The following is a 72,089-nucleotide window of genomic DNA, read 5'->3' as shown; positions in this document are numbered from 1 at the left end:
ACCAACTACATAATAAGAAACTTCTTTCAAGGAAACCTATAGTCCCAGTTATGATATAGCCTACACTGACTGATTTTTTTAATGCTGTGTGTGCTTTTGATACTAATGCTTATATTATGTTCATGACTTCTACTTGTCCAATAGTATTTACAGTGTGTGGTATTGCTAATTTCACTTCAGTTTGAGCAGCACTAACTCCATATGTTTCAGGTGTGTACCTACTCGAATTGAAAATTTGCCAACCGTAAATCTGCCTTTATACGTTGAATTGGAATGTAGTGTCCATTCAGTGATGCTGCTTAATAACGCATTTCAATCCCACAAAATCTGAGAAATATTGGGTGCAAGATGTTCTTAAAAATAACAAATTGTGTCATATTCTGCTTTTAGATTTTTTCCCACTCAGAAAGATTAACTTTCAAATCAATGTTTAGATAGGCCTACATTCATATGGCATATTAATACATAGCCTACATCTCCAGTAAGCCGCAGTTAGATGATCAACATAACTGTACCACAAATATGGATCACAATAAACCATGTGGAGTCGTCTGAACGAAAACCAAGCTGCCATTGGTGCCGCTGCTTACATTTCCTGCCACTTCCAGCTACTTACTGCTTATTACTATTCCTCGCAGTGTGGTTACCAAAACACAGAGTAACCCGCGGAGCTCTGCTCGACATCACATTGATAGGCACACACTGACTCACTTTGTTGGAGGACTGGCAGCCACTTTTATTTTTTTTACGTTTTAAAAAAATAAAAAATTCCCAGAGTAAAGCTCTGCGCACGGGTCAGTCTGGCTGCTTTTTAGGACAAAATACATCAGTAGCTATGGTATCGAATAAAATGCATGAAGGACAACGAGAAAGAAAAATGTACAAAACAAGAGAAGCCGAACAAAAAAAAGCTTTGTGATGTTATGTTGGCCCACCACTTTATTGTCCTTGGGAGGAACGAGTTTCTAAAAGAACAAGGGCAGGGTGTGTGAAACTACCCAGACAGTGTCAGCGGTCTGTGCTTTTCCTAGTTATGTTTTCATTGCTTGCTTGGTGATACAGCCCTCCACCCAAGGTCACTCACGTCCAGCCCTGAGACACCGCCACATAATCTCACCAAGAATCGCTTTCACAAGGCAGGATGGCACAATTGAACAAAGTAGGGTGGCGGTGTTTAGGTGATTTGCAGGAGAAGCGTGTCTTTACAGCAATAAATCATTTACATTATAGAGGTGTTCATATCTAAAAGAGTGCTGAGTGGTGTTTTCTGATCTGAGCCCAGAGGAGGCAGATGTCAAAAAGTCAAGATGAAGAGGTTTTTTTAGTGGCCACTAGATGGTATAATGTATGCATGCAACGGCTTAACACACAGTGACAGCATCACTGGAGTCAGTTGATTTTCTAATTTTATTTACATCATTTACTAAATATCCTAATGAGCATAGGCCTAAACGCCGCGTGTTTTTTAGGGGATTATTAGGGTATTTGTAATCAAGTGAAATTGAAGAATGTAGCCTATTAATTATTTAGCTATACAGCTCAATATTTTAAACATACAATGTTTTACTCCTCCTTTTCATGCGCTTGTAGCAGCGAACGCCTTTTGAATTAGGCCTCAGAGACCTGCTGGGAATAATGGTTAAAAAATATTTTTCCCAAGTCAATTTGAAATTCAGTCAGGGACAAATATCGTCTCTTCAAACCAGTTGTTTCGCGCACAGTATATGGGGTTAATAGCTAAATAAAAGTTGTTGCAAATTAAAACGATTAATTAATTAATAATCTGCTTCAATCGTTTCATCTGATTTATCTACTGCCGGCGCCATTTCTCTTCTGGACTGACGTCAGATAGTGTTTGAGCTTTTCTCCCGATTTCGATTTTAATATTTTTTTCTCATTAGCTATTACGACTTTAGTTTCGAAAATATTATTATTATATCATCAGTAGGCTTATTATATTTATATCACTTTAATAATCTATATTGCTTCGCTTTATTAAACATTAGGTCAACTTAGACTTTTATCGATGCAGCACTAGTGTAATCAGGACACTATTCATTATAGACTCACAGCTGATAAATTTCATTTCACACGGATTTCATAAAGTAAATAATTAAGAGTGAAGATGTCACCTAATTTGTTTAAGGATGTTTAATTTGAAGTGCTCATGATAAGGAATAGGCTTAATACATAACAGTGTGTGTCAGCTTTTAAAGCCTTTACAGCCTTTTTTTTTTTTTTTGGCTGAGCATGACAGACTCCAAGTTATATCAATTAAATTAGCTGCGACATAAACTTAGTGAAATATCTCCTCTTGCGTTTTAGCAGCGTATCGAATTTTTGTAATTTCCCAAAGTATGATCTGAAACAGCGTTTGAATTATTTAATTGGTTGGTTAATGAAAGCTGAAAAGCTGGGGTCCGTGAACGTGAATATACCGGCAGAGGTCACGATCCGGATTTGCAGCAACAGATGAGACAGAGCCGGACTCTACACTTCATCTTTAATAGAAAATACTACTTCAATACATTGTTTATGGAGTTCAGAGATGTGTCAACAAACGGCCAGTGTCAGGTTAAAGGAAAAAAACATGGTTTATAATAATGACTTTATTCAGGACTCAATGGATGATCTTTGGTTCAATGTTACGCAGCAGAAAAAGGTGGGCTGGGAATGAATTATCTTAAGGAAATATACTTTTTTATCAAGTCAAATATTCTGCTGTAAACGAGATCAATTCGGTTGTTTTGGTCACTAATTTCAGGATCTTATAGTAATAGATCATCAATCGTTATGGAATGTTAACAAGCTGACTGGAACTCAAACAAATGTAGTTGCCTGTTATAATGGCCTATAGGCTATTATTCCACATTTTAAGGAACATTTCACACTAGGCCATAACACAATGTTGCTTTTTTTTAAGTCATATTTATGCACTGCAAGGCTTTGAGTTTGCAAACGGAGGCCTACCTGGTCATGGCGAGTCATGATGCAGGCTGCCCTTGAAGTGACTAAAATGAGCACCTCGGTGACTTCAAAGGTTTAATAAAAACGTAGACGGGTGAATCAATAACCACCTGACGCAAGTCAGTGCCCAAAGTGTCACCAAAGACAAAAACCGTCAAATTACGCGTCACCCACCGGATTCCCAATAGACATCTGTGGGTGATGAAGGGTTAAGTTGTGAAAAAGAAAAAAAAATTGAAAATGTTTTGTCCTTATGCTGCATTCAAGTGATACAGGGAACATGGGAGACACGACTTTCCGGTACTATTTTCAAAAGGTGTTGCTGTTCAAATGTGCTTTCTCGTGACCTCTTGAGACTCCCGTACCCACAGGAATATTTCGGGCTGCATGAATTTTCAACATTGTCCGCAAAGAAAACCTCCCTTTAGCCAAATGAAATTATTAATAAAAAAAGTCAACAATATGTTTTGTTTTCACAACTCAGGTTGAGATTCAGTTTGCTCTCCTGTTTGGGAAGAAGTTTCATTCGAAATAATTCGTGTGGTTGCAACCTGCATGCTAGACTAAAAACTCCTGTGAAAAATTTCGACCAAACTTTTCTTGAACTTTTTCCCACCCGGTTGAAAGCAGCATGACGTCGTTTACAGTGACCAATCGTGAATCGGCTCTCCTTCTCCGAAGCCCAATAGGAGGCAACCTAGCGTGCCTGTCAGTCACAGGTGAGGGTGGATTGTAAAACTTAAAAAAAAAAGTTGGGTGAAAAGGGCCGGAGAGTGGAGCGAGCCCGGGCTGATGGCAGAGCTATGCGGAGGAGAAGCATCGTGCCTGCGGATGTAAGCGTAAAACTTTCCACGGCTTCTCCCGCGGGGATGCGACCAGGATCCAACACTGGAGGGCATAGAGTTGAGCGACAACAGTGCTCTACGGAGGGAGTAGTCTACAATGTGGATGAACTGAAATTTACTGCGCTTTTCGGTCCGGTTAATTACCCCACTTCAGGAACCGAGAAAACGTCGCTTCTTTGAAAATGGCCGTTCGTGGCAACTCTCTGATGCCTTTCTCGATCCAAGCCATCCTGAACAAAAAGGACGACAGCCGACACTTGCCAGATTTGGACATGTGCTTCTCTAAGACTGCGTGCTGGAAAATATTTGGGGAGATGAACGGTGGCTCTCGGAGGAACGGTGGGGAGGCGTGTGAGCCGACGGATCAGAAAAGCTACGACTCGGACTCGGGACTGAGCGATGACAACGACAGCAAGCCTGCGGCTGGGTGCAAGTCGGTGAGGAACGGGGATCCTGCTTCCGATGTGCCGGAGGAGAGTTTGCATGAGGAGACGGACCACGAGTCTGCAGCTGCGGAAAACGCAAAGAGTGACAGCGAGCCAAATAATGCTACGGGTAAGTAGGACTAGAAGGGCCGAGAAAAAAAATTAAATATGTCTCTCTGAATTGATTTGAATGATCACAACTAAATTTATCGTGTGGCTTCAAAACAGACAAGTCTGACTTTAATTATGCTGTTTAACTTTGCTGGTACTGTTCTGCATATTCATACGGAATGTTCTTATTGTGTTATTGTATGATATCGGGCCTATTGGCAATATCTCTCGCGTCCTGCTAACCTTTACGCACGAATTGTCCTACTTTTACGCACGATTGTTAATGGTGACTTTAACCCATTGCTACACAATTACACGATAGCCGTCATTGTTGAAGTATTTGGTGCTTTTAAGTTTAACTTTTCTTTAGCAATTGCACGATTTAGCCTTTGCCTAAAGTTATTAACACGCGGTTAATTGAAGCCTTATTTTTTTCGAACTGAATTAACATCTGCACTCTAGTTTAGCTGTAGGCCTATTAGGCCTGAATTAAAACTCTGATCAGACATTTTCCACTTTGATCTGAGACCTACAGCCCCCAGCGACCTTTGATAAATGCGGTGCAGTTTAATCAGGCTGTAACAACTTGCTAAAAGAGAATTGAAACACCCTTTTTGAATGTGCACACTTCTTCGAATTTGGATTTTTATTTTCTTATATATTTTGTCACATGCGATGCAGCACATGTGATTCCAGCTGTGCTTAAGTAATAGCAGACATAAATTCTTGTCTCCCTCTCCCAGACTCCAGCACCGTGGAGGAGAAGAGCCTGGACCAGCCCAAACAGCGGAAAAAGCGCTCCAGGGCCGCCTTCTCTCACGCGCAGGTCTTCGAGCTGGAGCGCCGCTTCAACCACCAGCGCTATCTGTCCGGGCCGGAACGGGCAGACCTGGCGGCCTCCCTGAAGCTCACCGAGACCCAAGTCAAGATCTGGTTCCAGAATCGCCGGTACAAGACGAAACGCCGCCAGATGGCCGCCGATCTCATGGCGTCGACCCCGGCCGCTAAAAAGGTGGCGGTGAAGGTCTTGGTGCGGGACGACCAGAGACAGTACAGCCCGGGAGAGATCCTGCGGCCCCCGCTGCTCTCCCTGCAGCCGTCCTACTATTACCCCTACGCATACTGCCTCCCCGCATGGACACTGTCTGCATGTGCGGGGAACCAGTGAGAACACTTGGTGACTGTATTTATTAATTTGTTTTAATATTTTGCTCCCGGGAAACAAACTAACTCCTATACTTTTTTTTCCTGAGAAGAGGAGGAGACCTGAGGGGACTGTTACTCTGCTCCGCGTATCTGGTTGAACTGACTGCCTCATCGTGTTTCCCAGGCCTGAATAAAGGGGTTCCCTAACTCTTTTATCCTCAAATGCTTTACAAAAGGACTCCTTATTTCATTCAGTGAGAGTCTGCTCAGAGGAACCAAGTTACAGAAGATGTTTGATTTATTCTCTAGGATATATAGCTACCAGGTGAGCGGGGAGACTGGACCCTCCTTATGAAATGTCAGTATGTTAACCTCTGAGGAGTGACACAGTAATAGTATTCCTCTCTTTGCTCGGGAGCCTCTTCAAGGACTTCTGCAGTCCCCCGGACCCCAGTTTGGGAACTGGTGGGGCCTAAATAGACTGAAAAATGTCACCTTATGTTGGTTTATATTTGACATGCGCCTTCCTACCTCTGCAGTGATCGGAAAATAGGCATATTCCATTGACTTTTCATATAACTGTATGTCTGTTAGAGGTTGTGTGTTTTTATTTTTTTTGCTGTGTTTGTAAAGGTAAGATATTTCAGCACTTTTTTGAACATATACGTTACATTAATTCAATGTAAAAAGAAAAAAAAAGAAATTGCATTATAGTGTGTGGGCATGTACAGTCTCGGACTGAAAAGGAAAGAGGCAGTTTGTCGTGTTGTTAGCCTGAAAGCGATCGTGTGGCAGGAAGCAGGCTAGAGCAGACCAACTTCTAATTGAAATGTACATGTGTTATTTGTGTTAAATGACTGTTAGACATTAAAACATATCAGGCATTACTTTCACTTTGATGCAATTTATTTAAAGGGTTTTATATTGAGTGTTACATTGGGGACACACACACTTTTCTACTTGAACAACGACACCAGTGCAGTCAGATATGACCAAATATTACAATAATTAACTACACATTTGCTATTTAAAAATGCACTCATTTACAAATTAACTTTAATTTTACGAGTGATTGGCAACCTAACAATCTTTATTTATAATTAGTTGGTGCTTAACATGATTACAACCTGAGTTTTACAGACCTTTCTTTCTTGTACAAACTGAGGCAACAAGATGTTTTGCGCTATTGTCCTCCAGCCAAAATGCATCTTACAGTTTAAATGCATTTCAATAGACCAACAACATACCAGACTGAAATGGCTTATAAATACCTAGCTATTTTTTGTCATTAGTAGGCCTACAATGGTTTAGGCCAGGCCAATTAAATGGAAAAATAATTAAACACAAATAGCCAAATATGTGATAAATAAACACAGACATTCGTTTTATGTACCAGCTTTATTGTGCGCATTATCGCAGGTAAAGCGCGTAATTTTTAAATGGCATACAAATATACAGCTTTCTCAATAAAGACCCATGATGTTCTTGCTACGCATTCACACACCTTGTAGCTTGTATAGTTGTCATCTGGGCCACTATGGCCTTTACCCAAACAGAGCTGTCAGACAATGATGAATAGCTCTGTGATTCGCGGACAGGGCTATCTGACAGCTACCTTTAGGGCTGAATGTCAACACAAGGAGAGGAGAATTCCGGGGTTAAGAAGGTCCATGTCACTCCGCCTAAATTTAAGGCGAACAAGGGAGATAAAAAATGACTAATTTTGAGTTGTTTACGCGCGTTTACGCGCAGGTTTTGGTTGATTAGTGTCCCATCTTCTTTAACCCTATGGCTTAACAATCCTCCCACTCGCGAATGGCGTCGTTATGTCCAATAATCTGATATGCAGGTAAACCAGACGAGGCCATCTTCAGCGGCAATTAGCCTATATGCTCCCCATTGGCTGCTCTAAGGCGTCAAGGACAGAGGAGGATACTGAGGAGGAACCCCCTCTGTCCCACATAACTAACTTCCTTTCATACCTGCATGTGGAGATATCAGATAGAGGGACAAATCGCGGCTTTTCTTCCTTTCAACCTGCGATCGTTGAAATGCAAACACCCCCATCTGAGTGCATTAACCCACCCCAACGTCTCCCCGATAGATATTTATATATAGGCTACGTTGAGTGCGTGGACAATTTATTGAATTTATTCATTAGCCTTTGACTGTTAACATTTGCTTTTTGCGGATAAAAACATATACAATCTAAATGGGAGACTAACCCCAGAATATGTATTTAATTTGCAGGCTATTACCCGACGAAATCAATTTACGCACGTTGAGAAAGTTTACGCACAGGTAGCCCATTTTATTATTCAACAAAAAGCATCTTTTTAAGTATTTTTTGTCTGTTCCAGGAGCAATGCGTTGAGTTAGGGAATTACATTTGTTATTGTTTTATTATATATTTTTGCATTTGCTGGAAATGTGATTTTCCAAACAGAAGGTTTCTCACTTTTTCTACATCTCCATATATTTTCTTTATTGTTTGATTTCTTTTGTCACTCCTGTTGAAATCACACAACCCGAGATCTTAATTTTTGTCCTGAAGGGATCCATGAAAGCCTAAACTGAAGGATATTTCCAATTATTGCTTCGAAAGCATGCATGGCTGATTATGAACAGATTCCTGCTGGGAAACCTTTGTATTGACGGGTGAGCAACCACTGATAGACTCAACCTCGAAGGTTAATGGATCTGTAAAGAGCCATGATGTCTAAATTTCGCTGTGCCACCAAATTATACTGCGTAAAATGTAAATTCACCCGAGGCTCAAAGGTCTCACAAGCCCCAGTTTTTTTATTTGTATAAGAAATTAAATATATAGGCTACTGTACATTTTTAGTAACATTAACATTATATTCCCCTCCGTGTAATCCCTGTTCATTTACCCTCTGTAAGCCTAGTAACGTCTCGTCGACCTGGTTTGTGAAACAAAACAACGAATCAGACATTATTTTAAGTAAAAAAAGAAATTGGCAACTTTCATATTAATTTGTGCACACATGTTGGTTTTCATGTGTTTATATGTTATTTAGGACAACAATTTAGCCTACATATATGTTGAACAGCGCACATTCAGTTCATTATCAAGTCTATTGGCTTGGCTATGGTGGTAACTTTAATTAAGTTTACTCATCGGCTACTTTAAAGTGAAACGCTATGCAACGAAAGGACCCATGTGCCAATTGGAAATCTCAGTTCATCGACATAGGCTTCTCGTCTTAGATATAAATCAGTATATCATAAATATCACAAGTTATGATTTTTGTATTTTCCTAGTTTTGGTGCATTGAGAGAAACTGAGCATATCATACTGTGTATCATGACACTTTCTTCGTGAATTCATTCATTTGGCCCTTTTTTTCTGAAGGGATCTCAAACCTTTTCGACCATTCTTGCTGAGAAGTCATTAACAGAAATGTCCAAAAGCTGCTCTCTGCACAGCAACCTGGCCTCCATAATTTCTGCCTACAACCTTTTAAAAAAACAATTAGGCTTAATTTCCTCTGCCAGCTTTATGTCTGGTTGGGGAGCTGTCAATCACAACCCTCATGAGAAGTTATTATATCTGTGTCCTGACCTGACAGTCACTGCCACCTGCTTAAAAGTGGCCCAGGTGCAAATTCCTCCACATCCCTCATGTTACAGCGACATCCTCCCCCTGCAGTGAAAAGCAAGTGTGAAAGACGAGGGCCGTGATTCATGACAGCATTTGGCAATTTACAGTAATATTACAAAACATGCAACTCAAAAAAATATATACAAATATAGAAAAATAGGTCCTGGTTGACACTGTTTACAAGTGGATCGACATCACAAATTAAACAAAAGTGCTAGTATGTTGTTTTACAGCCTTTAATGTTAGAATTATATTACTCAACCAAATATTTGTGTCCTAAATTGCGTCCTATTTGACAGATCCATGATTAAGGATGGTAGAATTCAAAGTCACTGACACAAAGCTGTTTCCTTGTTGAATTGTAATTATTTATTTTATACTTGAATAGTTTTAATTAATTATTATGTTTTAGTGCAATGTGTGTTTAAACAACTGGACTCCTTTTTTATAATGCTGAAAAATGAAACTAATTAAATCTTAAATTTGAATTCTTGAGCTACATTTGGCCCAGTGGGACTACATTTTTTCCCTGTTTACATTAAGTATAAAAGGTGGAGTCAGCGACACTGGAGAACGCTTGTTGTCAAAATCCCTTTTTGTCAAATCAGTGAATTTCTCCTAACAATATGCTACCTGCACGTGCTGTGTGTGTGCTGAAAAAAACCCAGTGTTAATACACAGCCTAGGCTTGGTAAACAAGCATGTTGCTATAGCTACAACTGACCCCCATTTGTTTACCCTACCACTTTACAGAGCCTAGGCTGTGTATTACGCCAGATTTTTATTTTTATTTTTGTGATAAGATATCCCCTGATTTAAACAAATAAGTCCTTTTGACAACAAGCATTCTCCAGAATCGCTGACTCCACCATAGGTCTTGAGCTAATCGGGAATAGGCCTACTCTTCACACAAACTAGATAGAAGTGTCAGAAAATAATTATCCTAACATTTTCGATTTTGTGATGTAATCCAAGACTGGATTTGAATTTGCTAAAAATGGTCATTCTTCATTTGGTAAATGCATCATGTCAGAGCAATCACATTACACAGCTGGTAAGATATTCCCCCTGAACTGTGAGTGGAAAAAACGGAAATATGCCTGTCTATCTAGGAATGGGACGCCCCAAGAATAACATTAACTTTTGAAAAGTTGATTAACTCAGCCCTCTATGACAGTTAAGGGTTTGTTGGCCCTCCTCAGGCTTTACGCTGTTCAGCAGCTGAGATCTGCATTTTCATTTAGCCAAATTTAAATCATCCCAATCGGCACCCCAAGGAGATTTGATATCATTTTGCACATGTGGGGGATGAAAGGCAGCATGCATAAGATGACACAAGTAAAGCACTTTGTATTGGGGTTGAAAGCACATTATGAATCTTCCTTATTACAGATAGGCCTATAGCCTAATGTTTAGTTAAAATGGGTTTCCAGATAGGCCTAATAGCCTAATTTGGATAGGCCTACTTGATAATAAGCTATTATAAAGTATCATATCAATATATTATCATAATGATATTTTATTAAATAGATTAAGGACTATTCCCACAAGTCTATTTGTTGAAGAACTGTGTTAGGATACCACTGAAGTAGGCCTTTAGGCTACAGAGTATAGGCTAATGCACTGAACATGTGCGTGAGAAAAGGGGAAACAGAAGAAGATCGAGCATAAATATTATTACAAAAATCATCAAGGCATATTGGCAGTATTAAGATTTAGATATTTTTCTCATATAGGCTAAGAGATAGGCTAGTCTACCAACGGCTATATTTTAGTTGCTCATTCTTCAGAATTTGGATTTTTTCGTTGTTACCCAGGGGGCAAAGTGATTTTATAGACATGGAGCGTTGTAAAAGGTTGTTCACCAAAAATGACATCTAGGACCTTCCACAATCACAACCTGGGTGGACAACCTTGTCAACAAGCTGCTGGAAAGCTACAGCGGGCCGACATAGCAAATCAGAACCACTGTTTAAGTGAATGGGGATGGGCTAATGGGGAATTTTTTGAACTTATAGATATCATTATGAAACTTTGCCAGTTCATTATTGACATTAAAACAACAACTTTTTGTATTACAGTATTTTCCAAAATGTTAAAAAAGCCCCAAAATCTAGATGTTGGAAGAAAACAAAGTCAATTTGTTTTTAAACTTTGAATACAAAACAAGTGTCCAACTGCCAGAAGCCTTTCCTAATCACAGTTCAAATTTGATCAATAACCCATAGAAAATACATTTTTTACAAAGTTACATTTCATGTGCCATGGACCAAAAGTGTCCTTTTGGAGTCTCCAGCTGGTATTTTAGGAAACGACTAGACATTCCCTTGGAAAAAACAGTGTAAAAAATTCATTTTCAATTGGTTATTGATCAAATTTGAACTGTGATTAGGAAAAGCTTCAGGCAGTTGGACACTTGTTTTGTTTTCAAAATTTAAAAACAAATTGACTCTGCTTTTGTCCAACATCTAGATTTTGGGGCTTTGCATATGCAAATGTACGCATCATTAGTAAGATATTGATGATTTTTCATATTTATTAAAACTTTTTGGAAAATACTGTAATACAAAAATGTGTTGTTTAAATGTCAGCAATCAACTTGCAAAGTTTCATAATGATATCTATAAGTTAAAAAAATTCCCTATTAGCCCACCCCCATTCGCTTCAACAGTGGTTCTGATTTGCTCTATGTCGGCCCCCTGTAGCTTTCCAGCAGCTTGTTGACCAGGTTGTCCACCCAGGTTGGGATCCTGGAAGGTCCTGGATATCATTTCTGGTGAACAACCTTTTACAACGCTCCATGTGTTTTTTTTAAAAAAAGGGGTTTTGCCCCCTAGGTATGTTGCATTTTTGATTAGGCATTCACGTGCAACCCGCATTTGTGTGCAGTTGAGGTGGAACTTTAAATTGCTTTGCTGCTTGGTTATTTATTTTATAGCAAAAGGTTACATTTTTTTGTTAAAGGGACACTGTGTAATGTGACATCATCAAGAAAGTTCTAGAAAGTTCTAGAATGCAACGCTCCCTGGGTAACCCCACCCCACCACTTTTGAATAATAACAGAAGCTACAGTGGCCTTCAAGGACAAGAACAATTCTAAATTTTAAACAATGCACCTGATGACATTCCAACCAACATGGATTCCTCCATAAGACTTGCCCGCTCAATGGACAAAATGTAATATTAATATTTGTAATTCTCTGCTCAAGAGGATTATTCAGATTATTGGCAGAGGTGATTTTACACCAATGAGGACATATTTATGAATGAGGATATTGATTTTAGCTAATAAATTACTTAAAATGTTACACAGTGTCCCTTTAAATAGGAAATAGAAAATAGGCTAGGCTATGCACAATAGGATAGCTAGCCTACTACAAATAAGTAGGTTAGTGCAGTCCAAAGTGGAATATTTCAGTATAACATAGCTAAATGCAATACTTTCAAAGTAATGTACTACAGTAAACTGCTACTTTAAATGTGAGTTATTTTCTTCTGGTAATCCTGAGCCTATTTTTCTTTTTTAAATATTATTTTCTTTTCAATACTTTTGTACGACACTTTGACCTGTGTTACCATGGTAACGGCAACGCGTCACACACAGCACAGGACGCGACCACTGAGCCAGTGAGTGGGTTTCCGGTTCTGACCTTTTCCTGCTAAAGCATTACGGAGCTTCATGGCGATACTGAAAATATTTGCCAACTGAAAACGCATAGTCGTGGCCTCCTTGTTGTTGTCCGGTAGCTGGTTACCGCCGTTTTTAACCAAAACACGAGTGATTTCGTCGCGGTAGTGGTGTGTGTATAGTGAGCGTGGATCATGCCGAGCAGAGCAGCGGTGTCAGTGAATTCAAAATGGCGACTGCTTGCCCCCTTCGCTGCTGTTTAATCCACCTGTGATTAGCCTGATAACCCGATTCAGCGACCTGAGACCGTTTTCTCCTGCTGAGGTTTAACACACTGACACGTCGGGAGCTCATTGCAGCGTCATGTCGGACTCGGAGGAGGACAGCCAGGACAGGCAGCTCAAAATGGTAGTGATTGGAGACGGTGCGAGTGGGAAGGTGAGACACACAACTTACATGTACACAACGTTAGTGAAGCAGAATTTCAGGTGAATGTCAATCCTGCACAGCACAGCGACTGTCGATCTCTGTCCTGCTGTGTGCCCATAGTAGGCTATATTTGTCTATGCTGTGTGCCTGCTCATCCTGACGCTGCGCCGTCTTCCCAGTCACCATGGCGACCGACGCTAATGCAGCTAAAGTCAGCTAACAACAACAACGTCAATGTAGTCGGTTAGTGTACAACTTGTTAGCTTTAAGTTTTGGGTTGTGTTGTGTAACCATGGTAGACTGTAAAACAAAATTGTTTTTTTAAACCTATACTTTAGACGTAAAAATCCACCCTATAATACAGCTCATATATGAAACGTATATGAGCTCCATTAATTATAGTGTGGGTTTTTCAGAATTCTATTAAAAAATACTGTACATTAGAATAGAATTCTGTATGCAGTCATTGTGGGGAGGTATGAACTGGTGGTATGTGTTTGTTCACAAATGTTATTATAAACAGATACCAGTGCAGAAGGTAAACTATAGAAATTAAATATAATATATATATATATATAAAATATAATACTGTGGAAGGCAAGTGTACTGTAATGATACAATTAATATACTTGAATGTATACAGATTGTGCATCAATATATGCAGCCTACTGTGATGGTTAAACATTGTCAAATAAATCAGGTATTACAAAATAATAATATATAATGTGATACATAGAGACACTGAGATATAAACAGTAAGTAAAAGTAGTCTGTATTGTAAATGTTGTCTCTAAACTAAGGTACTTTAAGGCAATATTTCAACTCAAATACTTCATTGGTAGTGGTCACAAATATTACGGGATGACAACGTCAAATCATGTCCTGATGCTCACAAATCCAACTTTGACAGACAGTTGTAAATCCATGCATTGTAACTGGCTTTGCTGAAATAGTATAATATGAGATACATTATAAAGTTTCCCTTTAAGGACTTTAAATGTTTCACTTCAACAGTTCAAAAGTTAAATAAACTAAAATCTTGATATGTGCCTATGCTACTACAGCATTATGGAATAAAACCTGGCACAAATCTGTTGTTCTAAACCTATCAAGTTTATCCAGCCCTCAATCCTCAATGCATGTGCTGTTCAATGAGTTGTGCCCCTGGCGCTGTGGTTTAGTAATTGAGCCCGTAGGCTCATACTGTGAGGGAATTGGACGTTGATGTTTTGTTGTACTTTGTAATGTTGATAACTGACAAAAAGGAGATCATTAGAATTATTGCTGCGTGGCCTTTATGCAAATATGGCTATTGTCTAAGGCAGTATAATGTTTTTCCAATATCTTGCCCTAGCCCTGCCTCTTGCAGCACTTAACTTTTGTTAACCAGTCAACTAAATTCACCACCAATGCATAGCTTGCTTCTAAAAATGTTAGAGTAGTTGGTTTAAATAAAATGCCTCTCTTTTAATTTTTTTTTTGGAATTAAAGCGAGATGATGAATTTTCACTTTCACTTTTTACTGCCCATGAACATGACCTGGGCTAAAACGCTGCACTCTGCAGTATTGTATTATGACAGTTGCTTATAGCCTGGCTCTTGCAGCTGGTAGTTGTTTTCTGTCTGCATAGCTCTCATCTCCTGGCAAAGGAGCCCCTTATGCATTTGGTTCCAAAGTGAGGCCCCATTTAAGAAACGTATGGGCAACACATTTGAGATTTTTTTTTTTGTTTTCTCATTTGATAGAATAAAATGACAAAGGAAAGAGAGTAGTGTGTGGAACCTTGTTTACTTAAGCCCAGTTCAGACCAAAGATTCGCCTTGCAACTGCTTGCGACGAGACGGTTTTAGAACGTCGCGGGGGATAAATCGCAGCAGTGTGAACTGCTCGTTGCAGCGCGTTGCAAGCCGTTGCAAGGCGTCGCAGAAGATTCAACATGTCAAATCGCAAGGTCCAGTTTTAGAACGTTTCGGCGGTCTCGTCGCAAGGAGTTGCAGTTGCAAGGTGAATCTTTGGTCTGAACTGGGCTTTAATATCTTAACTCTGAACAAATCTACATTTTGCCAGGGCATTGTGTCTTAAAGTGTACACAAACTGTAGCGCTTCTGTTAGTTCCTGTTCCCTTTCAAACTACTAGACTTATCATTCTGTATGTTCATTAAAATCTTTTCAAAGATATAGATTAAAGAGCCTTACTTGAATTCACAACAGTCCAGGGGAATGTTTTCCTAGTCGCACTAAACAATAGTTTGCAGCAAAGCAAGGAGGTTGTCATGACAATTCAGCTATGTTTCTTCTTCACTGCACCTTGAATCCCCGAGTCAATGAGTGTGAATGTAAAGGCTGAGACGTCAAGTGTTTTTTGAGCTACACATCCCCTTTCGTAACTAATCTCTCCTTCCTCTGGGAGAAAGAAAATGAATGTAGCAGTAATGGTGAGACCCAATAAGAAAAATGAATGTTCTCATTCTGGAAAGTCGACATTTTCTTTTGGGGGGGTTCACTGAACACACACAACTCAGTTCCCAGTAGATACGCTACATTAATAACCCTCCTCACGCTGCTGCCAGGTGTCAGCTCGTCACTGTCTGAATGACTTACCTGCTTGTCTGTTTTGGGCAGAAAACAGGAGCCTGGCCCCCCATTTTGAGCAGGCAGCACTGACTGACATCTTGAATGCCGTTTCCCCCCTTATTAATGTCAATTTGCTCTGCAAATTGCAATCGGATCAGTTTTTCTTGGACAGCATTTTCGGTGGTATTTTTGCTTGTGGTTGGTTGTCCATTCAGAAAAATAGGGAGATGTGTGGAGGCTTGTCCACCTGAGCAAGATGTTTTTTAAATATGGAGTCTCACATTTAGCCAGGCTCTTAAAGTGCTGGGCCTAACACACACAGGGCTATTTTTTAACCAGAGTTATACGCCACTCAGTTTTTCTGAATATTTGCTGTTCTCTTACCATAGAGTAAAAAGAGCTTTAGACACAGGAGTCAGGACCTGTACATTAATGCAGTCTACCTCCCAGCAACTTTATTTACTGTCAAACTCTTGATCAGCATGCCTAAATTTACATGTGTTTTAACCATTTAGGATAAGGAGCCCGTTTTGATACAATGCTGCAAAAATAAACTATCTCTCATATGAGTTGCATCACATAGACATAGTCCTCTTGCCATATTTTTTTCCTTCTCCCTTGGTTTCTTGTTTCAGTAGAACTTCCCCCATTTCCCGGCATTGGTATCATTGGTGACCCTGTGCTGTTCTCTGTTGGAGTGTCAGGATTACGCCAGCTTTTACATTCGCTGGTTAGTTCCAATTGTACGTTGGAAAAAAAGGACTACGTTGAGGGAGGAGAGCCAAGCTACTGGAATGCCAAGACAAATGGCCGACTAGGCCAACGCGAGCATGTGGAATACATTTTTGCTGTCCGAGCTTGTTATTCCTGTGTTGTCGGTGATTGTTTGGGCTACTTAAATGGTCTATTTTCTCCTTGTTGCGTCAGTCACCTCTAGTAATTGTTCAATCACTCCCCCTGAGCCTGTAGCATGCTCCGCAGGTTGTAGCTTTAAAGAAAAAAAAAAGTTTGTAGGTTGGTGAACTTTTTAAAAAAAAATTTCCGATGTATACAACTTTGTGCTGCACCTTGTTTTTTTAGTTTTTTTTTAGATATTTTTTTTGGCATTTTTATGCTTTATTGATAGTTTAGAGACATAGTTGAAATGGGGCAGAGAGGGGAGTGACATGCAGAGAACGACCGCGGGCTGAATCGAACCCGGGTCCGCTGCTGGCCGAGGCCCATGGGGGGGACACCCTATCAACTGAGCTAAGGGCGCCCCCGTGCTGCACCTTGTTAATCAAGAAAGCCAATGTTAAAGATCAGGACAACATTATTAAAAGCTAACATTATAAAATCAATTGGACATCAAAAGTGGCATCCACAATTAAAAATCAGATAATAATTAATAAGAATAAGCTAAACATGCTCTTGTTTACTTGAAGAAGATTTGGGTAAACCATGACTAGGGGTTTTCCCGATAATTCTATTACATTGTGTCTTGCTTTGAGTCATTTTAGAGATTTGGAACAACCCAAACATTGAGTATGAATGGAGGTAGATAAGGGCACAGGCTCAAGTGAAAGCTTAGTGGATTGAAAGAAAGAATTTAGTTTTAAACCCTCTAACCCTCAGTGATCGTCAAGTACCACATTCAAATGCATTTGCTGCCTTATGAACACTCAGGGAATCCCATAGCTTCACTTCTATGTTGTGTTTATGTAAGCATACTGCTCTAAAGATAGCTAATAGACATGCAGCACTTGTTTTTTTCCCCTATCCTCATCCATCAAAATGAATTAAACTTGGCATGTCAAGCCCGCACTATGAATTCCCATGGATTTAAGGAGAGCCCCTAACATGCTTTTTTCTTCTTCTCCTCAAACACAACAGTGACAGTGATGGAGGTTTCATAATTTGTGGCAATTATTAGGTCTGCAGTCTGGAGACATGACACATAGTCCGACACCTGTTTTTGTAATTTACATTGATTTTGACTGTCAGAGCCGTGGCTGGGCATTGACACGGCAGAGGACGAGGCAGACAATTACATCAGCGTACTTTCCTTCCAGTCAATCACAAGGTTTTTGAAGGTTCTCGAAAATGGATTGACAATAATGAAACAAACATCCTAAATTCTCCAAGAATTAGAGCTGCCTGCAATTGTAGAAAAGAAAAATTTGAAATGTTGTGATATGATAAATCATACCTTTGTATTTATTTTTTATTTTTTTCCGAAAAAATGAAATATTAGAAAATGCTTACTTTGGCATTGTGTTTGTGTGAATGAAATCAAAGCTCTCTAATGATATGTCCTTTTTCAGGAAGTGCTTTAATGTAATGTATACTTTCTCTGGAAGGAGTTTTGCAACATTTTGCATTTTGCCCTGAGAAATGCTTTGGTTTTGACATGCTTTTTATGTCATGCATATTCTGTTTATTAGATATGATGCACGGAGTCAAGGTTTCTCTTTTATCCTGAAAGCATTTCCTTAACAAACAAACAAAACACTCAACTGCTTTTCTAAATGAGATAGTTTTAGTGCTGTTGATAGCTGCAGAGGTGTTCTGACACTCCTTCTCTCCCTTTGTCTCTGTTTCAGACATCACTCGCCACCAGGTTTGCACAGGAGGCCTTTGGGAAGCAGTACAAACAAACTATCGGCCTGGATTTCTTTCTGAAGAGAATAAGCCTTCCAGGTGAGACACCTTAATAATCTTTTGGGAGCACTCTCTTGTTCGGAAACTCAGCGTGGACAGCGTGTTGCGCAAGCAACGACTGCAGCCTCATTAATTCAGGAAAATACTGAGGATATGAATTTGGAAAGATTGTACTTATCCAGACTGGCTTAGCTGTTAGTGGTTGTTAATAATACTTTAATATCAACCTAAAGGTTTTGAATGTGTTTGTGTACATAACATTAGCAGTGTTGAAAAGATCCAGAATATTAATTGAACATTCAACAAAGAGGCCTGTTGTTCAGGCTTTACTTTCTCTCATATTTTCTTGTCCTACCATTTCCAGGCACAGTTTGTTCTTCAAGTTGCCTCAGGAGCTGAATGTGTCTTTTCTGGTAGCTCCTCATTGTAGAGTGTCTGCCACTTCTCAGGCTTATTCACTCTGAAAGCTCTTCTCTCCAGAGCAAACACCACACTTTTTTTTTCTGACTCCACAAGGCCAATGGACAGCTTAAGTCCAAACGGGCGAGCCTTGCTCATTATTCTGTGGGCACAGTACAGAGCAAATACATTAACATTTTATATCCATATCGCTGAGCCCCGAGTTCAACTGATCTTTGTCCTGCACCACATAAAACATTCATATCCTTATTTGTTTATGTTGAACCCGCAGATATAAAGCCACACTCTGTATCCCCCTTAGATCTGTAAAATAAATGTTTATTGACTAATGCTATATTTAGAAAAAAGAATTTTTCCCTACTACCATGTGAAATGTTCTAAAATCTGCCAAGGCCCGTGCTTCAGAAATCTGCAAATCGCCTCCATTCTTTCATTACTAGTAAAACAACATTAAGGAAGGGGCAAATGAAGTGCTAAAAGTAAAAGTTTTGCTGAAATTGGCTGAAGGATTTTATTTAGATTTTGTGTCAGGTTCAGCTTATGTGACTTACAACTAAACCCCCAAAAATGTTGTGGTGGAGTCAGGATGAAAAGAGCCAACCAGAAGCACAGACTGGGCTTAACTCTTTAATGTGAAAGCGAAACAAATGCTGTTAATCACTTTACTTACTCCAGTCATTTTCCTTCCTGAAACCATCACTGAACTCTTGGTGTTAAACTGTGACCTTTGTTAAAATATAGCGTACGTACGTCTGTATCACTGAGGCAGCTACAGCACCGGGTCCAAGACCGCAGTTGTTAAACGGCCAATTTTTTGGGGGAAATTGGGTGTTGATGGGCTGGTGAAGAGGAGGGTTGCTCTGCAAGCTGGGTGGTCCCAAACTTGGTTAGGACCCCCACCCTGCCTTGTATTGGAAAGGTTGTGTGGCTCTCCGGGTCTCTATGGGGCTGTAAGGGTCTTTTGCAGCAGGAGGGAGAGTAGCCTATAGCCAGCCTTGGCCCCTCTCACCATGAAGGCCCAGCTTGTCAAACTTAATGTACATTTTCCAACGCAGAGAGAGGTGAGGCGAGGCCGACTGGCACACAACAGCCTCCTCTGTGTGTGCCTTTTATAACAATACCTCTTCCAGATGTCTCTGCCAAACCAGTGAGGTGCAGGCGATGACGGGGATTGAATAGAGGTGAAAATTGCTTGATAAAGTCTGTCAAGCAGAGAATGTGCCATCATGTGAAGCCTTCCTGCTCTCTTGATTGTTTTAATTCCCAATTATTAATAGCATTGGGGAGTTGCTTTGTCTACATCTTCTTCACGTCAAATTAAGAGGACAATGATCTCATAAATGTGCTTTTTTTCCAACCTTGTTATCAGTTTAACACACACTGGCATTTTCTACTTTGTTGAGAGCAGAAAAACAGTGTGTGTGTCAGTGTGTTGAGTCAGCATGATTCTTTGAAACATAAATAAAGCAAGTGTCCAAGAACTGTGGATGGGTGGGGATGGGCTCCTTATAACACCAAGGCACCGTTATTCATTGCACTCCTCCATGTAGCTTTACATTGAGACTGTATAGTCTAGATGTAGTGACTGTGAACCTCAGCGCTTCCTTCCCTCGCCTTAGAAAGGGGACTTATGAAGGGGCTGAGTCGTCCAGCCGTGTCCACAGTGTACGCTCTGCTCCCTATCGCCGCTCCAGCCCAGCGCAGGGCCCTCATCACACCAACATAAACTCCTCGCTGTCTGGTCCTCCCTCCCCCTCCCTTTTTGACTTTTTTTTTTCAACCACCCCTTTCATTTTCCAGAGGAAGAACATTTTCATTTGGATTTGGTTTGTGTGCCCGTCTTCCTCTCTCTCTCTCTCTCTCTCTCTCTCTCTCCCCCTCTCATTCCTTCCTTCGTTCTCTTTCCACGGGCATAAGGACAAGAGTCTTCTTCTCCTCTTATTTTGTGTTTAATTATTGCTATTTTCCTTAACAGCACATAATTCTCCTCACTTTGCTAACTTGGCAGGTTATGGCACAATGCAAACAAGCTCTTCCCAGGCTAATAAGAAGACATGTTTTATTTTTACTGCCAGAGTATTGAGAATGTTTAAATTAGAGGGTAAGCGTACCTATTCATCCCCCTCAATCTCTGAGCTGGATATTCTTGGATTTGAGGTGTGGGTGACCTGCCAGGCAACAGCGCTTAGCATGAAAGATTTGCTGATATACTGTTTCCATTATGTACATCAACAATGTTGACTTTTATTATAGAAATCGCTCACCCAAAATTCAGGGTCCAGTTACAGCTGACTCGTTATTTCTTCAGGGTTTTAAGCTTTGTTAAGACAAACACGTTAATGATTTTAAAAGGACAAAAAAAAAACCTCTGTAATGGAAAACAACAAATTGCATTTTTTTAAATGTATCAAACTGCTTCCTCTCTACGTAGCAGACAAAGGCATTTTAAAGAAAACAAAGTGGAAATCTAAACCCTGCAACATATCTACCCTCGCCATAGAGTTGTTGTGTATAAATGTTTTGCAATTTAAATGTTGGTCGTTTTTCATATATCCGATGTGCGTCTGTCTCTTTTCTTCGCTATAGGCAATTTAAACGTGACCCTGCAGGTGTGGGACATTGGAGGCCAAACGTTGGGAGGGAAAATGCTGGATAAATATGTATACGGAGCTCATGTAAGGACACACACACACACACACACACACACACACACACACACACACACACACATTCTGTTTCGCCAATCACCCTTCTAATCATATAAGCAATAAGCATCTCTTGTCTGTGCTGCAGACTCCTCTTCTTCCTCCGACATGAAGAAAAAGTCAAAGCAAGCACAGATATAATCATTTTCCAATACTCTTATGGTTCTGTATTAGTGACTCTGTATCGGTTCAGGATAACTGTCATTTGGATTTACAGTTACAGCAGGTAATTAGACATTTAAAAATAGTTTTTTTATAGTTGTTGTGACAGTTTAATGTTTTGTGTCAGACTGAACAAATGTTGATAATACTTCTTATTACTGTGAACAATAACAATATTCCAAACTGCATTATTTAACATGTAAATTACCTTAGTTTAAACCTGCAGTGTGTAGAATTTTGGGTTTTATTTCCTAGCAGATTTTGTAGAAAGTCATTATAATATCCATAAGTACATTTAATTTAGTGCATAATAGCTGAAAAAAATGTTTGAATATTTTTTTTCCCCTTAGAAAGGGTCTCATATATGTCCATATTTCTGCATATTTTGGACCAAGGCCTAGTGCCGCCATCTTGAAAGTGTCATAGTTGGAATGTCATCAGTTGCATTGTTTAAAATTTAGAATTGTTCTTGTCCTTGAAGGCCACTGTAGCTTCTGTTATTATTCGAAAGGGTTGGGGTTACCCAGGGAGTGTTGCATTCTAGAACTTTGTAGAACTTTCTTGATGATGTCATATTACACACTGCACCTTTAAATGGACTTGAATAATTCATAGTAATGCCAACAGCGTAGGGGAAAAAAAGAAGCCTAATTAATCTATTTCTCACCTTAGGAAAAATAAAACGACAATTACATTTAAATGGCAGCCGAGCTCTGCAAACACTGTAATTTGTTTAACAACGTACTAGTCAGTTTGTACATGTGCAGCCTCCGCAGGGAGCGGTTTCGCTATAGATGAGTGCTACCTGTCACCTTCTTTTTAAGAGGACTACTTAAAGACTGTGAGAGTCTAATCCAAGACCCCTACTGTAGCACATGGTCCAACCTTTTGGCAGAAAATTTATACCATTTATACCAGCTATAGAAGCTGGACAGACATGAGTTAGAGGTTCTTTTCTATTCCATATGAATGTACGTGGCTTTAAAAATAGCTTAAGTGACATTTTTTTTTTTTGCATTTTCTGTGCCCTGCATTAATCGTGCCCTAATATTGTGTACTGTATATTATCAATGTCTGCAGCACTTACTTGTACTGTCTGTCTCTTTCAAGCAAAATGTCGCACAGCATCGCCATATTACGACTTAGTTTGCTTAGGGAGTGTCTCATCGGCGGCGCATGGAACTTTCACACCTATTGTCGAGCACCGCTCGTCCTGTAATCAATCACGGCTGTTCGGAGAGACTCGCAGTAGTTGTCAGAAGCATAAGCTGTCGTCACTGACCTCGCGTGTTGTGACAGTGCGTGTCTGCCGAACAAAAAGCAATAGACGCCCCTACAGTCGTGTTGCATCATGCAGTGTGAGGAGAGACCTCGGCTCGCGTTCATTTCCAGTCCTTTAGAAAAGCAAGAGTTTAAGTAGTGACAGCAGATAGTCCAGCTACGTGATTATTTATCCTGAGTTATGCCAACGGCTCTCGTATCTGTGTTTACTCTTTGATTAATTTATGTGTTCTTGTAAACAGCCCCTTCTGGCCCGAGTGTTTGCTCAAACATGGCTCTGCACATGAGTGCTTCTGCAGTGCACACACTGTTGAGGATTATAGAGAAAAGAGGAAAATGTCTTTAGGCTTATGTAGTAGATAACCAATCCTCACCTCTTTCTTGCACCCAGTGCAGAATTGTGCTTACAAAACCGTTAATGTACGAATGTCATTTGAAAACATTTACACTTGAATTCACACAAATCATAATAGTACTTAGCCTACCCTCGGTGTTATGTGTGAGTGAGTCTGTCACCTTCTATGCAAGTCTGTCCTCTACTCTAAGAAGAGGAGCAGTGCCACCTACTGTTCCCTCACTCCCTCAATGTTATTCATGTTATGGGAATGAATATGAAAGGAAAGGTGAGCTGCTAAAATCCAAGTCTGAGACTGTTCCTTTATGTTTACTGTTGCAGGGGGTTCTCCTGGTCTACGACATCACCAACTACCAGAGCTTTGAGAATCTGGAGGATTGGTTCGGCATGGTGAAGAAGGCCAACGAGGAGTGTGATATCCAGCCTGTTGTCTCCCTGATTGGGAACAAAGGTGAGAACTACATGGCGCATACACAAACACACATACATTCCTTGCTTTTCATTGCAGTACTCTGCTGTGTAGAGCTTCTATTAAGTGACTGCAAATGAAATGCATTTGTCTCTATTCATTTAACCCTGACGCATTTCTCATTTTTGAGTGTCTATGTTTGTCTGTGGAGGAGTGAATGTTTGATGGTAGCAGACGTGTTTGTTAGAGCACCACATAACTGATCGGTTTGATAAGCCAGTTGATAAGAGAGTGAGGCTTTCAGAGCGATGGGAATGCTGATGTTTGGGAATACTGGGGAGGGACTGACGATGATTTAAGATCCCTGGGCCAACGGACCTAGGGCAACGCTTATCTGTGCCCCTCTCCTTCCCAGTCGGTACCCTACGCCCCCCCCCCCACCCTCTACCCCAACCCGAGCCCGTGCTCCTGTCCTGAGTCCTTGGTTAAGGAGAGAAACTCGACGTTAACCAGACGGCTCCCATCCTATCAGCCTGCACCCATCCACCCATCTCCAAAATAAAGAGTAATAATGATGACTCTTTTTAAACATCCCCTTGACAGATGTGGAGTCATGGCTGCTGCTGTGTTATTGTAAAATGGGGCGTCAGTGTGTGTGTGTGTGTGTGTGTGTGTGTGTGTTGGTGACTGTCCACCTTCCCAGGCAATGATGAATAGTCAGCAGAGTGGTGCCTGCACACAGGAAGCTCTCACTAATGTTACTCAACGGAGGCCACAGGTCACGGTTTAATTCGCCTGTCTAGAGCAGATTCTCTTGTCCTCGCATCCGTTGCATCTCCTAATGCCCCGGCGCCTCTGTATTTAGGCTAGGTTTTGGGTGTGTGTACTGTAATATTTAAGCAGCGTTCATCCCCCTGTCAGCCTCCTCACCCCCACAGTTATTTCCCCCCTAATGGCTCTATTGCTCAGAATGGCCCATGTGTGTTTTTTTTTTGTTCCTAGGCTGTAAAAAAAGAAAATGAAAATCCCACACAGATTGCCCCGCTAGGAGCAATCAATTACCTTGCGAGACATTATAAATCCGTGAACCCTCCCACGGACTCCTTTTTTAAAGGGAACCTGAAGAGAGTTAGTCTAGCTCTCTAGATGAAAATGTACGCACCTACAATTATTTTTTTTTTAACTTTTTTGTCTCCCCATCCTATCCAAAGGGCTTCTAACCTTTTAAAGTATTGTAGCATTTTTGCTTTTACTCCAACTTATATGAATACTTGGCACACATTAACAATAAGCTGAACACAAGAATACACAACATTCTTTGGGCAGCAGAGTTTAGATTTCTTTTAAATGGTTCCCATGATGTTGGACCGAGTGAGGCAACGTGTTTGTGACAACCGAAATAGAAGTACAGACATAACAAGGGGCTTATCAAAACACTTAAAATGTATGTCTCTGTGCGGGCTTGTTTTAGGGGAGATTGTGGTGTTTCACCACTCCGACTTTTTTTTTATTCCACTTAGATAAACTTAAGGTGAACACTGCCTGTAGATATCATCAACACAGTAGTAAAAACTGTCTAGTTAGAGCAAAAGGAGTTCAGCTGTAAGTTTTAAAAATTTTAATTTAATTACATTTTTTTACATGTACTAAGGATTATAAAAATGTAAGTGTTGTTTTTAACACAGAGCCAACATGGAGGCTACAATCTAATGCCACTCTGTTTGGCTTATTAACATTACATGTGCTACAGTATACATTCAGCTCAAATTTCCTGAATTACCTCGTGCCTGCCTTCCAGTTTGATTTAAACACTGTCTTCTTTACCCACTGTACGATAATCGAGCCTATGGACTAGACTGGTTCATTAATGATGCTGTCCCCTCCTCTCCTTTCCCTGGCCTGACTGCCCTCCTGTGCCATGTCACTGCTGGGGAACAACCTTTCCTTTCTTTGGCTTAGCATGGCCGGCTGGGGTTAAGTGTGCTTGTTAAGCACGAGTATGCAGCACCCACATGCCCTCTACACGCTGCCCAGAGCCTTGTGTTAAATAATGGCACCACTTGTAACAATTCAGAGAGGAAGCCAATGAAATGTTTTATTGAGGGCACGCATATGCGCACACAATTATTTATGCAACTGCATGCCCACGCACACACAGACCCTCACAGAGAAACATGCACTTAGGGAAAGCGACACACTTGTGGAGTTTCTGGGAACACGCGGGTAATGGAAGAATGCTAAGCTCTTGGTCTGTCTAAACATACTATAACTGTTTATTACAGCGCAGCCCAGTGTAACACCGTATGGTACACAGGGACCTCTCAAGAGAAATGTTGGCTTGCTGCGCAGTCATCTCCCCCACCACTCAAGTGTTTCATTTTTAGCAGACTAATAAGTGCTGTGTGTTTTGAAATGTCTCCAAGTGATAAATTCTGTTGCTCTTTGCTTAACACCAGCTGCAGTTGGCCTCTTCGTGACTGTTTGCCTTTTTAGATCAGAGATTGTCATTGATATAAAAAAATGTGGCTCATTGTTAGCAGTCTTAATCCATATTTTGCATCTTCACATGTACAGATATTATCCTTGAATGGGACCACCAGCCTTGTAAAATGGCTTATGTTACTGTTCAAAATTAGAAGACATATTTCTATGGAGACATTAAGCCTGTGTCGTTTATCAAACCAATTTGTTTTTATTAAGTGGGGATCGCAGGACCCCTGCTCGCTCCCCACCCATCACCCTTCCCTTTGCCAGCGCTCTCCCTAAGGAACTCCAGAACATCTATCATGGGCTTGTACAGCCCTTATTTGGGTGACTTAAATGGGTTCAGTTCTCTTAACCCCTCCTCATCACTCATGGCTTTTTGCTCAGAGGTTCTATCACTGTTCACTGTCGTTCCACTCAGGCCTGCCATGGGAAACCTTCCCCTCTGCAGGGAGATAAGGTCCCTGCATGGAGAGAATTTGTACACTCAGTGACGTCTTACCTGTCTTTCTGCTCTTGCTCTGTTGCTTTTTCCACTTTCTTTCTTCTCTATGTCCCTATCTTGCGCCATCTCTCAAACACACTTCCACATTCATTTTCATTCCTGTGCAAACATCAACTCTTTCAATCACACACTTAGACATACTCTTAGCGCTTATCTCTCTCATGTGTAGACCAACACTTCTGCCGTAGCCGCCTTTACTTACAGTAATGTCTTTTCATTGGCTCTGTGTCTCTGTTGTGTAAAACAACATGCATGTGTTTGCTTTCTGCACGCCACGGCAGATCACGCCGCATACCGTTACCCGTTGCACTTCTCTCTCCCCAGTTTTCCATCCAGCCATTTGAAACCTAAAGCGCAACATGGATCTCCCCTAACTCCTGATTCTGATGAAGCATGTCCTTGCCACCAACATTGTTGGTTTTGAGTTGTTTGGCCTTTTGGCACGGCCTCAGTTGGAGTTTAAGCCGTCCCCCTCCCCTGGTCCCTCACCCCCGTCACCTCCTTGCCCCTGTAAAGCTGCCACAGTTCCTGTCTGTTCAGTGCAGGCCTGCACATTTCTTAATAGAGAGATGCTCAGAAGTCCAGGAGCGCAGAGGAGCTCAATGCGCCTCTGTTTTTGGTTTAGCTCAAAAATGTTTTTCCTGGCTCAACCCACTCGTACTTAGGTCCTCTTACAACAAACTAAAAGGTCCTAATTGCCCCCAAGGGAAAGGTTTAGCCACAATAGACATGTGGTGGGACAAAAGCCCAGTACTCCAACCCTGCACCCTCACCCCTCCCCAGAAAGAAGGGATGAACACGTCAGCAGTGTCTGTTTTGCGCTGTGGGTAGCGCGACCACAGGTTCGACCCTGTAAAACATTATATATACAGTATAGACCTAGAAAGGCATGCTGTATGGTTGGGTGAAGATCTGGAATGTTTACAGTTTACAGCAAATCCAGTGTTTCCTGTTAATCTTTAACATTTTATTAAAGGTAAGGGGTCAGAACAGACGTGTGTATCAAATTGTCTAAGTAACCGCACTGAATGTAGCCCGCTGTCTCTGTGAAAGTCTGGAAAAGATGGGAAATGGATATTCAGGTTACAATAAGGACACGGAGGGATGAATGGAGAATTACAGCTGGATTACACGGCGGCTGATAAGTCTGTGTGAAATCACAGCTGCGGTTGCTGAGACGTGTGTCCAGGCTCCAGATATGATGAAGAAATACTTTGTAAGGTTTGTCTAGGTGGTCCGTTACACACAGAGCAGTGCAACAAGTGCTCCTTGCTAAATGGACAAAAAGCTAAGATTTAATTGTAACAACTGTTTGACCCAACTCTGGTCCCTACCCTCATCTCTCTTGACTCTCATGCCTGTCGGAACATGGAAAGTCCTCATTCATTTTAGCCATCCATAAAGCAAATATTGTTGCACATGCAGTAGATGATCAGTCTTCGCATACCTTCTTGTGTGGTAATTCATGGGCCATTTGAGTTGCACAGCACAGCTCAGCCACCTGACCTGAGTGCAGCCTGGAACCCTCATCACGCTCAGGCTGTACTTTATTTCTCCGCTGCTCCACAACATTGATATGGAGGAATTCCTGGAAGGGGCCTTGCTGACACAGGGTTGGGTAAATAACCGATTGATCTGGATCCACAGGCATATTATAAATGTATGTGAAAAATCAACATAGTTTTTTCCTTTTTTTTAAACCAAATATACTTTTTTGTGGTGTGAAATCACCATCTTTGCACCCTGCTCCTACTTCAGGTTTTAACTTGGTTGATGTTTGTTCAGGCAGTCGTGAGCAGAACACTTTCAATGACACAGCGGCTTGAAGTTGAATATTAAGGCCACTCCAACGCATCATTGCTCTCAGGAAGACTTTATAATATGGATAGACTTATAGCGATATGACGCGTTCAATTATGGAGGCTCCCCTGTGTTTCGTTTAATTATTATAGCTCATAGTTACACTGCTGGCTCACAGAGGCACGTATTACTACTCGGCCATAAAAGTCCACTTAGTTTAACAGCGACAGGAGAGCTTGGAGGACATGGCCAGTGAAACCCCGGGCAGCGTCTTGTGCGGTCGGCTCAGAACTGGGCCTTTTGTTCACTTTTCACGAGTCCTTGGAGCCTGTTAACCCAGGCTGCAAGGCCCTCTGCCCCATGTTTTACTGTAGCAGTGACAGACCGGCACTCCAGTTCTCTGCCTGCCTGTAGAGCTACTGCTGGACACTCTCTGTTTTACATTCCCTGACAGGGGAAGAAGTCCACATTGTTTTACTGGCCACTCTGGAGTATCCGATTATGTTTTAATGTGTGAATGCATGTGTGCATATGAGTGTGTGTGTTTGCACGTGTGTGTGTGTGTGTGTGTGTGTGTGTCTGCACATCGTTTCACGAAGACTGATCAAATGACAAGATGAGCTGTGATCAATGAGCTGTCGACAGAACACTTCTGACCTAGTGGAAAGCGAGTCCCCTGACGGTCCCGGAGCGCTTCAGGCCACCGGGGTAGGGGCGCCGCTGTACAAAGAGCGCTCTGTCTCTGTCAGGATCCCCCGAGGACTCATGCACGGGCCCCGTTCACCTCCACAACACCAGCCTACTAACAGCACTTCATCTGTCTGTGCTCACTCAGAAAAGTCACGATAATATTATCAACTTACCTTCACGATCTAACACACCGATTCCTAATTATTCCACCGCGAGTTGAATTCTCAGAAATCCAGTTATACAATTTCCAGTGTCACCAAAAGCATTATAGAATGGGCTACAGAACTATTATGCAACTTTAATGATGTAGGGATTATTATTACTTAAATTGTAAGGGTCTGTTAAAGCCAAAAGTAATATTAAAGTATTTTCAGAATGAGGCACTGTAGCATTAAATATAGATGTTCCAGTCCTCAGAAAAAAAATAACCCCCTGTAAACAATATATACACTGTTAAAGGCTCATGAAACGTGCAAAGGTGCCGTTTGTACATTTACTTTACTTCTGAATGACTGCATAGTGTCTTACGAGTGAAGAAAACACAACTTTTTCCGTGATACGTCTGTATGATACTGTATTTTTTGGGGAAAAATTAAACTGGGCAATGAGATGTAATTTAGAATTTTTAAAGGGGGTAGGTATTATTGTTCAAATTTACATTACAATATCAGTTAGAGACTTAGTACTCTATGTTTCTCAGTTTTTATGAGCTCCCTCTAAGTCATGTTAACCAGTTGGACCCAATAATTTAAATGCTTCACATAAATCCCGCCAGTCATTTTATTTTTAACAAGGCTCTTGTGCTGTGAAAGTTAAATGTCTAATCCAATCATACACCATACAAAATGATTCATTATACTTTTCCTTGACTTTTTAAGGTAGTTAAGGTTTCCCTCTATGTTGTACCAGAAAATTTAAGGGTAAATAAAATGTCACTTGCAATTTACTGTACCTGTTTGCCATCAGACATTGAGGCAAAATTATTCTGCTGCTTTTCCAGACTCCAGGGGCAAGTAGTTTCATATTACTGAGCTGATAAAGTGCCTTTAGTGTCCATCAGACCAACTGTTATTTGTTTAGTAGTTCAGGTTGGTGACGGGATATGTGACACTGTTTTGTTAGACAGCTTATTAACCACATTGAGAATTTATGACCGCTACTGGCACTGGTAACATTTTTTTATTAAGAAAGAGGACCACAAAAAAAGCATTTACCATGTTTGAAGGGCATAGAGGACAAACACAATGTGTAGTTGAGAGACAACTTAATTTAAGGCACTGTTTACAATGAAAAATCTACAGCAGACTTATTTTATTCATTTTATTGGTTTAGTTCAGGGACATTGCACACTAATCCTTAAAGCAGGATTACACCAAATTCAATTCTAAATTATTTTCTGTTCTGTAACTTTGATTAAATCCATTCAGTCCTACTGAGATTTTTTTTGCAATGCAGACCTGCTCAAGACAGAATCAAGAAGTTGCACACAAATCAGTCCAGAATCAGGCAACAGCTGAAGCAAGACATACTGTGACACAGGCATAATATTATTATAACATGATGTAAGAACAGAGACAATTAATAAAGGACTATTTACAATAGTGTTTAAACCAGCATAAAATTCTTCCTTTTGCAGATGACTATTTGCTGGGGGCAGAAGACCTAAAGGTGTTCCTTCCCATCTCTGTCTGTACATTAAAGCAGATTATGTTTTGTGATCTCAGATAGTGATTGAAAAAAAATCAGGATGCCAATTAACAAATCACAATGAGTCTAACATGTTAGGACATTGTGCTGATGGCTTCATGTAAAAGGCTGCGTTAAAGACCCAGGAGTATTTAATTACTTTTTCTACCTAAAAATGAACAACACTTGAGCTCAGCAGTAGAGACTCACAATGCCCCATTGAATGTCAGAGCGATATAAAAGTTGTGGGATGTTTTTCATTTTAGTAGTGCATAGCAAACACTGTGCTCAGTTGTAAGTCATATCATCAGGAAGTGGACGTGGTTTGTTAATCCTTTCCCTCATGATACAGTCTGGATTGGTTCATGGCTGTCAATGAAAGAAAACTAGGGCAAAGCGTCTTAATAGGGTCTTAAAGGCATAGTGTGAGGTAATGTTGGAAGTGATAGGTTCTCCCCTGGGGTTGATTAGGCTGAACCCTGTAACTTTCACTTAATGTGATATGACCCCTCAGAGCCCCGAGTCTCTGACAACACACACACGCCCCACCATTACTACCACACACAAACACAGACACACACTCACAGTTCACACATTCCACCCCACAGCCCTCACGCTCCCCACCGCAACAACTGCTGTTTAGCTTAAAACGAGGCTGCCGGCAATTAACTGTGTTATGTCAAGCCTTTACTCTGGCTGTTACTTGCTGGGTAAACTGTTCCAATTGGTCCCAAGCAACCGACCCAGTAGAACAGTAAGTAGGTGTCTCTGTTATCACAGCATGGTTTTAAAAAGCCCACTGAGGATTACACAGTGCAGTGTAGAGTTTCAGGCTGGTTATCCAACATAGACCTATTAGCATGTTGCTTTGATTGACTTGGCAACATGATGGTGAACTCACAAGAAAAAAATCCACCTTGAATTTTCATTTTGTCAACATTTTGGCCTGATGCTATGTCGATGAGAATAACAACAGAATGTGTCTGGAAAGTGGAAAGACCTTAAGCCAAGTCACTTTTTGATTGTGGTGTGTGATTTTCCCTTTAAAATAAGTTGTACACTTTTGAAGAAAAAAAGAAACAGATCTTGAAAAACTGTATTTGTGATTAAAAAACCTTATTACTTTTCTCTACTTGTGCTACTGTTGTGCTAAGATTTAGCATTAATAGTATCCTGTCCTTATGGTCACAGTGGTGGTTGAAAAGCAAAAGCTGTGAAACAAGTCTGTGACTTTACCTCTCTTTTCAGTCATTTGCAGTAGATCTTCTTTTTAGGGAAGCTGGTAAGGCCAGGGTATTGCTTTCTGAGCTAGCCCCAGTCAAATCCATTCAACCCAAATCCAGCCTCTTTCTAATTTAAAGTTATTTTAAGTGACATAACTAACCTCTCTTAGACTGTCTAGTTTTGGGGTAATCAGGTCTGCCAGTGAGAGGATTCTTTCCATGAGGGAGCAAAACTGACATCCCCACAGACACCAAGAAAGGAACATTCAGGTTTTCTTCTCATTTGGTTGTGTCCCCATATATGTAATAGCTTTCCACAATAACAAACTGATTACTTACGGTAAAAGCCTAATTTATCCGACAGATATTAATCTCCTAGATGTTGTCTTGTAATTCACTGCAATGACAGGCAGACCTTTTAAATAAACACTGATGGTGACCAGAGCGCGGGAGGGCCATCGCTCTTGACGAGTGATGATACCCTCCACTATCTGTATGCGCGCAGAGGCCTAAACAGTCTATTTCGTGTTTGCAGTCACTTCCTAGGGGTTGTTAAGCTGATGTACAGTTTGACAGAAACGGAGCGAAACCAGATCATTGGAAGGAGATTGTTTTGACCTGATAAGTAGAAATGGGTACATTAGGGAGGAACATGGAGCAAACACTAAAACTGTGGGATTAGTCCTGTATTCAGTTTATACGGACACATGCCACATGCTGCAAAATTCTTTTGTGTGAGAAACTGGGCCCACCTACAGTATTTATTTTGTGTACTGATTCCCAAATTTTTAACTGTACCAAGGAAATGTAAAGTTATGATTATCCGTTTGATTTAAGTATTGACTAAAGAAATCTCACCTCAAGGTTGAGAGTTTGCAGAGTTATGAATGTTTTTTCTTCTGAGCATTTTAACCTTATGCATCACAGTTTGCAGGTAGAACTATCTCTGGTGCTTTAACTTGAACTGATATCGAATCATTTACAGTTCAATTGCTTTTATTTCTTAAATTTCAAGTGAAAAATTCAACTGCTTTCAGTGCGTACTCTTCAAATGATTTCATCTACTGCCAGTGCGTTTAAACCTGCAGTGCTTTCATTTGAAACTAACATTTCTGATTCTTCAACAGACACCTCACAGTGTTCAAGTGCCATGAACTTACAATGCACCTTAAGCTATTTTAAGTTTTTCAACTAACTGCAAACAATGAACATTAAAACTATAAACTTGTTTGCTGGTTACGCACCTGCGGCCATCATCCGTAAGCAATGAGCCTATTTTAGTTGAATTGCTGTTGTTTGAATTTTCTATGTGGCTTGGTTAGAAATATCCTTTCGACTTTCTGCACATTCCCACAGGATTCAGAAATGTCTCGCCCTCAAACACCTTTTTCACTTGCAGTAAAGCGCCTTCCTTTTAGCTCCTGAGCCACTATAACGTTGGCTAATATGACTGTGACACATGATTGATAACCTTTGCCAAGTGCGCAGGATCCAAAGGATTAGTGATGTTTACTTCTAGTAGCATGCTGGGTACCTCTGCTGTTAATGACTGGAATTAATAACCTGCTGACGCCTATGAGACAGCTATGTTTATGCACAGGCAGAGACATGACAGTCTGGCCTGGACGTGAGTAGTTGTAAAAGTGTCTGCCCTTGCCCAGAAAGGTTTGTGTTTATATGTCATTTATGATGATGGTAATATTAGTTTTAGTCTGAAATGATTCTTTCAAAATGTATTGTTGGGGTGCTGTGGATTGGCCTTTAACATTTTTGGGGTCATATGACTTATTAAGATATTAATAATACAAGATTGCATTGCAATGTCACTATGTATCTCTCTCGTTCTCTTCTTCTGGCTTTGGCACGAACACACGCACGCACGCACGCACACACACACACACACACACTCTAACTAACTAAGGGGCATGAGAACAGGGTAAATCCTTGAAAACTTCAATGAAACCTCACACAAAGGGTAAAACTCGGGGGGACGAGAGAAATGCAACACCGTACAGTAGCCTGACCTCCTCAAGCTACCATAGACATGTATGCACCAGATACCGGGCGTGGCCGCCTTGCCGTACAAAGCCAGAAATAAAGAGCGAAGCTATTGCTTTCAGCAGCAAGACCCCCAGGTGACCTTCCTTATCGACCCCGGCATGACCCTATAGTGAGGAAGGAGAGAAGCTAAGCACTCAGTATCACTGCACAGGAGTCGAATGCATATCACAATAGCTAGAAAGGAGGGTGCTGTCATTGTGTGTTCACAGTAAATCAGCATGAAGGTGACAGTCCCAGTTCTTGGGCCTGTGTGCCCACCCTTAAGGCCGGCACACTCATAAGTCAAACGCTTTTCTCTGCACTCTCGCTGTGAGTGTTGCCTGAAGACTTGGGTCATCCATTCATTGTTTCTTAATCATTTTTCCACAGCTGGTCTGGCTCCTGTGTTTCAGTTCAAATAGAGGTTCATGGCTTCGGGGTTCAACTGTACTTGGCTTACACTAAGGAATTTGTCACATTAAGTTTTAATACCAGCTGGGAATGGAAGCTTGAGGCTACTGAATTGATAATTTCCACTCTCAAACCCCCTGCAATGACTCCCTCCTTAAATTGAAACAAAATCCAGCAATCAGTAGATGGCAGCTTGATTTGATAGCCACATAACAATTGAACTATGCTTTGTTTTAACACATTTTCACGTTTATAAGCACTACTCTTGTACAATAGGCAGATCCCTCGCCTTCTTAACTTAAGTGTAAACAGTTATCTCTTCTGTTTATGGTCAGGTATGTTACAGTAAACCCCGCGATAGTGCTGCATAACCACAACCATGGATATCCATCTATCATTCTTTTGTACGTTTTCTCACATGTCACGCTGTGTTTCGTCCACAGTGGACCTGGAGCACATGAGGACAGTGAAGGCTGACAAACACCAGCGTTTCTGCCAAGAGAACGGCCTCATCAGTCAGTTTGTATCAGCCAAGACAGGCGACTCGGTTAGTACCAGATGATTCAATTGATTCAAAAATTCAAAGATGGAGTAGAATGTTACTTTCATAATACCTACCTTCTCCAAATTTTCTTGTTGTATCTTTCTCCAGGTGTTCCTTTGTTTCCAGAGAGTGGCTGCTGAGATTCTTGGTATAAAGCTAAACAAAGCCGAAATAGAGCAGTCCCAGGTGAGCCATAAATAATGATATTAAAGAGGACCTATGATACTTTTTGACTTTTATGACCTATATATGTTGTTATAATGATTTATAGTCATGTTTAACCATACTAGCTTATCAAATAATGACATACATGCATTTAGACGTATTCTCTCCTGACCGTCTAGGGTGGCTGTGCAGAGCACTAAACACTAGGGCAGCCGGTCAAATCAGTGTTCAAATCAGTTCAGAATTTCCAGATATTCTTGTCGTCACGAAAAGCGGATGTTTCCATGTATGGTAATGCTGCTCAGGCAAGCTCCGGCCATGCCCCCACCTTCCTGCTCTCAAATCTCCCTGCGCGCTGCTGAAAATGTTCCGGAAGGAAGGTAACCAATCACAACGGAGTGGGGTTTGCAGGAGAGGGGGGAGGGGGCGGAGAAGCACAAAGCTGAGTGTGGAGCAGACTGCTGTGCTCGCTCAGATGAGAGGAAGAGTTTCCCGAAAATCTACATGGTTTTTTGTGATGTGATTCGTGTCAGGTTGCTCTATAGCAGTTTTTAACAAGAAATTAAGACCAGAAAAGTAGTATGATAGGAGATCTTTAAGATTTTTCTCTCAAATTTCATAAAACATTTCTGGCTTATGGAAGAAAACAATAATGATCTGCTTTGCCCTGAAGCAGCTACTGTTAACAGATCACTCTGCTCTTAAAGGTGTAATTCATTGGTAAAAGAGTGGAAGTTTAGCTAGTGATTTTCTTTTTTTTCTGGTTTCTTTCTCCCAGCATTACTTGCACTGTTATGCCTGAACCTTTAGGGAGGTCACAATGAGTGTGTTAGGTCAGTGAAAGGTCACCACACACTGTAAAGGACCTTTTGTTGTGTAAACATGAGTTTGTTACGTCTGCCTCCTGTGATGGTCTACCTGCCACTGACACTGCCCATCTGTAAATAGACCCACGTTGAGCACATTAAGGCGTGAAGTTGTAGGGGTGAGGAGGTTAGGACTGGCTGTAAGATTTATTTGGTTTATCTCCCACCGTTTTGGGCCAAAGCTTGCCAAGCCAAACCAACCAATGCCATTGGTGGCAGCTGTAGGATTTACAAGGTCACCTCCCCCAGAAGCATTAATCCTGAGTCTGATATGACCGCTTGGAGCCACACTGGCTGGGTAGTGGTTGATGAGTCTCGGGGCGAAAGGGAGGTCAGGACCCCTCAGAGAAGGGAGAGCGTGTAAGGGAAGGACTGGCCAAATTCTCAAGCCCCTCTCCCATCACCAACACTGCTGCTGACTAACTGGAAATGACCGTCGACTAATGGAGCCGTCCATCTAGTTTCTTCTACCTCCCCTCCCTTGATAGCTCTGTCAATAAAGCAAAGTGCTTTAATCCAGGCTAATCAGACGAGGTGAGTGGCTGCATCCAATTTGGTCACGTAAAAAGATGAGTTGACAGAATCACAAAACCGGACAATGTTTTTTTATATTCTTAACCAACCTTCTGATACAGTTTCATTGACAGAAATACAATTGTAACATGGTTACATTTACAATATGGTGGCCATAGCACAATCAGAAAACATTACATTTTTGTGCACCAGCCAAAGTGTCAATGTATTCTTCAATACATGACATCAAGATCGAGCGTACATGACCTACACAGTTTTGAAAATTTGTCTGGGCAGTTTTTCTTTCTCATGATTGTGTGAGAGACATATTTGCTTTCTTTTCCATATCTCATTTAAGAGTAAGGATAACAGGTCATTGCAGACATGTCTGGCTCTAAATCAGGACAAGAAAAGTATGAGGATTTGCTGAATTCAGTTAAGTAGAATTAAAACAGAGAAAAGCAGCTGCGTCCTCAGATTTAGGAAGCTGGAACACAGGGATGTTTGGCATTATTGGAATAGTTGCAAACAAAGTTTCTGTTTATTGACTCAACCCTTAGTTGACAAATTGTTTTGTTTCCTGTTTGGCCTACAGACATGTATTCAGCGTAGTCCATATTCCACCTAGAGAAGGAAAACACTGCATATAAATGATTCAAAAAGACAATATATTATAATGCTGGAGAGGCGAAGGACTGACACACTGAGTTTGTGTCAAGGATATTGAGAGGAGGCTTTGAGCAGGTCATGGCTCTGGGTCTAGCCGTGGGGCCAACAAAGCCCCGTTATCAGCCGTCAGCTTTTAGAGAGCTGAACACGAGGGTCACAACCCCTGACAGTATTATATCTGCCTGGCCGCCCTCTCCGTCATGCTCCTCTGTCTGTTGGATCAGATAGCGAGGCCACGGATCACTCGCCGACTCAGACACCAGGCTTCGGCAGCTCGTTAATCAGACAGCCAACCAGGGCCTGCTATTCAGCCATGTGGTCTGTTCTATGGTGGTTTACGCTGCAGCAAAGAGTCCAGCAGCATGTTGTTGCACCATTAAGATCAAAAGGATGTTGGCTGATTTTAACTTGAATTGCCACTAAATACCAAGCTTACGTATGTATTCCTGAAGTTCATTAGCTGCCCCTGTAAAATGTTTTCGATTTAGGTGTTAGTCCAAACAAACAATGTATAACTTCAATTATTAAATGTTTTTTCAATAATTATTTGAAATATATGGCAAGCTGAAATGTAGATTTTGGGGGATGGCTCACTAAAAGGGATTTTCAAACTGATTATTATTGTTGTTTTTCTCCTTCTCTTGGTCATCACAAATTGAGCTCTGGGAAGTAATTTTCTGATGTAAATATTTAACAATGATTAGGGTTAGCTGTAATTTGGAGGGTTTTAAGTGTGTTCTAATTTCCCTCACGGTAAACATGAGCATTTTGGGTCACAATATGATTAAAGTCTGTAAGTCTGGCTTAAATATTTTTGCCATCTTCAATTGTTATCTGTGCTTACTGCAAATAGAGGTCATGCTTCACTTTGTTTTGGTCGTTTCTTTCATTCCTTGTTCATTGCCCTCTCACTCCATGACCCTCTCCTCATCCGTTCATATTCATTGTCCTCACCTTTACTTGGCTTTGGTCTCTATTTCTGTCACTCTTTATCCTTTGACATGCCTTGGTCCTTTTTTCTTTTGCTTACTTCCATCTCTCCACTGCTCCATCATCTTGACCCCTTGCTCAGAGGATTGTGAAAGCTGAGCTGGTAGACTACCCACAGGATGAAGGCCCAATTCCACAAGATAACAACCAGCAAAGCAAAATATGTTCTCTTCAATAGTTGAAAGTATGTCTCCACAGTCATAAAGAAAGATAGCTTTCAGTAGATTGTTTCATAGAACCTAGAAAGCAAAATCTGTGGCTTTGTATTTATAGTTATAATAGTAGTCATGGTGGATGTATTTGGTGCGTGTTGTAGAGAATGTATAGAACCCATCCACCCACCCAGACTAACCAAACCCAATCACACCTCGTCTGTTGTTTTGTTGTCCTCTCAAAGAGTTGACAGTACTTTGTAAACTGTTTTAGTAATCTCTAAGCTACGTGTGTTTCGATGAGTTTTATCAAGAGTGACGTAGTGAGAAAAACCTTCACGATGTTAAAAAGATGCATAAATATTCTGATTTAGGCATTTTTAGGCTGATCATGGCATTTGCACCAAAAGGCCAGCTGCAATTTGGTTTCATATGGATTACACAAACATATATACCATGTTAATCAGTGAGCTTTGGAGTAGGTGGTAGGTGAATTTGATTACTCTTCCCCATTTTCCAGTTTTTAGGAAAAGTTAAGCGAAGCGAAGATGTATATTTCCCAAGATATCTATTTATGTACTATTTCTTCAATTAACTACATTTTTTAAGACTGTAGGGTCTTTAGGCTGTACTTCACTGTAACATAAAGCACATCTTGTTTATATTATATTTTCTCACTCTCTAGAACATTTGGTAAAGCTGAAAAATGTTGGTCACTTAATTTCATCTGTCTGTTCATCTGCTCATATTTTCAGTGTGTGGTGAAGGCAGACATTGTGAACTACAGTCAAGACACCGTGGCCAGGACAGTTAACCCACCTCGCAGCTCGATGTGTGTGGTGCAGTGACCCCCCCCCCCCCTCCAAGACACACACACACACACACACACACACACACACACACACACACACACACACACACACACACACACACACACACACACACACACACACACACACACACACACACACACACACACACACACACACACACACACACACACACACTGAAAGATGTAAAGTTTGTCTTCAGTCAGTATTCCTCTTTCAGGATGTTTATGGTGACTGAATGAAATGTGTTCAGAGTGGACAGACTGTGTGGTTTCGAGACCTTGGCCTGAAGTTCGGATATTTAGCAGGAATGATTTCTTGGGTGGTTGACCAAAAAAGAAACGGGTCCTCCCGTTTTTCAAGTTTACACGCAGCTATCATTTTCTTTGTACGATGTATTTTGATTAATTTTTGAACAAGGCGATCACTTGATTTATGTGTGAGTCTTATAGAATAAAGTTGGATGTTTAAAGGTTGAAAGGCAACTGCTGTAATCAGTCTCTGGTAATTGAAAATATTTTTATACACAAGTATATTTTCCTCTGCCATTGCTATTAGGGAAATGTTCTTCAGTGATAAGATATGCTTCAGTATATTTCTAAAGATTACACTTTTAACACCTGTCAGTTCTGTCTGATGTTAAGGGGACTTAACAAAGTAGTTGAAACCAAATGCCCTCTCATATATCATATTGTGGTATTCCTTTGTCTGTGGTGCTCCTTGGTTGAGAAGGAGGGAAATAGGTGTTAAAATGCGCTGGTGGACTGAAATGAATCTTTTTTCAATTTGCCAATTAGGGTCTTGCACTAGCAGTGCTGTGATGTGAACTGTGTACTGTTATTTTACATAGGAATATTTCAATTTTACTTCACCTTAAAGCAACATGTACATTTTATATTCTTTATTCTTGATATCATATCCAAATCATTTATCCCTCTTAAAAGTATCTCCACATGTTTCTTTGCATTTTGATAATTTAGCTTTATATTTTAACACATTCCTACGGTTCGTCCTGTTAGAGGAACATTCAGATGCTGTTTTGATTAAGTACCTGAGTGATGTTTCAGTAAATGTCTCTACATAGCCTTATTCAGCTGTCCGTTATAGAACAGAAATTTGCATTGAAGAATGCTTTGAAGCATGGAGTGCTTCATAAGATCTTAATTCTGACCACATTTAAAAAGCCTGTTTGACAGTATGTGTAATGATAGATGTTTAACCACTTTTGTCAAAACAGTTTTTACATGATAGTACATGTTGGCATGATGGGATTTAATGTGGTGTCCATCTACCAAAATGTCCGCCATATATGTAAAATGTGTTTGTACAATAAAACATCTGCCTCCATTTCAAAGCTAATTTCATTGTGATAATAACTTACCGGAATGTATCCTGTAAATTCTGATCATGTAATCAAAATGTAAGCTTAAAAGAAAAATTAAGAATGTACAGTTTAAAGTGAATGTTTAGTTGATGACAGTTTTGTGTTTCTGAATAAAAATGCAAAATGGAAATGATTTGTGCTGTGCATTTGTGAATACATACTTTTTAAAATATGCCTATTGGAGTTATTCATTTCTGTAAATTACAAAATATCTACTCTGCTTGAAAAGTCTTAAAAAGCAGCCAGACCTGCAGAAACCAATGTCACTACTTGCTATGGACACCAGGAATCCCCATTTTTTTTTTTTTTTTTTTAAATAGTTTGTTCTATACTGATATGATAAATAAAACCACAAATCATCCACCTGGTTTACAATCTTATTTATATAGTTTTGTCAGTATTACTGTGAAACATGATTTAAATGGCATTCATTGTGGTATTAAAATTGAAGTTGGTGAACACAGCAGAAACCTTGAATGACCAAATGATGTGAGTTTGAGTGATCTAGTTTTACCAAAGTATGAGCTCTAAGAACGCACACAGACATACCCATTACTCAGCCTTTGTTCGCATGTTGCCGCATTCTGTTTCAATTACATTTTTCACTCCATGTTGCGAACACAAACCAATAGGATCAGGTCCCGGAGCTGCTCATCTGAGCGGCAGGTGATGGGAACTGGACTATAGCTGATGAGGGCATTACAGATTAAGGATCCATGTGTTGAAACTTGACCACCCCAGAGATCCCCCTGAATACAGAACCTAAGTCTCTGGTAGCTAATGAGCCACCTGGTCTTTGTTTAGTAAATCTTCACTGAAAAAGCCCCTAAATCCACTCTGGACAGATGATACAAACGGCTTTATAAATGGTTGTAAGCTGTATTAATTAATCACTTAAATAGTCCAGCCTTTTGTCACACAACTGTAAGAGGCTTCCAGTTTTGGGTTTAGCCTCAATTTCTTGCTCAGTCAATGTCATTGAAACCACTAATGTGTTTAGGAGGATTAAGTGCAATGGAAACCACAGAAGCAAACGAAAACAAAGACTGTCTTTACAGAAATATCTTGCATTTTATCTTCTTCTGGGTGTTGTTAAATGTCACTGTCTGTCTGTTGTAGAGCAACTACAAACAACAGAAACTCAATGGAGGGGAAGGTGGCCCAGCTGGGGTCATTCCTGCACACGTGCATTGTTTCGCTTGAGTGGACGTCTTAGGGATTGTCTCTGCTGAATTTTTGTCAAGAGCTGTCACCAACGCTGACAGGTGAGACTTGCCCTTGGCTTTGCTGCTGTTTAGACAGGTGTTGTTGCAAAGAAAACAACTGCAGCCCGTTTTCAGCTCAGACACTAACAACACCGACGCTCCTCTGAAGACGGAAGGAAAGAATATCACTGCGGATAATGCCTGGGAAGGGTGAGGCTTTTGACAGATTGGCAAAAGTCAAGGGCGATTAGCGTCAACATGAATTTGTCTACCTGTTTCCTCACTCGGCAGCTCCATGTGAATCATTTTGTGTGATAGTTGGGTTTTAGGTGTTTGCTCACTCTCCATTTGTGTACACATACCAGCAAAGATGCAGAAGTAAACAGACAACCGGTGTATTCACATTCACATTTTGTTAACCACTGTGACGCCTTAAATTTGCTCACTTTGTAGTCTCAGAATAACTTTTGTTCCACTGTGAAATCAAAACACTTCTTTCCTCTGAATTGATTTGCCTCCTCTCTGAGCTTTAAGCCTGTACTTTCTTGAATTCGGTGTCCTGCTTTTTTTTGTATTTCTCTTTCCTCTTGCTCCCCATCTCATCTGTGTTTCTCATTGCTGAAACTCTGTGATGACAGTCTAAAAAAAACCACACACGACAAGCTCGTAAGAGGGCCATAGTTGTGGGTTGTGCCTTTTTTTTGTGTGTGTGTGCGGGCAGAATGGGGGCCAACACCCTCGTGATTACCCACTCACCCTCTTCCGTTTTCCACCTGTGCAGAGTGCCAGACCCACAGTGTTGAGGGAATAGGCAGGACTGAGTCAACCCTTCTGATGAGCTCCAGTCCCCCCGGTCCCCACACTGGCTCCTTCTCTCTGTTTTACCGTGCACTGGGCCAGCCAGCGGCAGAAGGAGTGACAGGCAAGGCAAGGCAGGGCCTGTGCTGGCATCCAGTTATTAGTCAGAGCCCAGAGGAGAGCCATCAGTGCTTCGTTTCCCAGGGTATGCCAGAAGATTGCTCTCCTCTGCTGTCTCTGTGGGTGTCCCTTAGTGTGTGTGTGTGTGTGTGTGTGTGTGTGTGTTGGTAGATTGTGATCTGCGACCTCTGCTTGTCTCGTTTGCAGCTCGTGTAGACAGACGGGACTGTCTTGGTAGGTGCCGTGTGTCTGCTCCGGCTGAGAGGCACATGATTTATTTTCGGGGCAAAGGATGTGGGCATTCAGAGGGGTCATATTTATAGTCCGTTGGTCTGGTGAGAAGACCTGCCAGTAAAAGCACAGATTCTTTAAAAAAAAAAAAAAGTGGCACAGGGACAGAAAGCTGAAAGTCTTTCTCTCTTTAGAGGCCATGGATGAATGCTATTTTCAGTGGGCTGTAATGGATAGCACTTAAAAACTGAATAGCTCTTGTATCAGATTTTAGATGCAGAGGGGAGGGGGGGCTATGAAAGAGCAATAACAAAGCAAGAGCCTCTTTGTAGGGCATGTGATCTTTTTTCAATCTAACAAAGATCAAATGATAAAGTACTTCAACGGAAAATGGGGTTTGATCAAATTTGGTGCTTTTCTTCTTGTCTTTGCCATAAATCGAATATCTTTGTTTTGAACTGAGAGTGGGATAAAAGATGCAAACTTTCACATTTTCATTCTCAGTGTCACAATTGTTATGATCCCCCCCTCTTTGCCTGGAGTGTTTTATCTAACTCAACCTCTTGTACCTACAACAGGCATGCAATTTCTTAAGAGTTACTGAAAGTATTTGAGCATTGCGTGTTTAACAAGGAAACAGAGCTGCTCCTGGATATATTTATATTAACAATGTTAGGTAATCTGTGTAATCTTGTGGTTTGTGTGTGTTGGAGAGTTTCGTGCTTCCTGCTCATGCCGTGACACTGCCAGGCATGCTGTGCTGTGTACACGTCATGATGAAAGGTCAAAGGCCGCCGTAGTCCTCCAGAAACAGATGATGAATCAACTGATAATTGAGACCTTGCAGGCGTGTGTAGATCATGTGTTTGATAAAGGATCTGTCCTTTTAGAAAAAGACACAATGATGTCATCATGTAAGAATGACAGTAATGATCCAACACCAGAGCACATACCTTCTTCTCAGCACCTGAATTCAGCAGCCTGCGCAGTCCTTTAACAAAAAGACAGCTACTAGTTGGGTGTCACTACTGACTGCAACTGTTGTGAGATAAATATACGGAAGAGTTTATAAGCACTGAAAATATTAGCAGGGAGGCCGATTTCAAGGCCATTACTCAACCTCTCGGCTCCTCTTTGTCTCTTTTGCTTTGTGATTCCTCCCTCATTGTTCCCCAAAATACTTGGGATACAAAACCTGATACGAGAGCCATTCAGTTTCTTAAGTGCTTTTCATTACAGCCTAGTGAAAATAGCATTTATCCAAAGATGACACTTTGAGGCTTTTCAAAAGACGCTCCAGTGCTTCAAGACACTGAAAAGTGTGAATGTAGTTGAGGACGTTCCACTGCGGCATTTCTTGAGGTGGGAAAGTATGGCTCTGGGATTAAGTAAGTGCCTCTGTAGAGAAAAAAATGGGCATAGCCAAAATGAATTGAGCATTATTGCTAATTACAGAGGACATATCCCTTCTGGATTTGTTGAAGTATGCTAATGCCATGTTGATCAGTGCCTCAAATAATGTCCCATTTGATGTGCAATAGAGTGGAACTTTCACTCCATATTTGACTGGAAAATTCATTCAGTGTGGAGCCTCAAAAATGAGTCAGGACTCAGTGGCCTCTGTGGAGAAACAATAGTCTGTGGAGATGGCATGTTACACAGTACGAGTAAAGTGTTTATTGACATCCATGACTGACTTGTTCAGGTGTTCATTTCTCTCCAAGGACGAGTGCTCAAAAATAAAGAAAAAAAGAAAATCTGTTGAAATGTGTTGAAAATATGTCGTCTCTCTATGCTGTCTCTTTCCAAAGAACAAAAGGCTAAGGAATATGAATTGTTCCACCAGGTGTCTTTGGAAATGGAGAGCTTCATGATGTGTACAGAGGGTGCATATCAGCAGTGAACCTCCACCATGTCAACTTTTCAGGAATCAAGAAAAACAACATTTATTTTCTAGCTTGACAGAAAAGCAGTTCTTATGTTATCCAAAGGATTTAACGGGCTGAGAGGTTGGACAGTAGTCTCAGCTAAAAAATAATAAATTGAAAGCTATTTATCGGAATAAACATGAAAATCGCCACCAACAGTTGAAGGTGATGAGACTTTTGCTCAACATTTGATGGATGAAGCAAATATTTTAGGAGTATAACTTGGCCAAGAGAGGTAGCAGAATACACGCCAGAAATGACTGATCAGCTTGTAGACTTTCAAGACTTGCATGACGTGATGTACATATACACTACTGTAGGTGGTAAATACGATGCCAGGAATAAACCTCTCCGAGCCACTCTACAGCAACCAACACCAAATGTTTACGTTTGTAACCATGGTTTTATGAATGAAAGCGAACATGGAACAATTCATCGTCACTTGAAAGTGAAGGTCGGCCCTTTCTTTTCCCCTTCCAAGTCAGCAGGAAGGGTGAGTTCTCCTGACCCAATAGTGGTAGTCAAATGTTTACAGGTTGTTTTAATGAATTGAAACTATTAATTCCTCTTACGTTTGTATATGCTCTCCTTTGGGTCTATGTCACTGACTGTTGTCTACTGACTGTAGAGCTGCATCCCTGCAGCTGGTAGGAATTCCATATCTAACTGAAGGGCACCTCAGCAGGGTGGATTTTGGCTGTCAAGGGGAATTGAGCGCAGGCCCTCTGGCTGAAGGACTGTGACACCAATCACAACACCACCCTGCTGGGGCAGCCAACAACAATATATAGTCAAATGTGCGTTTGGCACGATACAGAGCTGCACCGAAATGTTTAAATCAAGGGACTGTTTGAAAGAAATACGCTGAGACAGTGCATGGGTCATTTCTTGGTGGAAACAGACAATGTTCTCTCACTAGATTGCCAGTAACAAAAAGCGTATACTGGAAAATGCAGCTGCCTCATATTGAGAAACACGAAAGCATTGATATAATGCAAGGTGACGTTAGAGCTCCTTTCTCTGTCCAACACAATGTGGGCAGTGTGGAAAACCTGGATGGTGTGATTTTTTTCAGAGAATCCATCACAGCCTCACAAACCCTGCAGGTCTCACTTATAGAACACAGCACTGTTAATCAAAACCAGCCTGTTCTGGGGGCTCGAAGGTCATCAGCCATGGAGCGGAAATTATTGATGGAAATAAAGGTGCTGGCCTGCCCCAAACGTTCTCCCTTACAAACACGCTAGATGTTCTAGACAGGCTGCGTTATGAACAAGGCAGAGTTGTTCACATCTGATTTAAGGGCTGCTTTTGTCAAGCATTACGCCAAAGATGGGCTCATGCTTTTATTGGCCTTTTAGGCTGTTTCCATTTCTTGACCTGCTTTGGAAGTCCACTAAAAGTTAATAAGTCTTTAATGTTTTCTTACTTTAAAAATTGCTCATGGACAGAGTGGAGCCTGTGATTTACTGACTTTGACCGCTTGAGTTGCACATCAAGACATTTTTTTCTGTCCCATATTACAGCATATGAAATCACTTACAAGTAGCTACCAATTCACAGTGATCTGTCAAACCATTTTAACCGAGACATGGAGTCATTACAGAATGTGATGACATTGCGTGTGTGCGAGGTATGGCAAGCCGCCATAATTTGGAAAGAGAAGTGCCGCAGAGAAAAGTGTCACAAAAGAAGAAAGGGACACATGAGAGTCAAGTTCCTGTGTGCAGGCTGTTGTGTGAAGTGTCTGGTGATTGCCAGGCTGTTCTGAGGACGCTGCTGGACAAGAAGGTGAGAGGCAGGTTAATTACTATTCTGAGAGGGAAGGGTGAGGTGCTTTACTTAGCCCTTTGTGGCCTACAGTCTTGGGTTTCCAGCATAGAAAGGTTTAAGCAAAAGGATGCTGGTGAAGATGGCAAATGGGTGACGCTGCACGGGCCAAATCCATCTTAAAGTTGTCCCATCAATCATTGCTGTCAAGACCTTTGAGTCCATGTGAAAATCATTCTCAGTCATGTTGTTTGTGCACAATGTTTGTGCAAACCTAGATACTTTGGGGACAGTGGACTACAATTTACGGTAGCCTGATTATCAGACTGAATAGCCATTTGTGTTTGTGAACGGTATTGACATATCTGCCCTGTCAGTAAGCACGGAATTTACATTAGCAATTATCTGTTGTCTTATTCCTAAAACAGCTTATTACGTATATTCTACTTATCTGGCCCCCTATTTTTGGTTGCACCCCAGCAACCTTTTTCAACTCTTCCTTTGCCGGGATGTTCCCAAACAGGTGGAGACGTGTTCTGGTCTATCTACATGTTCGGAAGGTGCCCAGGAGGCATTCTGATCAGATTCCCGAACCACCTCAACTGGCTCCTTTCTATGTAAAGGATCTCATTCTTTCGGGTCACTACCCTAACCTCATGAACCTTATAGGTGAGAATCTGAAGAAGATATGCATTATAGTGGCTGTGATGTTACATTTAAAAAATAGGAGTAAATATTCCATGAATACGTTTTGGAATACTACAAAACAAGTTGGTACACGTTGTGTTGTGACCCACAACATATTTATAGAATATGTACAAAGACCTAGGCAGTCTATATGAGCACAGGACTACTACAGTAGGTAATTAGAAATAAGCTCCACGTGGGTCCACATTTGATAGGAACTGGTGTGTTTTAAAATGCATATATGCAGAGACTTTGCATACATTTGTCTACTCTGACTAGGCAACGAGACAGCTGCCCATTCTGGACTAAGGACCCATGGCAGCACTCCTTCCCCTTTAAGGTTTTCAGTTTTTGCTTCACTTGCACAAATTGGCATTTTCCTCACTAGCTCTGTGTCTCACTCACTTGCGAGTTCACATGGAAATATCATTAATACAATCCAAATGGTTTCTTTGGATATTTACTTTAATCCTTATTTTGTGCCCCCGGCCTCATGAATCCCTTCATTATTTTTCCAGTGGAGGCCAAAGGGAGGAAACACTTGATTTACTGTCCAAGAAAACAGCTACATGTAGATTAACAAAAGCATAAATGCTGATGTTTGCTTTTTACTATTAGAGTAAAAGGTTTGTATGCCTTGAGACCGCTATGTTATGTCTGGGTTTATTTTCTTGCCCCTGAACATAGTTTTTGGAGTTCATTAAGTAAATGAACAGGTGTTTCCCTCTTCAAGTCTTCATACACAGCTAATGAGCCAACTTAAGTGTGTTTAAATTATTAGGCAATTAGGGAGGGGAAATGTAGAAAACGCTGGACACAGGAAGACATTAGTGTGTGTAGTAGCATGGCTAACTCCAACAATGTGGAGTTTCATGTGCAATTCAGGAGAAAATCAGCAAGCTTGCGTGTGTGCGTGTGTGTTTTCAATACTAAATGTATCATTAGTGATTATACACTTGTGAAAAATAGCAAAGTTGAAAATTATGTTTAGTCTGCTCAAAATTGACCGCAGCCTCATTCATGTTAATTAACTTCTTTATTAATGTACTTGTAATGAATACAAATAAGCTAATGGGTTTTGGTTATATGTGGGGCAAATGTACAGGGAAAATGAATGAACGAATTGAGGGGAACTTAATTCTATTTTGTCTTTAGGGGAAATACTGATGTTTTTCGCAGAGTTTGCAGCCAGATGATAGTTGTTGCAATGATTTATAAACCCTTCTAGAGGAGGCTGCTTTGTCAAATGTAACTTAAAGTAACCCCATTTCAGTGTTCAATATCATATCATATGACACACACACCCTCCCCACATGACTTGCAGACAAATAATAGATTATAGTAATGTTTTTACAGAAAATCCCAAGCACTTTTTTTTTTACATATGATTTGGGAATGTTCAGACGTATTTAAATTAGAGAAATGTGTCTCATCATGCACTGTACCATTTCCTCCATTGGTTCTGCTTTTGAATGACGAGTCTTTATTAAGGTTTTCTTCTCAACAATGGCTAGTGTGGCAGGCCTAACGGCAGCTAAAATACTTGTTGCATTGTGTTGGCAGGCGCTGCAGTCTCTCCAGAGACAACAGTGGCTATAGTTACACTATTATACTTTCTTTTTACATTCTCGACATAGAAGCATGCAGCATTCATCTACATTCATCTGCTGTCCTATATATTTAATGTCAATCACTTTTTAAAAATAGATTTCCACTAATTAGCTTTTGTTTTCTTGATAGTTGTATTTTGAATAACATTTAAGCTTTTCTTCCTCACAAATGATACTTTCACTGGTTAAAACTTGTGTTGCTTAAAATATTGCTGTGAAACTGTTCCACTTAGTTCAGCCTGTGATGTGGGACATTTTCCGTGAAGTACTTAATTAAGTTGATTTAGTTGAAAGAGTTCACAGACAAAACATTTGACGTGCATGCCGACAGTGGAACGCTGGTTGGCACTTCGGCTTAGGCATCAGCTTGCTTGTGTGTCAATAATTCACCATGGTCACAGTTGGTGTATGAAAAAAAAAGAAAAAAACTATGTAACGCTCTTGGAGAAAAAACCTGATCTGTCTCCTAACAAGGGGGAAGTGTGAATATGACAAAGCCTTCCCATCTGATACCCAACCCAACCCAACAAACAGCCATCTGTCATCATTATAAGTGGCGCCTGATGTGCTGCCCTTAAGTGGCACCTTGAATCTTTTATGCTCCACCACCAATTTAGCAGGGCCAATTATCTTCTGAATTATTGAGTCAAATTTAGAAACCCAATCACTTATTTATAAAAGGCCCATAGCCGTGTTTGAAAGTCAAAGGTCGCTCTGATGAAGAAGCTGCAGAGTACCATCCAAAGTGTCTGCTCTCTGTTACTAATTCATACCTGTTGAGGAGCTAATCTTGTCTCCCTGTCAGCTCACTGCCAACGTTTCCCCCCTTCAGCGACGTCAACGCTTTGGTTATTCATATTCCTGGCCTCGCACAATAGGAATCTCTTCAAACTCCATAACAGATAATCCTCCCAGTGCAAAAGTCACCTGTCTCAGGTGTATCGAGGGAGAATGTCAGCTGAAACATTATCAGTGCGATGGACCCTGCGAATAATATTTTCTTTCTTTCTGTACGTTTGACAGTCGACTTAACACCACTTACAGGCTTTGTGACGGCTCCGGGAGTTATGTTTTCCACCATTATGTTCAGGGGTGTGGAAATTAAATCATGCAAAAGGGGATTTGATGACACATAATATTCATTTTAACAGGAGTCATTTATATCTGTGGTATCATGTAACTAATCCCAAAACTGGCACAAAGAAGTTGGGGTGGAGGGGAGGTGCAGGGTAAGTTTTCTATATCCGTCTCATCATCTGCCTTCCGTCACCAGAACAAACTCACAAGAGAGCCGTCTGAAAGGAATTGATCCCCACTGGGATGAATGTTAAGTAAATCCAGTAAAACAAGTTTACCGTGATCTGCAACAAATTTCGATTTCATTTCATTGGTCGAGAAAACCTCTTTCCAGAGATTTTGTTTCCTCTGGCAGACAAGCACTGATTTAAAAATAATGATTTAAAGTTAGTCACAGGAAGTCATTTGGAGGGCGCCACAGATACAGTAAAATAAATGAATAAAAAACTTAACTGGAACAATGACTTTTTGTGTTGGAAATGCAGAGCATGAATAACTAATTGTACAAACTGATATCAACGAAGAAAGCACAACTTTGCAAAGACAAAAAACAAGCATCATCATTATTGGCTTTTTTTGTTTGTTTTTTTAAGCATTTATTCCGTCGATTAAAGATCAGACAGTTGAGAAAGACAGATTCACACAGTTATTCGGTTGGAATTGAACCAAGGATGTTGCAATAACATGATTAGTATATTTACTCTCTAGAGACCAAGGGGGCGATCCCCAATTAGCTAGCTTCTCTTTTGATTTGTTTCAATAATTTGAAGTAAACAGCAAAGTATGCTTACGTTCAGACAACATGCAGCTACAAAGTGAGAAAAAAAATTAAAGGGAAATACATGAACGATGAAATCACAGAAAGAAAGTGAATTTTACCAAAGTGGAAATTGTTCTGTAAAATATATTAATACAAATTTTGCAGACTTGGAATCATGAGGCAGGAAACCTGCTTTTTTGAAACATGCACAACAACTCTGGTGACTGCACCAAACACCACGGAGTGTACGGTCACAGCCACAGCAGCACACCAGCTGTGAAAAGTGTTACCCGTCCAGCTCCGACTGGGCTGCTGCTGCTGCTGACTGACAGCTGGTTTAATATTTGATGAGGGACTTGGGATGAACCAAAGGTTGGTCTCTCAGAGTGTGTGATGCAGGGAACACCCAAACCTCTGTGCTATTGTTACCCCCACCGTCCCCCGCTCCTGTCCTGCCCTGCTATTCATAGAGTGGAGGATAGGGTTCTGCACTGACTCCCACTCTGAGGGTTTCAGCAAAGAGAGAAACACAATGAAGTCAGAGTAACAAAGGTTGCAGTGCCCTTCTCATCACTATCATGTGAGCTCCTCCATAACGGGATTGCAGAGTGACTGACAGTTCAAATGAAGAAGAAGGCCCTGCTTAATTTTCTGAAAAAAAGTGGAAAAAAAACTATCCTAAATGAATGACATGCTGTTTTAAAAAAGTCGCTACTGATATGCACAATATGTTGCAACTCTACTTGCGGTTAAATTGAGCAATATAAGGATATCTTGACAAACACGTGTTATGTTTGTCTTATATTTCATTAATTTTAACTGCTGCCATTTTGCCAGGTCTTGCTCGAAAAAGAGGTAATTTGACCTCAAACTATTTTTGCCTGGTACAATAAAGGTTAAATAAATAGAAAAACATATTTTACATTATTTCAAATCTAATCAAGTTAATTGTGTAAATATAGCAGAATATCCCAAAATTAAACTTGCCTCATAGGTGCTTTACAATCTGTACAGTCCTTAAAGACTTGATTCAGATAAAAACTCAGGGATATCAATAATGCAACAGATCTTGTGTGTGCAGAACAGACCAACAAAAAACCCACTATGAACACAATCTGATGACTAACATTAACGTCAACGTGTACTTCTGTTTGTGTAAGGACCACTGACAGTTAAAGTTAAACAAAACTACATTTTGAACACACATGACATGCATCTGTTACTGTATCATTAATTTCTTAATTTTTTCAACTTAATAATTACAGATTTGTTCCACCAACTTCAAAGTGTCATCCGAGGTAAATTAATTCAGTTTAATTGTAAATATAGGTATTGTACAGCTTTTGATATATCAGTGTAATGCTGCTGTAGTACTGCTTATTTTTTTAAATTGTTTGGCTTGATGCTCTTACAAATATATTTTCAAGGGGGGAAGGAGCAACATTATAGAAGAGAGATATGACAAAGTTTTTTTCTCTGACTTAAAAAGCTGACCAAATGCGTAAAGACAGTGATCTACCTGAAATATACAGTATCATATATCCTGCAGGTGCCTCTCTGTGGCTTAGCATGGATCCGATGGATTTACTTTTGGACTTAGAGGTGAACTCTCTTCATACCACCTCTGGCAGTGTGCCTGAAGGAACAGCTCCAGCTATTTTGTAAAAAAAAAAAAAATGTCAGGACATCCATGAGGGACTTTTTGGCAGGTCGGAAAGAAACATTGAAACTGATCCCCACGTCTTTTTAGCCCTTTTCTGCTCAGCTCTTAATCCATACACCATCCCCGAAACAGGCCCATCTGACATATGGTGGCCTCCTCATCCACTCCCTCTCTGCTTTAGTCACTGGAGGGTACGCTGAATAGACTCTCCTTTTTTTCTGTGTTTTCACTCTGCCCATACATATTTTAGGGTCTTTGAGTCTTTTTCTTCTCCTTTCCTCATCTCTGTGTTTGATTGTTGTAGTGGCTAAATGATGAGTCAGTCTAGTGTCTACAGTCTAGTGTCTACAATCAGTGACCATTTCAATATCTGTTGGACCTGACCTTCAACGTTTAAATCGATCATCACTATTTTAATTTTAGGCAACTATCATGATAAATGTAATGGATAATTACTTCAGGTCTTTTTTTTAGACAGAATGAGAACTATTCACCGTTTGAAGCTTCTCAATTTGAGTATTTTCATTGTTATATATGATTGTTCATTGAATATTTTTGGGTTTTGGACTGTTGGAGGACAAAAAAAATCTACTAAGGCTCTGGGAAATCATAGTGGACATAGTTCACTATCTTGTAACATCTTGTAGACCAAACCATTTATCCATGAATTGATTATGAAAATAGCTGCCGCAGCCCTAAGCTCCAGCAATCTGTCCGACCATGCGTTGTTTTCCTCTGCATCAGTGAGAGTTTGACAGCAAATGTTAAATGTTTTCTTTGAACAAGCTGCTGCCAAACATGGAAAACTCCCCTGCTAGAGGTGAATGGTGATACTTTAGAGGAATTGCCGTCATAATTGCCATACATGCCAAAGACATGTCTGAGATCACAGACAATTTTATATTAACTCTAACATGTACATCATATACAGTATTCCCAATATCACATTTAGGGAGATCGCCTCTGGAGTGCAGGGTCGGAGGTTCGATCCCCCGTCTCCCCGCCACATGTCGAAGTGTCCCTGAGCAAGACACTGAACCCCAAATTGCTCCCGATGGTTCAGAGAGTGCCTTGCATGGCAGCTACTGCTATCGGTGTATGAGTGTGTGTGTGAATGGGTGAATGTGGTAAGATATGTAAAGCGCATTGGGGCTGAGAAAATCAGCTAGAAGGCGCTATATAAGTCAAGTCCATTTACCATTTTTATTTGTCTCATGAGGTTTTCTTTTCCACACTCTTCTTCTCCCAGGAAACACGTTACAGTCCCTCTGCTTTCTCCTCAGCGACCTCGCGAAGCCACAACACAAACAGCAGCGGCCGTATCGGGCCCCAGCTGCCGACATGTCTGCTCAGCAGTGTATTTATTTAAACCTGCTGCTGGCCCTGGAGGTCCCGCGCGGGCCTCGCCGGGGGCCTCCCCGGCTTGTTTGAGAATCCATTCACACCTGCGCATTAAATTACTGACACTAATGTTACTAGTAATGCTTGGACCGGCTCCCATTTTTGAACCCATAAACCTGCACGAGCTGGGAAATATTGGACAAGGTGACAGATTCAGACATGACAGACGGTGTTTTGTTAGATAAGCACAAGCCAGTCTGTCCTGTGTTTTTACTTACTGGCTTCACAAATGTTTGTGTCTGGCCGTGTGTTTGTCACTGTGCTGTGACTGATGATGTCATACATGCATTCCTGTTTCATATGTATATTTTCATTGTCAGTGGGTGAGAATGACGTGAATATGAGGCGTTTGGATCGGGCCCTCTAAAGCCCAGTGCTCAGTAACGACAGAAGACGCTGTCGCCTCAGGGTGGGGGGTGGGTGACACATTGTTTGACTACCTGGTTGCTAAGGGCTCAGTGGCTTTTGAACTTGAGAGGTGTGGAGGCATGAACACCTGCATGGCCCCCCTCTCAGAAAACGCCTGGATACCTTTCACCTTGTCTCAGTGTGCGGCACTCAGTGAGGGGCCGCGAAGAAAAGAGCTGTGTGGCGGAGAAAGGATTGTATCCAAGAGACGTCTCCCGGGTTGTCAGTCTGGGGTCAGGGGTCAAAGGTCGGCACGGAGGGGGTATGTCAGGTGTTAAGTGGAGCAGACAAGCCAATGTAGGGCTTGTTAAATGCTTACCTGGCGACCTGCTAACCCGCGGCCAGGTGGGAACACAAAGCACAGGGGCTTTAGTACGAGATTACAAAAACAGGATGGAGATCAGAGGGGACATTCCCGATACGGTGATAGGTGAAGATTTAGAAATTATCCCTTTAAACTTGAGCTAAAATTATTGATTAATTAATGAATGGCCAACACTTTTGATAATGGACTAACCATTTAAATACATTTTAAAGTATAACATCCCAAACATTTGCAAGTTCTACCTTCTACGATGTGAGGATATTCTTCTTTTGGCCTATGTACATTTACAATAAGTAGCCTGCATTCAGCCAATGATACTTCTGTACTTTATTTTTAAGTAGCCTATAGTTTTGAATGCAAAATCTTACTTGTAATGGAGCCTTTTTAAATTGTTGTTATTTTACACACATCTTAAACACTTTGATTTGGGTGAGAATCTGATTGAAACAGCTAATCATTTACCATCCCTAATATGGACAAACCATGAGTTATGAAGTTGTACCTTGGTTGTCAAAGTATGTCTCAAGATTGTGATGTTCAAGATCTCAAAATTCCTAACAGACACATTCTTATCACTCTAAAGATTTCACAGACATGTACACACTTTAAGCTGGTTGACATAGAGCAGGGCTATTCAATTAGTTTTGAATGGGGGCCGGTTGGTGGAAATGATCCAAAATGAGGGGCCAGAAAAAAATGCCTAAAATTGATGAGCATCACATCAATAGCTATATATACTGTAAAACACTACAACGACATAGGAGTGCATATATTGTCTTTATTTTATCAAATAGAGTTCACCAGCTTATCAAAAAAAAATCCCTATTTGATTAACATAGGCTGCCTGTTGTTTAAGTGTTTAACAATCTTATCAGTTCAGGAAAACACAACAGGTTAACTCTTCAACAGCTTATCAAAATACATAGAAATAAATGTACTCTAAGTGCAACAGCTTATCAAAATACAGGTAGGCCTAGGTTTACTAAGAGTGGAACAGCTTATCATAAAACATAGAAATAAATGTAGGCTACTCTAAGTGCAACACCTTACAGTGTTTCCCCCCCAAAATATGTTTGTCAAGGGGTCACTGTCCAGGGTCATGGGAGGCGCGGCGCCTGTAAACTACAGACACAGACTTTACAGTTGTGCAATTTTGTTTGCTATGTGAAGGTACAAATTTTGTGCAAACATGCAAAGTTCTACTGGTGCAATATTATGCAGACACACTAAATACAAATAATGGACCATACACTTACACTGCGGTACAATCGCGCCCGCAAAGCTGCATACACAGAGAAACGCTTGGAGACACAGGTGCACATTTATTTACTGCAGATCGCGGCCTTTCGCGCAGTTATGACCATGCAAAAGCACACATCGCACGTGCTAGTACATTAATTGTGCACCACTTAAAAAAAATATATACATTTTTTTTTTTGGGGTCGGTCGGTAGTCAAGGCGGGGGCCAGTAAATATTCCGGGCCGCCTATTGAATAGCCCTGACATAGAGGTTGAGACAGCTAACCTTGTATTCGCAGTGCCCCTGGTTTCTAGACTTATGTTTAAAAATAAAAATCTCTCTTCCTTATTTTCTGTACCTTTAAACTGAACATGAATACACAAAACAAAGCTTACCACAACATCTTCAAAATGCACGTCAGTCACCTGGGACGGTTCACTCTCCAGTTTCTCTGTACACACTGTGAGCAGTTTAAATGACAAAAGGAACACTCTAAAGGTTAAACATGGCATCGCTGCACTAATCTGCAGTGTTGGTGACATGCGATCATCTGATCAAACAGTCTGGGTTGCAATTTAATTAGAATGCAGATTAGTACAGCACGATGCCGGTCGCACAGCGCCCTGTGCTGCTGGGACATTGATAACTGAGAATCTGGCTGATGAAAAGGCTTATTTACTTTAGTGATGTGTGTGTCTCTCTAAGCCGAGGAACAAGGCCAGACAATAGTAATGATGATCTGTGACAGGCGGCTGAGGGGTGAGGTTGGTGCGGCCCTCCTCAGTGAGGTGAGCACTATGTGTGAGTTGAGTTGGCATGCAGCTCTCTGTCTATTATTTATTGATGCCTATTCGTGATGCCTATTGTCCCGGGGGCTCCAGCATGGAAATGCACACTGTGGAAGTGAGAAGGTAACACTTCAGTCCAGGTCTGAAACTTCGAGGCTGCGTGACCGTGAAACCGTGAGTTTCAGGTCAACAAGGAGATTAACGTCAAAGACAAATGCCAAACTGACTGCGAAACTCTCTGCAGATAAGACAAGAGGACAGGTTTGCCACAGATCAAAACACTCCACCTGAATCATATGTTCGGCCTCTTATTAAAAAAACACTTGACACTGACAACTACACCTGGGTCAAATAACATGTGCAAACAATTTAATGAGTAAAGTCTTTATGTACCAGACAGGCAGGTTTTTCTTCAACAATGCAGTGTGCTCCCACAAAGGCCCATTATAAATCCAAATTGCTATTCAAATGCCTTTTGTGAATTGCTGTTATTTACAGGCCTAAATCCAATTATGTACACAAACCCTTTACATAACACGATTTGTTTTTAGGGACCAAGTCCAAAGACTGCACACAGTGTGATGAACATATTGCAATACACCATCTGTGTGAATTTTATATTAAATAGCACCATACATTTATTAGTTTGTGTGTCTGCACTCAACTTTGTCCAAATGATATGAGGCCATTTAAATGTGTGCGCATAGCTGTTGGGGCAAAACAAATGGTACACCTGACTGACAATATGATGAAGAAAAACCACACCAAAGTTTTAGTTTAGGGACGATAGAGTGCATTCAGCACTTCTCACATTTTAAGTCAAGCAAAAAATGTTATGTCTTCTGCAAAGGCAGACAGCAATTATTGGACAACAGATAAATAAAATGTGGCAAAAGTTTGATTCATTTAAGGAGTTGATAAAAGTGCTGTAGGTCATGATTCATAGGCAATGGGAAGTGCCTCAAAATCTCTAAATGAAGTAGTGCAAGATTAATTTATAATCAATGTCTCTCAGTTAAAAATAAACAGAGCCTTTTCAGGTTTCCGAGTGCAAGTCCTACGAAACAATCAGCTAGTGCTTTAGAATTTGTGAGGAAAATTTGAAACTATTTTTGATATTTTAAAGACCAAATGATTCATTGGGAAATTAATCTGCATATTAATCAATAATGAAAACAATCGGAAAATGCAGATGCCTATGTTGCAGAACTCTATATCTGTTTTGTACTGTACATTGATGTATCATCGTGCCTCCACACCTCATACATTTTGTCATAATATAAAACATGTTTTTCTGATCATTCAGCTGATCAGAAAGGTGATCAGCAGCTCATCTGGTTCAATTTTGATCTGCCGCTCCGCGTCCTGTTTCTCTAATGCTACCAACCGTCAGATCTTAGGAGGAAAGGGAGTCGGGGGGGTTTCACTAAGTGAGCGGCTATTGTTCATGTGATTGTGGCCCCCTGCTCTTTAAGTTCTTCCAACCAGGAAATGTGTAAACGGGTCTAATTAGCTGTTATTCCCTGCAGTGCGTGGCTCTGGCAGTTCTTGTCTGCGGCTGATCTGACAGGAGTCATGCCCTCTGGGGTGCTGTGTATCAATTATGGGGCCTTTCACAGTTGGCCGTTTTGGAAACATTAAGACAAGCTCAATCCCAGGCTTGCCCTTCACTGCTTTTGTGTTATGACGTCTGCTTTGAAATCAAGTTGTGTCATCTTTTAATGTGATTTTTCATGAGATCACAAAGGATGAAGGGGAAAAAAGCAATTATTGAGTCCAAATGCAGCAAAGTCAAGACAGCCCACTTTTTCTTTTTTAACTCAGAGATGGTAGGAATTACCAAGGCTTTTCAATGCACACACACACACGCACACACACACACACACACACACACACACACACACACACACACACACACACACACACACACACACACACACACACACACACACACACACACACACACACACACACACACACACACACACACACACACACACACACACACACACACACACACACACACAATTCCCCACAGACAGTGCTATACTCCCTCTGCTGCCTCTCCTCTGTAAACACAGTTGGCATTGCCTGTTTTTCAACTCATGATTCAAGATTCATTTTATTGTCAGTAAACAGAAGCAAGCTGAGGCCAAATGAAATTACGAGCATCGATCCTCTAAAAACACAAATTAAAATATGTTTTAAAAATAGAGCTATGAGTAAATATGTACTGAAAAGAATGATTAAACATTAAAAAACAAAACAAAAGCTCATTGTACAGATGTTCGCACCAATCCAGTGTTATAAAAAAGAAGATAATCAATAATTTACAATTTCATTCTAAATATTATAGTTTTGTTTCCAAAATAAATCCTATAAGTCAATAAATGTATCCTTCAGCAACTATAAGAACCACATTGTTTGATCAAACTATAACTTTTATATGCATATGATAGATCAGATTAAAGATTCTTGTCAGAGTGGAGATATTTATAGTTAATTTTTTCTCTTTTTGGTCATCATGCTGGCATACAGGTTTAATTTATGTAGCTTTTAATTATGAAAAAGTAATGCTAGTTTATTAATGTAATGTTTAGGTACCAGAACATGTGTACCTCTTTTACCAATTAAACAATGCACGTTTTGTGGACGATAACGACATCTGCAATTGTCCAAATCCAAGTGTAGCCTGAGCAAATGAAGACCCCATTTAAGGAACTTTTCCGGCTTTCAATTAAAATGTAGGACTGTGGTTTTTGCAGAAAAGCTATACTGATACAATCAATTGCAATTTTGAAAAAAATCTCCCTTTATTCCTATCATATCTTTACTTCACTACAGCATCTCTTACAAACTATTCCCAGTTTATATTATTGAAAGTAAAAGTTTTCATAAAAAAATGTGATAGTAATTCCTTTCACAGTGACAGAAAACCACCAACGTTGTGAATGTGACAAAGCATCGGTTATTTTATTTGCATGAAAAAAGACATTGTGCCGGGAGTTTTTCCAAATTTAATTTGTCCTTGTGAAAAAAAAGTGTGCCTCAAATTATCTCAAATGTAAGATAAACAAGAGTCAGACATGTGTCACCTTTTCACCAATTATCATTAATAAGGGCCGTGTTTTGAGGGAGAGGCTCGAACAAAAACACTCGCCGCTGCTTCTCAGTGATGAAATTAAGTTGTCATTGGAGCGTCTGCCTAAATCCTGCACGCTTACGGGAAAAATAAAGACCATCCTGAGTTCAGAGTGCCGTGTAACATTCAATTACAATTTAACAGACGGGTCTCTATTAGCTGGTGTCCATTTCAGGGTTGGAGGCAAGAGGTCACGACCCGCTCCCCTGTAAGTCCCTGGCAGGTGCTTATTTTAGACTGGATTTTAAGAAAACTACGACCAAACAGAAAGATTAAGCCCAATACAAAACACACCTGGCCGACACAATCTGCACATCATCCTTTAGTGGAGTTTGTCGGACACACGCACACACACACAAACACACACACGTGCACAAACACACACACACACACACACACACACACACACACACACACACACACACACACACACACACTGGCGTGGAAATTCAAGCTGACAGTCAACATCTCAAATAAATATATTTCTCCGTCTTTTTGTTTTAAGATATTAAAGTAATTTCTATAATTGTTTGAAACAAGTCCACTTTTCCTAATTCCCATCTGCGTCCTTGACAACGGGGTCATAGCCGAGTCCTCTCCTGGCAGCTGTGCCAGATGGCCGAGAGGGAAAAGAGAGGTGAATGAAGGGAAGAAAGAGAGAGAGAGAGAGAGAGAGAGAGAGAGAGATGACTTCTGTCAAAGTCAAGTTAGAGTCGTTTCCCCGCCTTTTGAGTTGGCTTTACCTGTCCACTGCCGCCCACAGAATGACAAACCGATACCCCAGGGCAATTAAAGTCAGCACGAAGGCCGGGTGATGGTCTTGAAAAGTCCCTACCTGTTAAACAACTGTTTGAACTCCTTATTGTGCAGAGCCCTCGGCAAATCAGGGGGTGTTAGGGAGGAGGCCTTGTCCAAACAGAGAAGAATAAGACAACTATCCTTGCTAGCTTTACAAGAATACCAGTCAAGACAAATAACAGTGATAAAGAGGCTGATGAATGACGGACAGAGGGAGCTGTGTGAAGCCCTTAGACACAGGCGTGCCCAGTTTGTTCTTTACTTAGTAATGAGTACACACAGAAAAAAAAGAGTACACATTGAAATATTAAGGAAACTACTTTTATTTGAACCCTGTCAACTGATTATGTCTATATTCATGACTTAAAGAGATCAGTTTGTTTTTACAAATGATACACCCGGTTGCCAATGTATTAAGTAAAGCGATCCAATTCAACTCAAACAAAAGTCAATCAATCCTCCCTTCATAAAGTTACAATGTTCAGAATTTGTTGGAGCTTGTTCATTCCACTTCATAATCTTTTGTTTCTGCTAATCAACTTGACCCCTGTTGATATTAATGTTAAATACACATCAAAGAAACATTCATTTATAAAAAATTATGTATTGCAGACATACATTATCCATGTATATATATACATGGATAATGTATACAATATAATCTGGCAACAAACTGAAGCAAAAAAAAAAAAAAACGGCACGGCTTAAAACTTAACCACTGACAAGAATAAGCCATGTATAGTATTTTCATAGCACCACCTGGACAAGACCATTTCAGTATTAGCTTCAACATAGCAATGAATTGTAACAACATTTTGCATGGGCACTTAACATGACGCTTCTCTTTTTATTTTGAATGCAGGACATCTTCCTGTAGGGGATCATTTTTACACGGCCAGGTTTTTATCTAAGTAAACTATCTGAATATTTCCTCCACTACAGGAAATTGTACTCTGATTATTGTCATGCCACACCACTGCATTTATCAAGTAAGGAAATGCTTTTAACATATTATAAATAACAGTTGAAGCAATCAAAGACTTCCTGTATCAAAAGCAGGATTTCTGCATCCGTTAAGTTGTTTGCAGCCTGATAGTCAATTTGAATTACCACAGAAATCTTGTTTAGAGTATGATTACCAGGAAAATCAAGTTGTTTCATATTGAGAGCCTGGAATATACTGCAGACTGATATAAGCAACTACTGAAAAGTCTTGCTTTTTTCACCCAAATATGTCTGAACAAGAGAATGTAATCCAGTACATTTGGATGTATTCTGTATATTTGTGTATCTCTGCATCTCTGCTTCAGCACAAGATATAAATATATATGACCTTATAGCATCAGACTCCAGCTGGCATCTTTACCGTGATGCAAAAAAATGCTTCACCCACAATGTCGCTGCAGTGACGACAGTGGAAAAATTCTAAGTGCTAATCCTCCTCTGTAATATATTCAGGGTGCTCAATATTGAATTAATCAATTACACACAACAAAAACAGTTCAATGAATAAAGGACCTGCTAAATTATGGATTCTTCTGCCATGAATAATTCACAGAAGATTATTTCAGTTGTTGAAAAATCTGTTGGCGGAAGCTGAGTTAATTAATACAACATGTGGCATGAAGAAACAGTGCAGAAGCCACCTTCAAGTATACAACACTTCTTTATGACTTGAGAATTAAAGGGAAATCAATGATTTTGATCTTAGTTTCAATTGTCCTAATTGCACTGGATAAACGTGATGTTGGTGAAGCAGGCGCTTTCAGGGGCAGCACTTCAGGGCTTTACAAGAAAAAGGATGATAATATGGTGTAAGTAGGTGTCAGAAAATATTCCATAAATCAACAGTGTGGGGCTAACTGGAAACAGTCCACACACACACACACACACACACACACACACACACACACACACACACACACACACACACACACACACACACACACACACACGTTAAAATAAGGCTCTTAAGACAACACCTCGGCTGTTTGAGTCGGCCCACAGGAGAAGCAAACCAGAATAACTCCTGTGACAAAGCACTTGAAAGGTAACATTATAGGGGCGAGCTCACAGAGATAGAGCAGACTACACAGTCCCAAGGCGTTTTTTTTCAGCCTCTCTCCCTGTCAGCGTCCTCTCGCCCTGTTGCTGCTCTGCGCTACAAGAGTTAAATCTGGTTCTTATCTAGCAGAAAGTCAAATGTAACCAAACAAGTGCAGGGGGAAAAAAGTGGGCACAGGTCTGCGCGTGTTCAGTCCCAATAGAAGCATGAAAAATAAGCAGGCGGCGGACTGACGACATCATGGGTTCCACTGGGGATTCCTGAAAAAGGTCTAACCACTCCTGCTGGGGCTTCTATGTCAAGCTTAAGTAGAGACGTTCAGAGAAGTGCCCTAATGTTCTGTTACTTTGACCAGATCAACCTCTGTGGAATGAAACTGACAAAGAGATTTAGCAGTTTGGCTTTTTACTCAAATGTTCCTTTATATGGGAAAGTCTTTAAGATGTGTGGCTCATTTCTCACCGTCTACATTTTATATGATATGTTTTTTCTTGATTTGTGAGACTTTAAGATTTTCACACATGTATTGTTGGCTTTTAGTCTTGTTGACAATAACATCAAGCAATATAAAAAAAGTAACAGCTCTTTTTTTATACAGTAAGAATTGTAATCTTTTTATTTATCCACCTCATCTTCTCGATTCCGTCAAAAAAAGTAAGCTCTAAATACATTGTTTATATACAATGTCAAAATCAAATCTGTAGGAATAAAATTATTAGACTTACATTTCCCACTCTGTCCTCTCTCTCTGTCACATACACACACACACACACACACACACACACACACACACACACACACACACACACACAAAGGCGTCAACCCTGCGACTTGTCTTACTCCAATTCAGATGCAATCAGCCAACGTCTCCTCCTCAACAGCTGGCAAAAGTCTTCCATTCATCACTACATCTCTTCTGCTTGTAGACCTTTCGCTATTATTAGTGTTAATACAAGGCCAGAGGACATGGAGGGAAACAGGCCTGGCAGCGCTTAAAAAGCCCAAATGTCAGACTATGACATGCTGCCAGCTGCCGGTGGCTTTGATACGCCGGGCTGGATGATGCCTATTTGATCGTTTCATTAGAAAATTTGGTCTAGGTGTCAAAGAGGTTCCCTATGTCTGTGCTGCTGCTATTAGGCTCAATTATAGCTGCCAGAAAGAGGGAGAACTGAGCTGGCTCTGTGCGCCACATTCAGAGTGGCCTTAAAGAGCCCCTGAAAGAGTCACAGAAATTGCTATTCATAACACTTAATGGCTTATGAATTAAGTTTTCCCTCTAATTATTCATAATCATACAAGCACAGTGAACACACAAAAAAGAATCACATATTTGACATTGGGAAGTACAACAGTGAACTTGGTCTAGCCTACTTATCAGGCTTTCCAGATGGGCAAATTTTATTAAAAGGTTTAATACTCATGATTTCGAACTGAAACAATTTGTTCTTTATTTGATTAATTCAGTGATTAACAAATGGATGGTCCATAGGGGTAGCAAGATAATTAAGTGTGCGAGATAGACTACATTGAATACACAATGTGAAAGGGTAATTTTGCCCAACAAAGTAACCCAGGTGATAGCTACATTTGGCTTAATTAGCAGGCCTATGAACATTATTAGTGATTAGTTACACTAAACGTGCTCAACCAAGATTCAAGGGACTATCGATTTCAGGTGGTGAGCCATCTCTTGTACCTCTTGGATAGATTTAAGGCTCATATCTATAAGAAGGACCAACTGAAACAGTACGCTGATTACTTTGTCTCCACCTGCTGGGCAGCTAATGCTAGCTAGCAAGCCATGTGAAGATGTCCATCAAGACACACAAACTGCCGAAGCAGACAAACTTATGTGCAGACTCATCAGTTCTAACTTTGCTGAACTGATTATTAAACCAGATTCTCTATTAAGTTGCAACATATCTGATTGAGGTAATCGATGTTTTTCAAATATGGTTAATGATGACAGCCTGCAGATCATCACATCCACAGACTTCAGAAAACAGCCAAATAAAAAAATGTTCTGCTGCCAAAAATTGTGTTCAACTTTTTTTCTACTTTCTTTAAGAAAATAGTATTTAATAATAATAATAATAATAATAATAATAATAATAATAATAATAATAATAATAATAATAATAATAATAATAATAATAATAATAATAATAATAATAATAATAATAATAATAATGATAATAATAAGAGAAGGAAAATACTTCCTTGGTTGAACTGATCACAACTAGTATTCCATTGCTCTGCATTCAACAAATTATTTATTTATTTGTTTCTTTCATTCTCTCCAAGCAAAAATGGAGCTGTTTGATTTGGATCTGGAAAATAATAATTTGACTTCTTTAAATTATTTTGTTTATAAAACATCTGTCTTGTTTGAGTAAATGAACGGAAGATTAATTCAAAATAAACAAATGATACACCATCCTATAATTTATACATTGTTTTTACAATAACAGTTGGAGACACAGCACCATTACAATTTAGATTTAAAAAATTGCCCATATTACGTATGTGCACATACATGCAGCCCTTTTCCTTTTTTGAGCCACTTACAGATTAGATGTAATAGACATGCCGGGAAATGTGCCGCTGCAGGAATGTCTGCCACATGTTCAAAAATAAATAGACCTGTGAGAATTGAAACAAGCACTCATAAGGTTAATCAAACCTAATTTCTTCATGGTCTCTCTGCTTTGGTCCGCCAGCATTTTCCCTGTCATTTTATTATTTCTAGATTTCTTCCTGGGCAACAGTAATCCAGGCATAACTAGGCCCTGCCACACTAAATTAGCTGCAAACAGACGTAGAACAGAGTGAGAGTGTGCATTTCCCACCTTTTGCATAACACTTTCGAAAAAAAAAAAGGAAAAAAAAGGCTGCATACCAGCAACGCGTGAGGGGAAATTAACTAATTAGAAAATGGAGGGGCTGGCCTCGAATTGCACAGATATACTTTTCTCTATGTTGTGTTTCTGCGGTGGTGGTGATGCCTGGAGAAGCAGCTCTTCATCCGACCTCTCATGTGATAAACTGGTCAGAACAAAAGAAATGAAAGGCTACGCGAGGGAAGAATAAGTGAGGTTTGAGCCTTTTTTGCTCTCAGGTTTCAGGGATGGCGTCTCTGGCGTGGCACGGACCCAGGCTAAAGGAGTGTTAAACCTCTCAGGCTGTGGAGAGGAGAGATGACAGCACTCCCTCAAGCTCCCCTCTGTTCTTCTAATGGACTCCTCCGTTGACATGGCGGGGCTACAAACATCATAAGTTCATATTCCCCACACTTCACTTTTTTTTTGCCTTTCCCCCATTTAGCGGTGTTGCCTTTCAGATTCCTCAATGGCTCCATCTCTTTCACCCCAAAGAATCAGAGTCCTATCAGTGAAATCAAAGGCGATTACACAGCTCACTAGTCATTTAGGATCTCTGTGGCTGTGGTAAGTATGTAATGCAGGCCGCAGCCCCAAAGTCTCTGTTTATTCAGCGAAAGTGCTCTGTAATTTATTTAAAATAATCTATTTTAACAAATAAAGAGGTCATTGAGTGAGTGCATTGCTGCAGGCACACATTTAAATACCTCTTTAAGAGTCTGACTAGTTGACAGGCTGCTGAGCTGGCTGGACCCAGAGGACACAGGGGCAGGCCCCCTGCTCTGAACAAAGTGATTCACCAAAATCTGAAGTGCAACATCACATGGTTAGCGAGGGAGTACTTGCCCTCTGCTGATCTCTGCTGATCAGTACGGTGAGGCCGATTTTTCTTTTTCTAATTCTTATTGAGACATTTGGGATCCAGAGGGTTTGTTTGAAGAGGGGGTGGGCTTGTAGATGTTTTGGTGGGGGGTGTGAAGGGGGGGCTGGAGTAAATATGATGGATGGGATTACAAGGAAACCCTCTCTGCGACTTCGAAGGGCTTGAAATAGAGCTGGTTTTTCCTGCATACCAGTGCATCTCCCCACTTGCTCTCTGTGGTGGCTTCAGTAGCTCAGGTGCACTCTATCTTCTATATGTCTGCCTGTCTGATGGGATCTGACTTCACCACAGAGCTGGACGCATCAAAGGGAGTCAAAGAGAGGGAACCAGTCCAACTGTAAGAGGCCCAGTTATATAAATGGAGCCAAAGTACTTTGCTTTATTTGGACTTGTTTGGGCTTATTTGTTTGTGCACCACACAGCTTCATACTTGGCGAGATGCAGGGCACAGTTTTTCCTCCCACTTTAAATACCTACAGTATGCAACTTGTTGATGCTGGATTAAAAGAAAAAAGATTTCCCTCATCAAATCATACACATTATGGCTTACTGTTATTTTAGCCAACAATGCCTTAATCAAATACTCAATTAAAATTCAGTTTATGAACGTTTTTCCTTGCCATATTTTGGCAAAGCCAACCTGCACTGTGATTGCAACCCGCTGGCCGACACACCCACCAATAAATCACATACATTCAGTAGACGTGTGAGGTTCAAGGGCTAACAAAGTGGCTACTTTTTGACCATATATACATATAAATATATATATATATATATATATATATATATATATACAGTCATATGAAAAAGTTTGGGAACCCCTCTCAGCCGGCATTATAATTGACTCTGCTTTCACAAAAAAAAGATAAAAGTGGTATGTCTTTAATTTACCAGGAACAGCTAAGTACTGGGATGTTTTCCAAACAAAGATTTTTTGAAAAGCAGTATTTGGTTGTGTGAAATAAAATAAAATGTGAAAAACTGGCTGTGCAAAAATATGGGTACCCTTGTGGTTTTGTTGATGTTAATGCCTGTAACAGCATGTAAAACTGATTACTTTAAACACAAAGTTGGTTGGATTATGCTGTTAAGCCTTGAACCTCATAGAAATGTCTGTTTAATCATGAGAAAATGTATTTTAGGTGCCTAAATGCAAGTTGCACTTCTCTTTGACTCTCTGCTGAAGTGAGACAGAATGGGACCATCAAAACTGCTCCCAAAAGATCTTAAAAACAAAGATTATTCATTGTCATGGTTTAGCGGAAGGCTACAAGAAGCTTTCCCAAAGGTTTCAATTGTCAATTTATACTGTAAGGAACGTTGTCAGGGAATGGAAGGACACAGGCGCAGTTGCAGTTAAACTCAGGTCTAGCAGACCAAGAAAAGTACAAGAGCGGCATATACGGCGGATTGTGAGAATGGTTGCACACAACCCAAAGATCACCTCCAAAGACCTGCAAGAACATCTGGCTGCAGATTGTGTATCTGTACATGGTTCAACAAATCAGTGCAATGTTGCCGGCTGAGAGGGGTTCCCAAACTTTTTCATATGACTGTATATATACAGTATATATATATATATATATATATATATATATATATATATATATATATATATATATATATATAAGCTTAGGTGGGATGAAGAAGACTGACATTTTACCATACTTCTCTACAAAAACATCAGTGGACCATGACTGGCATCTGGTGCAATAAGTGGTCGGTGTGTAGCGAAAGCTTTTCTGTTCTGGCCAAAGAAAACCTGGTTTAGTGTAACTGCCGTTTCCTCGAGCAGGCTAAAGTCAAGAGGAGAGGCAGGAGAAAGACTTTTAGAGATTTGCAAGATCTTGTCATTCCAGTATATAACTTTTTCTGTATGTACTACATCTCTTTGTCTGAGAAAATATGGGGGGATTAGACAATGTTTTCTTGAGACACCATCAGTTGTCCGTCATTTTCTGCTGTCTGCGAGTTCATCTCCTGATGCTGACAGATAAGGTCTTTGTTAACTTCTGAACAGTGAATAGCTGCGTCTGTATTGGCTGACATTGTGGTTTGGGTCAGTGAGTCAGGTTTAGGCCGATGGATTACTTTACTAATGATTTTGGCCTGAGAGCGAGCTTGTTTTAAAAAGCAGATATTCGGCGAGTCAGTTTGGGTTTCATACGTTGTTATGGATTGGTGGAGTTGTGTGCAGAACTCCTCTTCCACTGCCAAAATCGGCACTTGATTATTTAATGTTCTTGTTCTACAAACCTGACTTAATCTGCAGAGCAAAGAAACAAGAAATTCAATTGGCACGGCTAATTTGAAAATCCTAGAGTAGGTTAGATTTTTTTTCACAAACAAAACCTGCAGGCTGACTGCTGGGCGCTTTCACTGTAACATAATATTCTGACTCACATATGAGATGTTTGCATGTACTGTACCACTAGCGGAAGATGTCCTCCGTGATTGAGCCCACCCAGACTGCAGTGTTGTGAGGGAGCGTGCCCCTTACCTCCCATTGGGGGCAACAAGGTCCTGTGTCCACATTTCAAGCAGTGCTGTCACTCACAGTTGGGGAGAAAGGGTTCTGTCTTGGGGTCAACACTTATGTTCTCCAGCTAAGAAAGCAAGGCTGGCTCTCAGAGGACAGGCAGCAGTTCAACACAGCATGCTTTGTGCTGCATCTTTACAGGCGAGAGTGGAGGAGCTTAGAGATGAGCAGAAGGGATGTGAAAACTGTCAGTGAAGAGAGTGAAAGGGAGTCTGTAAATGTGTCGTTAAACCATAGTAAGTTGATTTATTTTGCAGATCACATGGATACATTCGGGAGGAAACGCAGAAAGATTACCTCTGCACTTCTAATTCATACTTAATTCTTCTTTTTTCCACATGGATACAACGTTTTAGCCACTAATGGTCTCAGTCAAAGGTAAAGGGTCCAGTATGACCTACAAAGTAGTTGAGAAGAATTGTTGCCCAAACACATCTGTGGGTGTAAATTGTTAATGCCAAATAATTGATAAGAACAGCTTTAATAAAAGACTTATTAACAAGGAAAGCTGAAGACCACCTGCCTCTTTATAAAATGGATGCAAAAAATGGCTTTGCAATGATTTATTTGGATAATTTCCAGCAGGTTGCACTTGCACTGATGATGCAGTATATGTTTCACTAAAGGGAAGAGTGTCTGGTGCCAATTTGTCCATCTTTGAACCTGTAATTGAGTTAGCAAGGATTAGCACCCATAACAGTACCTTTATAAGTCTCCAGGAGATAAAAGATGAATGGACGAGCAAGGAACGGAGGACGGCGGATCGACACATGTTTGGGCCGCTGTCACCTCTTAATGTAATTTGGCACATGCTGCTATGTGCTTCTTCTGGTGTAGGGTTTCTTTTAAGTGGCTAATGCCTGCGGTGGGTGAGCACCCACGGGGGACAAGAGAGGTCAGTGTTTTGGGTGGAACGTGTGGAGAAGGTGTGGGGGATCTTCCTGTCATTCACCACTCATTCCACTGAGCCCCCCGTCACCTTTGACCCCAATGCAGACAAGCCAACAACCACCACCTCATTGACTGATCAAAGCACAGGGCTTCTTAAGAAGGGCTCATCTTTTTACGTGTTGGATGTTGGTCGCCAAATTATTAAATTAATCGATTATACGATGATTGATGCTTTTCAAGATATTGTAAATTGAGATGTATTTTATAGATAATCATAATGTTTATTATGGATTATTGACAATTTAATTCCATATTTTCTAGTTTAAGATGTCGTCATGTCTCTCTTCTGGAGGTGAAGAATCAACGGCACACTAACAGACGCTTCACATTGAGGAAAGGTTAACTCAAAGTCCAAAGTGGAAAAAAAACTAAGCGGTTAACTTCAGACTGATCTTGAGCTAGATGGCCAACTACTGGTCACCTGGAATGTTCGGTGGCTGCCACTCAAACTTTCCATCTCATTTGTTCCTCCTCTTTCGCTCCCCTATATGTACAGATGTAGTGGGAACCTTCAATCAGCTTCATGATGACACAACCTCTCCATTTTCATGCTCCTCAGTCTCTAACACCACATACAGACACACACACAGACACACACAGACGCACACACACACACACACACACACACACACACACACACACACACACATACACACACACACACACACACACACACACACACACACACACACACACACACACACACACACACACACACACACACACACACACACACACACACACACACACACACACACATAAATGCACTTTGCCCGACTGGCAGCCATCTGTTGATAATCATTGCCCTGTCTCAGCAGAGAACTTGTGATATTTAATATTTCCTAACCACTTGAACAAATAAGCTCTAATAACTGCAAGGTACTTGACCACACGAGTAGAGAGTAGAGATGTGCAGCATGAAAGGAACGTGCGCTTTAGTTGAATCTGCACTGTTAAACCTTTCATTGTATTTAACCCTCTGCGTACATGTTGAAAAAAAAGAGAAAATCAAATCATGCACCAAACAACCCCCCCACAACCCCAACTTAAACAGTGAACAAACCTTATAAATCACTGCTTAAAATAAGATATAAGACATAGTTATAAACACTCACACATACTGTGCACTCACACACGAACGTGTACTCTTGTACACACACTTACGGCTGATGCGCTACAGAGGTGTTGCAGAGCATCGAGAGACATTCACAAAACACTCATTACTTCCTTCACAAAGCTGCCTTTGTGACCTGCCAGACCCTTGGCTACTCTCCCCTGCTCTCTCCCTAACACATACACACGCGCACGCACATGCACGCACACACACGCACACACACACACACACACACACACACACACACACACACACACACACACACACACACACACACACACACACACACTCACAGTGTTGTGCACACATGGATAGTTCCTAGTCCAATGAAAAAGTACATAAACACCAAATAGGATTAAAGTTTAAAGTGTTACAGCTACCTGGATATTTATTCAGGTAGGCTCCCTTGGAACATAAATGGCTGCATGCATCCTTTTAAGAATAGAAACAAACTACTTTTGCAGCAAATCGATCGACTAATGTTTGACCTTTGCCTTGCCCACCACATAGAAGTCTGACAAAACTTTAACGTATTACTTTTAGGACATTTATATTTCATTAAATTGGTTTCTGTCGAGACATCTTGACATCTTATAGACAATGTAGTGCTGTATATAAATTGATAATAAGATTATCGTAGGTTGTGGTGCCTAGTACAATATTATTTCAGATATGAATGGAGGTAAAAGATATCAAATACAACCTAACTTAAAATAAAAGATAATTAAATGATCAGTTTAAGATGAAATTGTTTAGATTAACATCTGAATTAGAACATTCTACACCAACAACAGCAGCAGCGTGACAAAGCTTCTTCTCCATAGTAATGAATTTACCACCAGGAACTTCTTCCTGTTTGCCCTCAGATCAAAGAGAGCGACTTGCTCAGGTTTCATCAGTCAGAAGAACGAGCCGAGGCAAATCGGCATGGTTGACTTCCAGCAGATGATTGGAGAGGCATGGGGAAGAGGTCAGGTCCACACCAGGGACTCCCCCAAAAGAAGGCTTTGCCAAAGACCACCAAGGTGA

General features: G+C 40.6%; 2 protein-coding genes across 2 annotated transcripts; both read left to right on the top strand.

Annotated features, from left to right (window-relative positions):
- Positions 1–3,994: 3,994 nt before the first annotated feature.
- On the top strand, positions 3,995–5,516 carry nkx3-2 (NK3 homeobox 2; the record flags this gene model as incomplete). Its single annotated transcript, XM_080035056.1, has 2 exons — positions 3,995–4,367; positions 5,092–5,516. 2 exons carry the CDS (start codon positions 3,995–3,997, stop codon positions 5,514–5,516), a joined length of 798 nt encoding a protein of 265 aa, XP_079891182.1.
- A 7,256-nt stretch (positions 5,517–12,772) lies between these two features.
- On the top strand, positions 12,773–39,334 carry rab28 (RAB28, member RAS oncogene family). The gene is made up of 7 exons (XM_080035957.1): positions 12,773–13,185; positions 18,334–18,430; positions 21,398–21,486; positions 23,636–23,765; positions 35,006–35,109; positions 35,215–35,292; positions 39,217–39,334. The coding sequence occupies exons 1-7, from the start codon at positions 13,111–13,113 to the stop codon at positions 39,307–39,309; spliced, it is 666 nt and encodes a 221-aa protein (XP_079892083.1). The 5' UTR covers positions 12,773–13,110; the 3' UTR covers positions 39,310–39,334.
- The last annotated feature ends 32,755 nt before the right edge of the window (positions 39,335–72,089 follow it).

This window comes from Ammodytes marinus, assembly GCF_949987685.1.
Source record: "Ammodytes marinus genome assembly, chromosome: 10".
NCBI classification, from domain to species: Eukaryota; Metazoa; Chordata; class Actinopteri; order Uranoscopiformes; family Ammodytidae; genus Ammodytes; species Ammodytes marinus.
Note: the sequence above shows the minus strand (reverse complement) of the source record. Positions and strands in the feature narration are given on the sequence as shown.

What these genes read in the sequence shown, in the direction of transcription:
- rab28 (XM_080035957.1), top strand. Translation starts at nt 13,111, where the DNA reads ATGTCGGACTCGGAGGAGGACAGCCAGGACAGGCAGCTCAAAATGGTA. An exon ending in GAAGAGAATAAGCCTTCCAG is followed by an intron (nt 18,431 to 21,397) that starts GTGAGACACCTT and finishes TCTTCGCTATAG; the next exon opens with GCAATTTAAACGTGACCCTG. An exon ending in CTCCCTGATTGGGAACAAAG is followed by an intron (nt 23,766 to 35,005) that starts GTGAGAACTACA and finishes TTTCGTCCACAG; the next exon opens with TGGACCTGGAGCACATGAGG.